The 70375-nt window shown below is 55.9% G+C and overlaps 1 protein-coding gene across 1 annotated transcript; it reads left to right on the top strand.

Annotated features, from left to right (window-relative positions):
• The first annotated feature begins 32829 nt into the window (after window positions 1-32829).
• RUNX3 (RUNX family transcription factor 3) lies at window positions 32830-56519 on the top strand. Its single transcript, XM_075538517.1, has 5 exons — window positions 32830-33117; window positions 34928-35084; window positions 42472-42576; window positions 50478-50636; window positions 53994-56519. The coding sequence occupies exons 1-5, from the start codon at window positions 32830-32832 to the stop codon at window positions 54530-54532; spliced, it is 1248 nt and encodes a 415-aa protein (XP_075394632.1). The 3' UTR covers window positions 54533-56519.
• The last annotated feature ends 13856 nt before the right edge of the window (window positions 56520-70375 follow it).

Here is a 70375-nt window from a genome sequence, read left to right as displayed (position 1 = left end):
AGGGAGGAAGAGGAGACTGGGGTGCTCAAAGAGGAACACCGGGCAGACAGGGAGGAGGAAGGACACTCTTCTTGGAGGAGGGACCGGCCAGCTGGGTTCTGCAGGGTGAGGAGGAGACAGAGGAGGGAAATGGTGTTCCAGGGAGCGGGACTGGCCCATGCAAAGGTGCCGGGACCTTCAAGAGTGAGCTGATCCTGGGAGCACCTGGGCCAGCTACAGGGCGAGATGCTGAGCAGGAGTGCCAGACAGGGGCTGACTGGTGCTGGGCCTCCTACGTCCCACCATGCGCCTCTTGGCAGTGACTCATCCAGCCAAGGCATCTGGGATAAATGGAAAATGAGCGCTCAGAGATAGGCAGGCCTGGGTGGCAGCGAAGGGTGGACGAGAACGGTTCTGAGCAAGTCCAGCCGCAATGGTCTGGCTCCAACATCTGCAGACCACTAGTGATCTGTGGTATGCCAAAGACCACGTTCTTCCCAAGCTCCAGGTGGAGTCAACGGTGGAAGATGCTCTTAATATTAGCCCCGGAAGTCCCACATCCCCAGAAACCCCTCAGTCGCAGGCACACTGGGCAGGTGGGGATGAGCAGATTGGCGGCCCGCCAGCCCACATCACTGGGGATGTTCACTTCCTGGAACCGTCTGCCTGTCAGCTGGGCCCTCGGCAAGAGCTTCAAGGCCACCTGCACACACCGTCAGCCAGACCACCCTGCCTGGGAGACCCTCAGCCACAGGGTTCCACCCAGCGGGAGGAACGGGGTGTCAGGCCTCACCCAGTGTGGCCACACGGAGGGCCCAGTGACACTTCCACCTGGAGGTGTCCACATCAAAGCTTTTGGGGAGTATGGGGGAGACACAGAGAGAAGGAGGGACAATGCTCCTGAACAGCAGGGTCTAAAACTTACCTTCCAGAAAGCTCCAAGAGGGGAGGAGAAGGCAGTGTCTACCAACCCCAGTCTGACCTCTCAGCCAGACTCCTCCACAGCTGCAGAAGCTGAGACCCAGGGCTGGGTGGAGCAGTAGAAACCCAGGCTCCTAAGCCCACCTCCTAGGGTAGGGGTTCTCCACCTTCCTCATGCCGCGGCCCTTTCATACAGTTCCTCATGCGGTGGTGACACCCCCCCCCCACCAACCATAAAATTGTTTTCATGGCTACTCCATAACTGTCATTTTGCTACTGTGATGAATTGGGCGACCCCTGTGAAAGGGTCGTTCAACCCCCAAAGGGATGATCAGGACCCACAAGTTAAGAACCACTGTAGAGATCTGCCTGTGTAAATCTTCCGCAGATCCACCTTCAGCGAGTTCCCCACCCCCCGAGGGGAGTGGCGCTCACCGTCCTTCAGGACTGTGCACGAGTACTGCCTGTGCAGTCTCCTGGGACACCCGCAACCCCGGCAAGCCCTGTGGCCCCCTGAGCTGACATCCGCAGGCTGCCCTGGGGACTCACAATCACCCACAGCCTAGTGCCTTCTGGTGAAGAGTCTTCATAGCACAGTGGTTATGTGCCTGGCTGCTGACCCAAAGGCCAGTGGTTCAAGCCACCCACTACTCCACCAGAAAAGACGTGGCAGCCTGCTTCCGTAGAGACTGCAGCCACAGAAACTCTGCGGGGCAGTTCTGATCTGCCCTGTAGGGCAATCGGTAACAAGATCATGCCTGGAGAATAACAGTGACAAGGAAGGCAATGCTGCCTGCTGGGGGAATGCAAGAGACGGAGAGGAGGTGGAGGCTGCCCCCTCCTCCTTTTCTAGGCAGGGAAACTGAGCTCCAGGCAGCAGGGAGGCCCTGTGAACCGTATCTGCTGCACCAGAGCCGCAGAGAGTGGCAGCACTGTGGAACAGAAACTTAGCTTCCCCGCAGTACTGAGGCCGAGAGCCAGTGTGGAGGCTGGAGGGCTCCTTGGCTGATGCCACCCTGGGCATTCCTTGGTTGGTAGGCAGCCTCCACATGGGGTCTGTCTCCCCCTGTGGCTCTGAGCCCCTTCTGCCAGCTTTCCTAATTCAGAAGTGATTAGATATAGGACCCACCCTAACGGCCCACACATAAGAACTGGGCGGAGGGTGCAGGACCCAGTGGTGCTTCGTTCTGTCAGAACTGACGAGCCAACACCTGACAATAACATCTACACTGGCGGGAGGTGGGGGGCAATTGACATCACAAAGAAGCCCGACTCCCCAACAAGACGGTATGGTATTTACAGGCTTGGACCCATTGTTGTGGGGTTGGCCTCCCCCCGCTCACTCGCTCATGTAGAGTGTGCTCCTGGGAGATTTCAGCAACGGATTTCTCAGAAGCAAGTCGCCAAGCCCTTCTCTGGCACCTCTGGGTGGACACCAAATGTCCATTTCCTAGTTACCATTCAATGATTAACCGTTTACGGGCAGGAGCCAAGAGTTCGGTACAATTCACTTCCTAGCAAAATCGAATTCAGCAACAGGAAACCCAACTTTGCTGAGGTACCAGGGACCCCCAGCCACCACGACTCAAGCTGAGGCTGACGCTGCTGTGTGGCTGAGTGACCCAGTGCATTCAGGAGCCTGTCTTGGAGGCTCAGTTTCCACCTCTGTATGATGGAGCGAGGTTCCCTGGCCTGCACGACCAGTTGCACAGAATAGACAGGGTCCAGCAGGCACAGGACTCCAACGAGGCAGTCAGCACCTGGCTGTGTCCACTTCCCAATGAGCTGGCACCCTTGGGCCGCATGGCCAGTTTGATCACTTGGCAGATGTCTCCCCTTGCTCCTTCTCCAACCCTGGCACCCCCACTTCCCTGGTGCAGCCAGGCCCTGCTGCGTCACCGTGGGCTATATGATGTTCTACGCTGTGCTTGGGTTTCTCATCTGTGGAATGGAAAGAACTCCTGGTGCCTACCGGGTCTTCTCTGAGTGGTGTACATACTCCACTTCTATCCTATAGGTGGGCTGTTAGTGCCCACCCCATGGTGCAGTGAAAGAAAGGCCCGGCTACCCGGTTTGTCAGTTTTAAGATGACCGCCAAGAAGACCTTGCTGCACAGTTCTCCTCTGTTAATACTTGAGATCACCACTAGTCAGCTGACCCAATGCCGGTGGGCTGTGGATCGTAGCCCTCTCAAGGCTTGTTGGGTGGGTTTCACGAGAGTGCATATTGTGTGCTTAGCGCGGGGCTTTGCACACCGTGGCTGCCACCACGGACTCGGGCACAGAACCCGCTGGGAGGCTGGTGCAGGAGCGGGCGGCCTTTCGTCGAGGTGTGCGCAGGGGAGCTGTGGGTCGGAGGCACCCCGATGATACCTCACCCCAGTAGCACATGCTACGGCATGGGGGCACACCCTCCATCGAAGTAGGAGGTTGTTACCGTTTAAGGTCCCCCTCCTCTGAGCAGGATGAGGAAGCTGAGAAGCCCCTCTTCCAACCTCAAAGCCCGGCTAAATGGCCATCTCTCTGGGCCATGCCCTCACCCCTCCCAGGGTCTGTGGTGACTGAAAGAGCTCACAGGCTCCACACAGCCCTGCGGTGATCGACAGCTTCCTGCTGAGCAGAGAGAGGGCAGAAAGAATGCGGGAACAGACGAGTGGTCCAACGAGGGAGCGAACCGATGATTGGCGCGCAAGGTCTGTGGCCTCTCCCCTCACTTCCCTATTGCCGTCTGGCTTCTCTGAAGCTTCTGCGGCGAGAACCCGCCACTCGAGTCAGTGCAGGCGGCGTGAAGGTTTAGGTTCCTCTTTGGGGTTTTCTTTCATGTCTGGGAAAAAGTGTTTTGGGCAAAAGGCTCAGACGTGCGTGTGGGCGGAGAGGGCAGATGCCTGTAGCCTGTGCTCCGCAGGGGTGACCTAAGTCAGCACCTCCCCCCACCAAAAAAAAATGCTTCGTCGTGAGACAGGGTGACCAGTTCAGGATGGACGAGCTGCTGCCCCCTCTGGCTTTGTCCAGGCCACTGTGGGAGCCCTTGGGTGGTGCACACAATTTATGGCACTCGTCTGCTGCAGGAAAGGTTGGAAGTTCACATTCACTCCGAGGTGCCGCAGAAGAAAGGACTGGCAACCTGTTTCAGGGGGGAAAAAAAGAAAATACCACTGAGACCCCTGTGGAGCACCATTCTACTCCGACACACGTTTGGTGGTCAAGAGTCAAAGACGGCTCTACGGCAACCTTTGAGCCAGGGGGTCCCCCTGCTCGGCTCACCACCCTGAAGACGGGAAAGGGGCGGGGCAGCAAGAGGAATGACAGGAACGAGACCCTTGGCGAGTTCAAACAGGCAAAATGAAAGAGGAGCAAAGCTGGGCATGTCCGGCCCCTCAGCATTGTCACTGAGGTCCTGGTGGAGGGTGTGGACCCAATCTGGTGACACTGTCACTGGGTCTGACGCCCACAGGACAGTCGACACAAAGGACTGTCTCAGAAACGTGGGGTTTCAGCAGCAGTGCATTCTCCTCTGAAGTTAGTTACCACGACCATCTCTCGCAAACCCAGCTTGCCGGCCTCAGTCTACCCACAAGCAGAAGCCCCCTGCTCCTCCTGCTGCATGCCAGTCAGAGCTGCCACAGCACCCCAGGACCTGTCGGATCGCACAGCCTCGTCTGTGCACACTGCTGTCATGTAACTGTGTGATTTTAAAATCGCTGGTTGCTTGTGCTACCGCTACTGCTGTGCGGTTCAGCGACATGCGGGGATGACGGCTCACAAGTCACAGGAGGACAGAAAGCTTGATTGGGGAGTCTGTGCGTGCTGCTGCAGGAGGGACGGACGGCGGGGCCTGGTGACACTGTGACTCAGGGGCTGGGTCACAACAATGCCAGTGACATGATCCCCTGGCCTTGCACCCAGCTCTCCTGGACTCCCAGTGGCTAAGGACGGTCCCCACCTCAGGTCTCCTTCCAGCGCTGCATCAGTGAACTGACCTCTGCCTCCCCGCCAAGTCCACCATGGAGGAAGCAGCGGCAGAAGGCAGAAGCCGCCCCCCAGCTCTGAGCACCCTTGAACACCAGGCCCAGGAGGACTGCCATGAGGAGTCTCACGTTAGGGGTGGCCAGAGGCCCGTGCAGGGAGCCCAGTTTCCCCAGATCCCCACGCACCCTCTGGGGTCGAGGCAGCAACCTTGCAGAGCAGACTAGGAAGAGGACACTCAAGGTCAGCAGCGGCATTGTGCGGGGGAGGCTTTTCATTCTCTGGGTGATGTGTGTTCTCTAACCTTCTGAACCCGCTAAACCAAACTAACCCCACTGCCCTCGAGGCCACCCCAACCTATAGCCACCCTGGAGATGGTTTCTGAGGCTGTAAATCTTTACCTGGGCAGCCAGCCTCATCTCTCTCCCACGGAATGGCCTGGGGGGTTGAACCACTGAACTTTCAGTTAGCAGTCCAACGCTTACCCAACAGCGCCCCCAGTGTTCCTTACCCTTCCAAGCGTTGCACATATATTACTTTTAGATGATTTCTTCTGAGTAAATATGTTTATCAGTGTGTACGTTAACATGTTTATTATGTATGCCTTCTTTCTTTAAAAGAATATTTGGGGGCTTTTTATTTTGCTTTGTCCCAGGAGCAGATGAGCTCGGTCTCTGTCTGCCCAGCCCCAGTGGCCCCTCTGTTCCTCTGCCCCCGTGGCTGGCCTCTGCCGGGCCGGCTGTGGAGGAAGAGCCTGCTCTGAGCCAAGCTGAGCTCAGGAAATGCTTCTGCCGACGCTGGGGTCCGACCTGGAGCAGTGTCTCTGGACACACAGGGCTGCTTGCCCTCGCTCCTCAGGGCCTCAGTGGCCAGGGCTTGAGCTGATTGGGGCAAAGGTGGTGTTGGCATTCCTCCTGTGGCTGTTTCATGAGCGCCTACTATGTGCTAAGCACTAGTCTGGACACGAGATGGAGTCAGCAGTAAACAGACCCAAGTGCCTGCCCTCCTGGAACTGATGTGTAGCAAGAGAAGAGGGTCTCAGGAAGAAGCTCCTGAGCCAAGCAATGCGTGTGGAGCCTGTTGGAAGCTCCCTGGCCCAGCGCCACGCACTCACATGGGGGGGGGAGGCGTTGGAGACGGCATACTCCACTCTGGTTTCCCACCTCTGAGGGGTCTCAGCCTCTCAAGACTTCTATAAATGCCCCTGTGATGTCGTTGGTCACCTCACTGAATCCTGGCACAGTTCTGTGCACTGGGCAGCCCTGCCTCCATGGTTGAGATGAAAAAGCCAAACCAAAGAAGCAGATCCAGACAGGTGCCTGGTATGCCCAGGGTCACCCCAGGAGGAGGCAGCAGAGCTCAGCTTCACATGCCGGCAGACTGGCCCTCTGAGGCCCGCACGTGCATGCCTGCCAGAGCCAGGCACCTGCTGGAGGCTGGAGCTGAAACACAGACCTAAGAGGAGAGACAGGAGAACTTTACCAGGTGGTCGGCATGGCGCGGGTCCCTCGTCAAAGATCCCATCCTGCTGACTCTCTGTAATAAGCCCCGGGGTGGGTTTGACTGTGAGGCTTATCTGCACGGACAGACGGGAAGGTTGAGACTCAGCAAGGGACAGTGTCTTGCCTGAGATCGGGCAGCTGATAACAGCCCAGTCCAGCCAACCAGGACCACGCCTGTTAACTAGCGGTGTCTGCTCCCCATTGGGGCTCAGTTCAAATGCACCACATCTGGGACATCTCCCCACAAGGTGGCTGCATCTTCCTCGGGGCTCCCAGAACATCTCCAGGACTTTCTCCAACCCTTCCAGGCAAGAAAGAAGCGAGGGGGTCGGCAGCTCTTAGTGAAGAAGGGACACGCTGTCCAAGGCAGAGTGAACAGCGTGAGAATCCAATCGGGCAGAGAGGACTGCACTGAGGTGGGAGACTTTGCAGGTCCTATGCGTCCGTGGCACACTTGGCTGCTCCCCCAAAAGGTTGGCAGTTTGAGTCCCCCCAGAAGCACTTCAGAAGAAAGACCTGGTGATCACCTTCTGGAAAACCAGCCTTTGGAAGCCCTGCGGAGCACAGTCCTCTGGCACGGATGGAACCATGGGGAGTCCGAGTCCACTCAGGGACCAGTGCGAGTGGGCCAAGCGGCGGGCAGTGACCACCTTCAGGGCAGGGGTCCATGCAGGCAGGCTCCGGCTGCACATGCTGCAGTGCACCAGGCGGCTCTCTGAACTAGGCCAGTGCCCCGTGTGAGCCCGAGCGGTGGACGTGTGTGTGAGAAGAGACCACAGGGCCCTCCCACACTGCCCTATATTTGTCCTTCTCTAGACACTCATCTGAGCAGCCGGGGCACACTGGTGCTCATGCACGTAGAGTGCTCCTGAATGGTCACCTCTGTGGTCTGGGGGGGTGGGACGGGGAGTGGAGGCGCCGGACAGGGAGAAAGGTTTCAGCGTGGTCAACACGACACCAGCCCAGGGCAGATCTAGAGGACCAGAATCGATGTTCTAACGTGCAGGGTCAGTGTGTCGTACAAACATGGGTCCCCTGCGTCCAGATCATCAGGAATCCCAAGACCCCAGGGCATTAAACCAGACACGGTGGGCTTGGGGACCTGGGAGACACAGAGTGCACATCGTAAACTGGCCCTGGGCTTCATCTCCACTCTATTCCTCAGATGCCCGCAGGCTTCTATCCTTCCTGAACCCATGATTCAAATAAGCCGGGCAGTGAATGAAGCCCTGTGTGAGGTTATCAGGCTCCTGGGTTAGTACAAAAGATCCACCAGCCCTGCTGCTAAGGCAGTGGCTCTCCACCTTCCTCATACCGCGACCCTTCCATACAGTTCCTCATGGGGTGGTAACCCCCCCAACCATGACATTATTTTCATTGCTACTTCATCACTGTCATTTTGCTACTGTGATGAATCAGGCGACCCCTGTGAAAGGTTCATTTGACCCCCAAAGGGGTCTCGAACCACAGGTGGAGAACCGATGGTCAAGGGGGAGTCCAGAGCGCCCTTGTGCACAGTAATAAAGATGCCCTGTCTCTGCCTGGGCAAGACAGCAGCAAGTGGAAGGTGCTGGTGCCACTGGGAACCTGTGCTTTGATTTCAATCCGCTTCTGCTGCTTGGCCACGTGCAATTAATTGGTGGCACCCTTGCCGGAAAGTTCGGTTCTCAAAGCGCGCAAGCCCAGAAGAAGTTCTCAAGGGGGGGGGGGGGGGGGGAGCACAGAGCATTTCACTCTCCAACTCAGCCTGTCTGAAAACTTTGAGCATGCACTGCTTAGAGAGGCACCAGTGAGGACACCGGGGTTGTAAGACAGCCCATTGCTGCAGAAGGAAAACAACAGCAGTACTTCTGACTTTCAAAAGCAAATAGCTGGGAAGACGATGCTGGCCAAACGGGATCTGTTCGCATGTTTCCTATCAGCATGCAGAAGGAAGCGCGTGGGGGCTCTCCCAAGCCACAGGCTCTTCTCTTGTCTCCCAAATCCACCATGTGCTGGCGGCGGTGACTTAACCTCCACACACCATAATGTCCTCCTCCATGAGCTGGGGGCACCGGGGCCACTTCCCTCCACCTGGCTGCTGTGAGAATTCGGGGAGGGGGCAGGGGGCACAGGCGAGAGGAGCCGAGCCCTAGCCCTGGGCTGTAGAGGCGGGGCGTGCACTCCCCTGCCATTTCCTAGAAACCAGGAAACAAGGGTGGCATCTCCTAGCGTGTGTTGTGTGCTGAGCAGATGTTATCAGCACTGCGCTGAAAGGAAGGAGCTCTGAAGGCCAACGGGGTTGGGAAGAGCTGCCTTCAGCCAAGGCTTGACCTGCAAATAAACAACAGCAGCTCCGAGGGACGGCTGTTCTGTCCCCTGCCCCGCAGGCCCCCACACCCTCCATGGGGAAGAGAGTGACCCTGTAGGACAGGGTAGAATGGCCCCTGTGGATTTCCAAGACTCTAACACTTTTCAGGAGCAGCCAGCCTCTTCTTTTTCCTCCTGAGTGGCCGGTGAGTTTGAACTGCTGACCTTGTGGCAGTCCAACACATAATCCACTATACCATCAGGGTTCCACAAGCACAGAAAGAAAAGGTACAGAACTGAAGGGAATAGATGTGGAACTGACCAGCTAGAAAATACTAGTTCCATCAACTCAACTCTTAAAGTGTAGCCCTAATGTGGGCCTCAAACACTGTTCTACGCTCTTTAAAGGTAAGGGGCACTATCACTGAGCCCATTTTGCAGATGAGGAAACTGAGATCCAGAAAGGTTAGCCCATTTGTCCAAGGTCACCCGGCTGGGGGAGCAAATCAGGCAGCCTGAATGAAGGAAGAGCCCAGTAGCTGAGTCAGTCAGGGTTTCCCTGGACCCAGGGCCACCCCTCGGCTCCTCCCAGAGCCCTCTCTGGGAAGACCTGGTGGCACTTCCATGAGCCCAGTGAAGGAACTGGATGGGCCATGTGGTGGGGGGAACCCGGTCAGAATCAGCTCAGCTCGGTCACTTCCTTGCTGTGTCTTTGAGTGAGCCGTTGCATTCTCGGGGCCTCAGTTTCCTCACCTAAAAATGGGTCCAGAAACCCTTTAAGGACAGAGGCTCATCGAATCCAGGCTCTAGATATCTGGCAAGCCTCTCATCCTTCCCTTCGCCAGTCCATTGTTGAAGAGGCGGGGCCTCAGAGAGGGACATGGCGGAAAGCTCTGGGAGCCCCATGGTCAGAATCGAAGGCCGAGATGTGAACATGCTGTGCATAGCAAGGTGCTTCTTCCCCACTTGGCAGGAGTTCACTTATCCTTGTGCTCAGGGGTCCTTTGATGGGACCTTTGGCCCCTTTTCTTAGCTCCACCCACCGGTCACAGTCTCCCAGAGGCTCCTCCCCACTCCTGCAGGCCCTGCTTGACGCAGCTCCCTGCCCCAGGTCTGTTTTCCTGAATATTCTGCAGAGGTTGCCCAAGTCCCTCTCAGGTCCCCTCTGGGGCTGAGGGATGGGCACACAGGGTACCAGCCTGCACTGTGGGCCGGTATCGCTGGGCATTTCATAACCAGGGGCTGTCGAGTGGATACCCACTCATGACGACCCGCACGTGTCTGAGAAGAGCCTGCTCCTCAGGGTTTTCCAGGGCACGTGCCCTGGAAGTAGACCTCCCGGCCTTGCTCCCAGCTGTCTCTGGGTGGACTTGACCCTTCTACCTCTCAGTTAACAGTAGAGCACATTCACCCTGCAGGGGCTCCTGACGCTTTAGACTAGAGGCAACATGCCTAACCCTCACCCTCCTGTGAGGGAGATACTTTTGTCCCCATTTTGCAGAGGAGAAAAATGAGGTTCAGACAGGTGAAGTCACTAGCCTTTGTACACACAGATGGTAAGTGGCGGAGCTGAGGCTGAAACCCAGGGTCTGCCAAGTACTGCCACAGGGTTCCCCCAGGGGACAAAAGGCAGCCCCACACTTCCCCTGCCCTGACCACATCAGCACTTCTGCTGGGTAGAAGCAGGGGGCTGAGCGCCCTCAGTCAAGGGAGCGGGGTCATGGACCGGGGAGAAGTTGAACGCAGCCTCCCAGTTGCTGTCTTGAAGTTCTCAATACATTTCTCTTTGGACTGTGTCTGTACGGGAATTCTGGTGGGACAGTCACGGCACAGCCCCCTCCCCAGAGATGGACCTCAGTAGTCCTCTGCCCCATGTCCCCCTCCCTGTCCCTCTGCCCTTGGACCCAGGGGCCCAGGTACTTACACACCAAGTACTGGGTAGCATACAGGTCTGTGCGTCTGTGAAGACTGCCATTCCGTAGCGTGAACAAAACACCAGGACGGGTCAGAGAGAGAACTGGGCAGACAGGAAAAGGCTTTTTCCCGCTCTTTGAAAAGGGACCCTTATCCTCGTTTTCCCTGCATAGGGCCCACAAAGACTGCCTGCAGAGTGGGGTGGCAGTGCCAGGCTCGGAAGAAGTCCAGACCAGACCTGCCCTGTGACCTGCTTTCCAAGTGAGGGAAGGCGACAGCCTTTCTGGGGTAGCCCCCCCAAGTTCAAGAAGTGCCCCTGGCTGGTTGTGACTCGCCGGCAGGATGGGTGTCCAGGTCTGGTCAGATCTGCTGCCATCCCGTAGCCTCAGGAGGCTTGGCAGCCCCCAGCCACCCAAGATGCCCACTAGCTTTGCTCTGCTTATAACATTTCAGGTGTTTGGTTGTGGCTGTGTGTGTGTGTGTGTGTGTGTGTGAGTGTGTGAGTGACTGTGACTGTGTGTGTGAGTGTGAGTGTGAGTGTGTGTGACTGTGTGTGTGAGTGAGTGTGTGTGTGAGTGAGTGTGTGTGTGAGTGAGTGTGTGTGTGTGTGAGAGTATGTGTGTGAGTGAGTGTGACTGTGTGTGTGAGTGAGTGTATGTGCGTGTGTGTGCCTTTTGTTGCATTCTGCTTCTGTGACTTTGCCACTGGAAGGGGAGGGATGCCGCCACTGTTATTTATTAGCAGTATTGTTTCAAATAGACAATAAATAAAAGGAAGCAAGTCAGAGCTACCCCCCCCTACAGCCTTCACGGGGGCCCTGGCTTCCCAGGGGCCTGCACAGCACTGGACCCTAGGCCCTCTTAAACTCTCCCCTCCCCCACATGTGCCCCATGTTGGGTTAGCCCTGCTCCTGGCCGAGGTGCTCCCAGAGGGCCTCTGGGTACACATGAACCCTATATTATAGCAGCTAACATCTAGCCCCACTCCGCCTTAGGGTCCTCACCCCACACCCCTAACCCACACCACATACATCCTGCTCAAAGGCCACCAGCCCCAACACCTGTCACCCAACTTTCCAGGAACTTCTCATTATGGGGGCCCGGGGACACCTGGTGGTGTGGTCCTCACTATGGGGGCCCAGGGACACCTGGCGGTGTGGTCGGTGGGAGGCCACAGGAGGAGACAGCTTTGCCCAGGCCAGCCCCCACTTCTCTGACCAGGAAATCTCTCCCCTGAGGCCCACCTCTGGGGCTGTCCCCTGGGCTGTGACTCCCTGAGGGTCAGGTTTCCACAGAGCCCAGGACCAGTGACACAGAGGGAGCCCGACTGGGATCAAAGGCCTGGCCAGACCTCTGCGGGCTTTGGTTTCCTTGCTGTTCAATGGGACCATGCAGGGAGCTTCCTGCTCCCACTGCCCACCCACCACCACCACCACCCATCTGGCCTGTACTGGGAGCTCTGTGTGAAGTCCACCCATCACCCTAGGTGCTGGGGAAAGAGGATGCAAATAGGAAGTGTCCCCAGGGGTCTGGGTTAACCCCTGAACTCATCTCTGGCCCCTTCTTCCTGTGGAGTCAGTTAAAAAATAGCCTCCTGCCTGCCCCAGGGGGCTGTCAGGCCCCTTCCTAGCCCAGCCTAGGCCTGAGGCCTCAGGCTCTGGCCACTCAGGAGACAGGTGTGGTTCTGTGCTTAGGCCACTGTCTGGAGAAGTTCCTGCCCCTCTGACTCAGTAAGACTGCAGCCCTGCACACGGTCACCCGAACCCCTGATGGGGACATTCAGTGGTCCCTATGGCACACCTGGAACCATGAGAAAGGGCGGGATCTGGCCTCCTGTCCCTGCTGCCTGGTGGTGGTAGCACAGTGAGAGCACTGGGTAGTGGGCATAGGGGGAGCAAGGCCTCTGTACCCACAAACAACAAGGCTTTGGGCCTATGGCTCTTTGAGCGTGGGAGAGTCACCCTTCCCCCCACACAGGAGTCAGACAGACAGGGTGGAGCCCAGTTGCCCCACTTCCTGTTCTGGGACCCTCAATGCTCCCCCCCTGTGAGCTGGGAGGCAACCACCCTGCCTGTGAAGGTGACTGGGAGGGGACAGCCTGGGGTCATGGCACCCTCAGAGAGCAGTGGCCCGTGTGTCTGTTTCCAGAGAACTGAGTGAAGGAGGTAGAAGCCATGACTCTTAGACCACCACACGGACAGTGGGGTATTTTCAGTCCTGGATGGAACCAGAGAGGCTTCGGAGCAGACAGAGCACTGCTGTGGGGGAAGAGAAAAAATGACCCTGGGTCCCTTGAAGCCAAAAAGGTCAAGGGGGCCAGTGGGCAAGGGGTGGTGTGAAGGCCTGACCAGTACGGGGGCTTCGGGAGGTGTCAGGGACACGGTTAAGATGTGTGTGCAAGAGTGTGCCGCGCAGAGCCTTCATGGTAGCAGAAACCCACAACACCTGAATGGCCCACCGCAGGGCAGCCTCTGGTGGTCTGGCCTGAGTGGGGGCTCTGCATCCAACCCCACCATGCCAGTCAGCCACAACCAGTCGATGCGTTTGAAAAATGGGCTGAAAACAGTGAGTACTGGTAAAAGGCAGGGAGGGCAGCACGGGGCATGAGCGTACCTGCACAGGAAGAGCAACACAAGGCTGACGCCGGGCTACGAATTAGTTTACTGGGCCTCCAGCCCCTGCGAGAAGTCGATCTCCCACCCCACCGCGCCAGGTGCCCGGAATAGAATCCCGATGTCGACAAGAGCATCAGGTGGCTCTGATGTGTGCTTAAGCTCCCAAGTTACAGCAGCATCGCAGCCCTGTGCACCCATGAGGATTCCCTGGGGAGCTCGCCAACTAAGCCCCTGATGCAGCGACACCAGCAGGCGGGCGGGGACTGCAAGAAGTGGGTTCGAAGCTCTGGCTGAGAATCAAAATGCTAACCACTGTTCTGGGTGGCAGGATTCTGGGTGGTTTTAATTTTCTTCCTAATTGTGTTATTTTCCAAGTCTTCTTGAATGACTGTCTAATTACTTTTATAATCTGAAAAAATGTGTGCTTTGTTTTATGAGATGACAGGGGGAGATTAGACATTGCCCCCTTTTTATTATCATTTTATTGGGGGCTCATATAACTCAACACAATCCATACATACATCAATTGTGTCAAGCACATCTGTACACTCATTGCCCTCATCATTCTCAAAACATTTGCTCTCCACTTAAACCCCTGGCATCAGTTCCTCATTTTCCCCTCCCTCCCCTTTCCCCCTTCCCTCATGAACCCTTGATAATTTATAAATTATTATTTTGTCATATCTTGCCCTGTCCTACGTCTCCCTTCACCCACTTCTCTGTTGTCCGTCCCCCAGGGAGGAACCTATATGTAGATCCTTATAATTGATTCCCCCTTTCTACCCCACCCTCCCTCCTTCCTCCCATAATCGCCACTGACACCACTGGTCTGAAGGGATCATCTGCCCTGGATTCCCTGTGTTTCCAGTTCCTATCTGTACCAGTGTACATCCTCTGGTCTAGCCAGATTTGTAAGGTAGAATTGGGATCATGATAGTGCGGGTGGAGGAGAAAGCATTTAGAAACTAGAGAAAAGTTGTATGTTTCATCTTTGCTACATCGCACCCTGACTGGTTCGTCCCTCCACGAGACCCTTCTGTAAGGGGATGTCCAGTGGCCTACAAATGGGCTTTGGGACTCCACTATGTAGTCCCCCCGCCCCCGCATTCGCAATGATATGATTTTTTTTATGATGATACCTGATCCCTTCGACACCTCCTGATCGCACAGACTGGTGTACATCTTCCATGTGGGCTTTGTTGCTTCTGAGCTAGATGGATGCTTGTTTACCTTCAAGCTTCTGAGACCCCAGATACTATCTCTTTTTTTTAATCTAGAAACTGCCCACACCCCGATACTATCTCTTTTGATAGCTGGGCATCATCAGCTTTCTTCACCACATTTGTTTATGCACCCTCTTTGTCTTCAGTGATTGTGTCAGGAAGGTGAGCATCATAGAATGCCAGTTTAATAGAAGAAAGTATGCTTGTATTGAGGGAGTACTTGCCCCCTTTTAAAGACTCTAAAACTGAGACCCATGGTGGGAAAGATGTTCACTCATTCATTCATTCTCAACCTCTTCTCCGAACCTCAAGGGCCACACTCAGTTCTCAATTCCACATAGATCAGTGTATCTCAGCCTTCCTCGTGCCACAACCCTTTCATACAATTCCTCATGTGGTAGGGACCCCCAACCATAACATTATTTTCGTTGCTACTTCATCACTGTCATTTTGCTACTGTGATGAATCGGGCGACCTGTGAAAGGGTTGTTAGACCCCCAAAGGGTTAGTGACCCACAGGTTGAGAACCACTGACATTGATGAAACCAGCATGCTTCTGGCTTCGGGAGTGCTCCCAGGGCCTGGGAATAAGGGACGTGACAGCCAGTGCTTACAACGCAGGCCGACAAAAGGCCGCGGGACTAGAGAAGAGAGGGGTCCAGGTGCTCCTGGAGTGTCACAGACAGTCTCAAACACAGGGGTGATTTGCGCAGTGGTTTTGTGTATGAAAAAGACGCACAAGGTCAGTAGTTCAAACCCATCTGCCACTCTTCAGGAGGAAGAGGAGGCTTGCGGCTCCCTAAAGACTGACAATGTCAGAAACCCACAGAGGTTGACTGGAGCACCAGGGAGGAGACCAGTGTGCGGTGAGGGACTAACAAAGTCAAGTGCAGTGAGGACTGAGAGAAGGGAGGTTTTAATTAGGAACAGCAGAGCGGTGTGATCTGGCCCCATGAAGACCAAGGGGGGAGGAGAATCTGTGAGGCCCCACCCCTCGCCTTCCAAGGTGCCCAAGTTCCCCACTGCCCGACAGGTCTGCTAAACTGGTATCACCCCAAGAATACTCAGATTTCCGCAGGAGACTCTATAAGGTCCAAAGGACGGAGTCACTAGCCATGACATCTTGGGCAGTGTGGCAGGTGGTAAAGAAGACATTTCGGAAGGAGGGAGGGAGGGGCACCAGGAAGCCAGCAGCCTTCGTGACATTAAAGGGCAAACTTGCCTCAGAAGTATCGAAAGATGAGAAGAAAGAGGGTTTCTCTGCAATGTGAGGGGTTCAGGTTCAAGGTCAAAAAGAACTTCAAAGAAATTTCCTGTACTAGCAGGAAAGTGCCTCACGAGAGCTGGTAGCAGCTGGGAGATTCACCCTCAGGTGTGGGTGGAGGATCAGCAACCTCTTATTTAGGGTCCTGCTGAGTCCCCAAGGGGACTTGAGGGAGTGTCCAGTCCTCATCTTAGATTCCCCTTGGCCACTGACTGTCCATGACTTCAGCAAACCAAGTCCCCCACCAGTCCTATTTCTTCAACACAAGGACTCAAGCATCTCCATGTGCCCCGCCCACCCCTAGTCGCCCTCTTTGTAAGACTCTGAAAGAGCCCTGAGAGTGTAGTGGGTTACCTGGTGGGCTGCTAACCACAAGGTCAGCAGTTCAAAACCACCGGCCACTTCTCTGGCGGAAGATGAGACTCCTTCCTCCTGTGAAGAGTTACAGTCTCAGAAACCCACAGCCCCAAACAGACCCATCAGGTCTGAACTGACCCTATGGCAGTACGCTTGGAGCTTGGGGTGTGGGGTGAGGTGGTGTTTGTTTTTGTGTGGGGAGAAGAGAGTCCCCAACAAATCATCACAGGTCTGGTAGGAGCAACTGCACAGCAATAAGTAAAGTTGATAGTAAAGTCATAGAGAGCATGAGAGGTAGGGGAGAGATTGGAATAATGGAGTCAGACACCATTCATGGTAGCATGCTCACCTCAGCCCCACCTGATGGTCCTCATGGGGGAAGCCCGGCCACGAGAGCAAGAGAGAGCCTTGGGAGCGAGAGCAGGAAAGTCCCCGAGAGCGAGAACCGGGGAGAGCTACTACTTTATTGCTAAACAAGGGTTATATCTCATTAGGGGGATATGATTACAGGTAACCACATAGGAAAGGGCAGTACAATAGACATACACATTGTAGGAAGGGGATGTATGATAGGCATGGGCGTGACAGGAAGGGGATGAGCTAGGGGTGTGCCTATAGGAATGGGAAGGTCTAGGGGTATACATGTGACAAGATGGGCGGACCCTAGATTCATGATGGCAGCCTGACCTTGGCCACCCTTGGGCGGGCTTGACCTCTCAGGGGTCTCCTACAAGGAAACAGTCAACTGCTATCCTTATCAGAAGGGAGTGGACCCTACTTGTGGGATAAACCGTGGTGACTGCTTGCTCTAGATGGCTGATAACCCTTAGGGAGAATGACCCCTGATCTACTTCTGATGACCTCCAAGTGTACAGTCATTTGCAAGCAGCTACGTTTGGCATATATTTAGGGGAGACAACTTGGGAGAAATCCTTCTGTTTCCCACAGTTTTTGGAATTTACATTCTAGGACAGAAGCCTCATAGCTGTGTGACCTTAGCAGGCAGGTCACTGAGCCTCAGTTTCACCATCTGTAGGTAGGATGATCATAGAACCCACCTCCTAACAGGGAATGATGATGAAATAAATCAGTGAGCCCACATGCAGAGCTCGGGCTGTGCCCCGACACAGGGAGCACTCAGTAAAGGGGCAAGGATGATGGAGAGTCCAGCACAACTGGACTCTGGGAGCCTGGAGGCCAGGCCCTGTCCCCAGGAGCCTACCATTTGCTGGCTGTGGGATTCCAAGTCTCCAGGCACCATGCCCTGCCAGTGTGCACCCAACGCCCTGGCCTCCTCCACATGCTGGTGGCAAGCCTACCCTACAACCACATGAAAAACCTTCCCCCAGGGTGTCCCCACACCTGGGAAAGCGGGCAGCCTGCCCGGCACTGGCCCCACCCGGTGGCCAGAACACCGGGCAAGATCAATGCAGCCCAGCTCAGCTCCCAGCACTGCCACCTTGTTCCAATCAGGGAAGGACACCTTCCCTCTGGAGCCCCAGCTAGCTGCCCACTCAGCCAGCCCCATGACCCCTGAGGACCAGTTCCCAGCCTGCCTGGACTTGGGTGACTGAAGAACAGATGTCCCCCAGGCCCCCTGAGCTCCTTTGGTCCATGGGGACCAGCCTGGACCCTGAGCCTAAGCCCTGTCTTGCTCCCAGGAGCTGGCTGAGCAGCATAGACTGTGGAGCCGGGCTCCCCAGGGTCAAGTTCAGCTTTAGACTTGACCTGCCATGTGAAGTTAGACATGTTTTCCTTCTGTGAAAATGGAGTTGACGCTAAGGGTACTTGATATGAACGGTGGTTGTGAGGATTCAATGGAACAGCACTCACTGAGTGCCTCTGAATCAATTCCGACTCATAATGACCCTTCAGGCCGGGCTCCAACCACCCATGCAGTTTCCAAGGCGGTCAACCCTTACAGAAGCAGCCTGTCTCTTCCTTCTCCATAGAGCAGCTGCCAGCTTTGAACAGCTGACCTTTGGTTAGCAGCTGAGTACATAGCCATTGCTGAAGCAGGTCGGACTCATTACAACGTACACAGCACTACTTATTGCTATGGTCACTGAGGGGACTGGGCGCTCAGGAGAGACTATGACAGGCTGCGGGGCACAATTTGGGCATTAGCATCTTGGTTCAGACCCCCTTCCTAGCTGGGTCCAAGAGACTTACCTTGGCGGCCATCCAGTGACAGGTACCTGGAGGGGTTCCATGAGGAATGTTCTCAGGAGTGGCCAGGTACCCCAAAGCATGCCATTGGTGGGCCTGTCGAGATTAGAATGGCCTTGAGGGCCACAGGATGGCTTGGCTGCGAGCAAGGCAGGGGACGGACAGTATGGCTGGTGTGGGGACACCCTGGGTACTGAACTGGTCCCAGCTCAGATGCACCACGCCTAGTTTGGCAGCTCAGTGCCCCTGATGTAGGATTCATCTTTCCCCCAAACAGTTGGGAGAGATGCTTTCATTCTTCATTTTTTCCTTCTATGCTTTCAAAATATCTCTTTATAAGATTGATATGCAAACCCAACCCCCAAACCCATTGCCCTCGAGTTGCTTCTGACTCAGAGAGACCTGCACAGGGTCTCGTACGGAGGCTGTAAATCTTTACCAGAGCTCACTCAACCTCCCTGTCCTCGCATCCGTTCCAATTCGGAGTGGCCCTTTGGGATAGGGTGGAACGACCCCTGTGGGGTTCTGAGATTTCACTGTTGCTGAGAGGAGACGGCTTTACAAAACACACAGCCTTAACTTCCTCCCACAGAGCTGATGGTGGGCTTGAACCTCTGACCTTTGTGTTAGCAGTCCAAAGCTGTGTTAGTCCGGGTACTTTAGGGAAACAAATCCACAGAAACTTATGAAAACATCCCAACCCAGTGCTGCCCAAGCCCACAAGTCCAACATTAATCCATGTGTCCAACACCAATCCACAAAGTCCTCCCCATCTCACAAAACACATGCCGACTGCAGGAGGAAAGCTGAATCAGTGAATGTATAAGCATCTCAGTGCTGGCAGGGGTCTCCACACAGCTGCTCCAGCACCCTGGGCTGCATGGGGTAGGTCCATGTGGCTTCTCCTCGGGGATGTCTTGCAGGAAGTCAGCCTTGCCAGCTGAAGCAGGGAACTGGGTAAGGCAGCTGCACCCTGGTCCGACCATCAGAAAGCAAGAGACCCGAGAACTAGAAAGGTGAGGCTCACTGAGCCATTTATTTCTCCGCCTTTCAATTAACCCCACCTGTGTTTATCAGCCAGGTTGGCACAATTAACTAACTACCTCAAAAGCTCTACCTGCCAGCACCACCAACTCACTCCCTGCCTTGGAGTCGACTCTGGCTCCAGGCAAGCCCTCTAGAAGAACTGCCCCTGTGAGTTTCCAGGAGTTCAGATCTCAGCAGGAGTAGAAAGCCTCTACTGGCTCCCTCTGAGGGGCTGGTGGTTTCAAGTTGCTGACCTTGTAGTTGGCATCCCAGGGCATAAACCACTCTGTCACCAGAGCTTCAGGTTCACTTTCTTGACTGTATGTGTTTTTGCTTAGGTGCCATTAGTTTCTATATGAGTGGGATTTGGGGGTTCATTTGAAAGGCTATTTCCAACAGGAAATAGGGACTCGCCTGTGGGAAGTACATGCACGATGGACTATTCTCTCCATCTTACAGGTGAGGAAGCGGAGGCTGGGGTAGCCAACATCAGATAGCTGATAGGTGGAGATGGCAGGGAGGGGAATTCAGGGCTGGTTCGTCCGAGCCACAGCCTCTCAGGTCTAAGATAGAACCTTAGAGCCACTTCCTCATTGTTTGACACATTTCCTGTGAGCCAGCCGTGTGCTGGACACTGGTATCTGGTGCAGTCTCTTGCCTCGTTGTACATTTGAATTCCTGCACCATGCCCTGGCCTCAAATTAAATGCCTCCCGTGATGGGGAGCTCTCTCTCTACCTCCAGAGAGACATGTCTCAGTCTATCTCTAGCTAGCTCTCAGTGTTGCTTCTCCCTGCACTCACTGGCCCTCATTCTGTGCCTGCACCGTGTGGGCCCTGCCACCCACAGATCTAGGAGAGGAATGCTTGCCCCCCCCCCAGTCCTGCTCTTCTCCAGGATAAATGTCCCCAGTTACTTTAGCAATCCATCCTATGACATGGCTTCAAGATTCTTCCCCCTGCTGAGGTCTCTGGGGTGTCACAAGTATCCTAACAGAGGGGGCCTCTGGCAGACTCCCCTCCAGGGATGGTCAGGCTGCAGCAGCTGTTTCTGAACTCCCACTGAGGGCTTGGAGTGTCCTCCACCACCCTGAATCTGCTGCAATTGTCTGCATTTTACAGGTGAGGGGTCTGAGGTGCAGAGAGGTGAGGGATCGATGGCATGGGTTTGCCCAGGGCCTCTCTGGCTGACCCTGATCCTGGGCTAATGCGCTGCCCTGCCGCCCAAGCTCCTCAGACGGGGCTAACTGCAGCCCACCTGTCAGAGCCACCGGTCTCTGCCAGACAGGTAGGGAGGCAATAGGAGTTTAGCCCCAACCCTCCCATTCCGTATTCCTGCCTAGGGGCTAGAACTCAGGTGCTGGAGAAGGGTCCAGGAGCTCCAGGTGGGCAAACCACTGTCGGGGCATGCGTCTTAACTGAAGGGAAAGCAGAACCACCCACAGCCAGGGTACCACTCCTCCCAGAGCAGATCAGGAGAGAAGAGACGCTCAGGATGATAAAGCTCCTGCCCTGATGTCCTCACTGCTGGTGTGTGGATCTGTCCGCACAGCCAGCCATCTCTGCCTGTCGGGTGACGCTGGGGGTCCACTTGGGCTCTGGCTCTACCAGGGGGCTGGGCACCTTGATGCCGGCAGACCTGTCTTCTTGTAGGTGTGTCTTTGCCTACACACACACACATCCCTAACTATTGACCCGTCGGCCTCCAGGAGCGCGCGTCCACACAGGTGTACCTGTGAGTCAGCCATGAAAGGGGGGAGCATGTCCCCTGTGAGGCTGTGAGGGCGTGCGGTGAAGAGATGGGGGTCTGTGGGTGTGCCCGTGAGCATGTACACCGGTGTTACGTGTATGTCTGTGGGTGTGTCATTTGTGGATGCTCACTGCCCAGCGTCCCCTGCCCAGTGTGTCAGCCCTCACTTCTCGAAGAGCGTGTGACTCTTTCTCTGTTTTACAGCCAAATGGTGGCCCCCAGCAAAGGGGCCGTTATCAAGGCAATACTGAGACAACCGAACTGTGAATGGGAATAAAGGTGGCGACACTTGCTCCCTGCCCACCCACCACCCACTCCACCCCCTCACCCCCACCTCGGCACATTCCTAGTGACTTCAACCCTGGGCAACGGAGTGCCTGAGGGACTCAGCGAACAGAGCAGTACAGGGGGAGCTGAGCCTGGCTGGGACTTGTGTTGAGGGGATGGAGCCCTGGAGTAGGGTCCAGCTGCCAGCAGAGAGCCCATGGGAGCTTGAGCAAGTCCCTGCCCCACCCTGGGTCTCCGTCTCCCCAGCTGTAAGATCAGGGAAGAGAGTCAGCTGACTATGGGTTGGCATGGGATTCTAGATCCTTGAAGATAAGCAGGCTTCCTGGGGACCAGATGATCTCATACACTTACCTCCTTGCTTGGGAGTCTGGTGCCCAGAAAAGGAAGGGACCTGTCTGGGGTCACTCGGTCAGAGACCAAGAAACAGCCCCACGATGAGCACCCCTCTGAGCTTTTAACGTCCTCCAGGCAGCGGGGCTGGTGGAGGAGACTGTGGACATGAGGAGGGGGGAGCCGGAGGCATGGGCAAAGACCTCGGGTGTTGGAATGGGGAGGCTGGAGGGCTTCTTCTGGACCCAGACTCACCATGGGGAGAGCTCACAAGTGGGGCAAACAGGATTAAAGCCGGGCACCTCCCTCCCCTGGCTTATGGACACAGGCCTAGGTCCACTGTCACACAGCTCATTGCCGAATCCTTGGGGTCCCTTGACTTGTTGGGCCTCAGGGTCCCATCTGTCCTTGGGAGTTAGTGAATTCTGATCCCAAGCACTGAGCGCTTGCTGTGTGGATGCCTCTCTGCACCTCTTTCCCCACGTGTCCAGTTCATCTTACGGTGCCTTTGGCATGCACTGTAGATCATGTCTGCCATGTCTATAGCAGGTGCTCCACACACCCCAAGTGTGGCCAGGGAGAGCCCCAGGAGAGAAACACCAGTTGGTAATGGGCTGACCTGTGGGCAGGACAACTGATAACATACTTGAAAACCCAGTGAAATTTTTCAAAATTATTAAGAGCTTGCTGATTTAGCCCAAGGCGCTCCTGAGCCAGGGTCCCACCCCCTGGGATACCTGTAGGCTCAAACCCCGTTGAGGCAGAGGGCACGAAGGCCTTTCCACTGTGGCCCGCCCTCCCTGCCCAGGGCCCCACCTCTGGGCCCTGTGACTCCCAGGGCAGGGCAGGGGCATGAAGGCGGCATAAAAGCTTGGCTGTCCTCCGCCTGCTTCTGCCTGTTTTAGCGCTTGTCTTGCGTCCAGCACACAGCTGATTTCTTTATACACAGGGCCATGCTTTTTTCTTTCTTTCTTCCTTCCTTTTTTTTTTTTTTTTTCTTTTCCAAGGGCGACGCTGGAAAGCCATGTGGCTTTTATTGCGGGCAGGAATGTCTGAGGCGTTCCTCTGCCACCACATGAAACGGACCTGTAATCTTCATCTGCGTAAGGCCAGGGCCCGTCTCCTCCAAGCCCTCAGTCTGCGATTCATTAAGCCTTCACAAGGACTGACAGTCATTAGGACCTTTTTGGGGAGGTGGAAAATCCCTAGTGGGGCCGCAGGGCCTGGGAGCTGCTAGGTCGGCTGTGGCAGCTGGCCTGGCAGCCAGGGGGAGGCGGGGAGGTCAGCGTCAGGCTCTCACCCTCGCCCAGACTGCAACCGTGGCGAGCCACTTCTCCTGCGGAGCCGGGGCTCCCTGCCTTGATCAACGGGGGTTAGGCCTGAGGCAGTGGACTCTGAGGATCCTTCGGCCAGGACTCTCACTGCAGTCGGTGATTGTAACTGCACACGTCTGATTGTAGCCTGTGAGAACAGAGCTCCCGAGCTCAGGCCTGTGGGCCCTTGGAATACCAGCTCCAAGGCTTCCCACGTGTGTGACCCTGGGGGTGAAGCCTTACCCCTCTGCGCTTCCGTTTTCTCACCTCTCTAATGGGGTGAGCATGTCACTACCCCGTAAGAATGTTAGGAGGCTGGACTGTGTAGGGAGGGCAGCCTGGCACATCTGTGGTCAGTAATGACCAGTCATGTCCAGGACTCTAACCCTATTCCAAGGACCAGCTTCTGATTCGCTCCGATCCTTGCCCCCATTAAGGCATGGAGACACTCACTCTAAGGGCCTATTTGAACCCCAAATCCTGCTGCCCTGCCGGCACTGTAGGTCATAGTCACCTGGGAGCCCCTTCTCAGGCTTTCCCCCTCCACTCTCTGGCGTCTTGGGCTTCGTTGGCTCTGGGCTGTCATTGGCGGACTGCTAACTCAGAACCCCCAGAGCAGAGGCAGAGCCGATCCTCAAGAGTCCTGTGCCCAGAAGAGCCCTCAGACCTCCTTTGAACCTCTTGGGCCCTGAGACGCAGAGGGGGGAGCTCTTTCCTCAGGGCCACACAGCTCCAAGGGACAGAAAAGGAAGGCTGGGATCAAGGTTTGTGGGAGGACCTACCCAGTGCTGGAGGCATGGTGACCTCGTGGGACGGAGCCGGATGGCCCGTACAGTGCCCTGGGTACTTTGCCCACTGAGTCAAAAACCACCCAACCCACCCGGTGCCGCAGGACCAGTCCCGCACAGAGTCCCTGAGATGCAGCCCGTTGTTCACACAGGCAGCCACCTCGCTCTCTCCTCGGTGGCTCCACCCTACCCCTCCAGACAGCCCTGAGACAGAGCGCGCTCAATCCCTCCATTAAAGCCAGGAGCGCACAGAGATGGGAAATGACCTGTCCACAAGCACACGGCTGGAGAGCCCGGAGTGGGATTCCTTTTGGAACCCAGGTCTCCTGGTTCCCAGCTCTGCCGGAACCACAGTCAGGACTTCCAAACAGGAGGCCAAAGTTCAAGGAGATGCTCACTTAAAGCCCTGTGGGCATCCTGGAGCTGGGGGCACTCCGGAGGAGCAGCTGGCCCAGGTCACTCTCTGGCCAGACCATAGCTGGAAGGTGGAAGGATCCGGCATTCTCAGAGAGGCACAATACCCAATCGAACACTCCAGACAAGGAGGGCAAACACCTAACTCTTCCCAGAGGAAAGAGTTTACAAGGGAGTATGGGAGAGGACAAAGGTGGCAGCTCTTGGTTCCACGCATCCTGAGCCTCAGGTCCATGCTGCCTGTCTTGTCAGCTCAACTATTGAGGCAACTGCTGTTGTTGTTGTTGGGTGCCAGGAAGTCCGGTTTTGACGCACAGCGGCTCCACGTGGCAGAGTCGGAGTGGCCACCACAGGGTTTCCTGGCGGAATCTCCCCCGGACCTTGTCTGAGCCTCAAAGGCTGGAAGTCGCTCACTTGCCCACAGCAGATGGCAGAGCAAATTTCAGACCCAGTCCTAATCCTCACCTCCCTCCTGCCTGCCTTCAGACAGCGCTTTCATTGTGTGAGGAAGAAAGCGAGGCCTGGTCTTCTGTTTCACGCTGGCCTTCAAGAGTGCTTCTGAGGGAGGGATCTGAGAGCAGAGGAGCTCAGCTAGATCCAAGTCCCTTCTACTGTCTGGACACATGGGCCTGGGGATGGCAAGGGCCAGGGCACAAGCAAATACAGCTTTACCATTTGTTTTTGTTGGGGTTTTTTTTGTGAAGATTCAAGACAAGATGCTGAGGGGTTTGGGGGTGGACAATAGAGTCTAAGGGAGCCAGGTCCACAGACCCCATCCTCAAGCACCAAAACTGCATTCTCCCAGGCTGGGTGCCAAGAGAGGGGTGTGGCCAGTCAGAGCAGATCCCGCCCCCTCCCCCCCAGGAGTGGCCAGACACCTCTGTGAACCAGAAAGCACAGCTATGGACCTCTGTTGGTTATACAGACCTGGGAAAGGCTCAGGGAACAGACTGGACCCAGCAAGGACAAGGTTGGAACCAGGGCCTCCTGACTGTGCCACCAGCCACAGGCAGGTAAAACTTTGGGTCCAAACCTTGTTACCTGTGGCTGAAGGAACATCCCATCCCTGCCTTAGACATGGTTCATTTGTTCACTTACAAAAGTTGTGGGCTTTTAAACACACTCCAAGTACCCTGCAACACCTTATGCTGCCCTCGGTAGTATGGGTCCTGTTGTACAGGTGAGACAACCGAGCACAGGGAGCTTGGACAACTTGGCCAAGGCCACACACAGATGTCATCAGGGAAGCTGGACTTGCACCCAAACAGGCTCTGCTGCTCTAACAAACCATGCTACCCTTCTTCTTCCGCCTCCCTAGGCTGCCCATCTTCAGCCCAGCCCAGCCCAGCCCAGCCCCAGACTCAGGTCAATCAAAACAGTAACCATTGTGTATAGCTATTGTTAGGTGCTGAGAAGTTAGTTCTAACTCACAGTGACCCGTGCACCACAGAGGGAACCAGTTCCCGGCCCTGCGCCATCCTCCCAGTCCTTTTTATGTTGGGACCCATTGGTGCAGCGACTTTGTCAATCCACCTCCTTGAGAGCCTTCCTCTTTTCCGCTACTCTTCACAGTAACTTGACATGGTAACAATACACCCCTTACATTGTAACCACAGTGCACTAATGTTCAGGAACTTAGTAACATAGTTACATAGTAACTTAGTTACATAGTAACTCGACATGGTAACAATACACCCCTTACATTGCAACCACAGTGCACTAATGTTCAGGAACTTATTCTACATAGTAGCTCGACATGGTAACAATACACGCTTTACATGGTAACCAAAGTGCACGAGAGTTCAGGACCTATCAGGTGGTATGCAAAGCAGTTTAAGTACCTGAGCTTACTTTGGTGGAGCCTTGTCTGAACACCCCCTCTTTGAACTCTTGTTTCCCTTTCTGTCAAGGGACAGAAGAGGCAGTGTGAGGGGTGTAGACACTGAGGCATTCCTCCCAGCACACAGCAGGCACTCTAAACCACAGGGGTTCTTAGCCATAAACCTAAAGTGAGGGCAGTGTGGAGGGGAGAGGTGGGGTTCAGACCATACTTGATGAAATTAGGGGTGAGGGATTGACACCAAAAGTGACATTTTTGTGTGTACAATGTTTCAGTAGAACTTTAACATTTTTAAAATAAAAATACCCCAGTAGTTGTTGTAACAGCAAGAACAGTTGTCGGTGAACCCAGTTTGCAGGTACCAATATGCCTACATGGCTAAAAGTCAGGCCTGATTTGCTTTTTTTCAACCTTCTAGTACCTTCCTGTCAGCTGTCACGATCACCCAATTACAATGACGGCTTCCTCTGCACGTGCTAGAGGCACAGCCGCTGTTTCTGGTGCTGCCTGCGTTTTCATGGTCGCTGATTTTGCGTTCCAGCTCCTGCAACACTGTGGGAGGTGCTACTTGTGAACCTGTGTCACTAACTTCCTTGAGAACCGCTGTAGTGATTAACAGAAAAGGGAGGGGGGACGAAAGGCTTCCACTCAATTACCAGTATTGCTGTCACTAAAATGTTGGGATTCAACAGAAAGATTGGGAAAACAATTGTGTTCTTAATGTTCATACCACGTTTCAGTAATTCACCGTGGTCAAAACTCAAAATACCAGCACTACCATTCAGACTCATAGCGACCCTATAGGACAGGGTAGGCGTGCCCCTGTGGGCTTCTGAGACTGTGACTCTTTATGGGAGTAGACAGCCTCCTTTCTGCCCTGGGGTAGCTAGTGGTTTTGAGCTGCTGACCTTGGGGTTCGCAGCCCAATGTGTTGCCCACCAGGGCTCCCCAATTCACCTTTATACTTATCACATATTGCTCGATGGTTGAAATGGGTAGTAAGCGTTACTAAGACTTCTGTATCATCTGGTTCAGGGGGAGGGTAACACCAATCCTCTTGGCTCCACTGCGTGAGGGTCCTGGAAGGCAGTACAGACCCAGGGCCGCGGTGGGCGGGAACAAAAGCCCTTCCCCTGGGTCCTGCCAGGACCTGCTTCCTCCCTTTCCGCGGTCCGCCCCTGCTCTACCCTAACTTGTTTCCACCCTGGTCCCCTCTCCCTGCTCTCTGGATTGATGGCTCTGTTCCAGAGGCCTTAGAGCGCTGGGTGGGAAGGTGGGGGCTGAGGTCCCGACGCAGGGGTCTGGTGAGGAACAGGCCGATGCCTGGAGCCGCTGTGGAAGCGCACCGCCACCACCCCCCACCACCCCCCATGGAGACTTGGAAATCCTGAAAAGGACGCAGCCTCCCAGGCATTTCCCCGAGGCAGCAGGCAATGCGGAGGGGTCCCAGGACCAGGGCTTCGGGATAGGAGCTCTGGGAGCAGGTTGCTAGGGAACTCCGTCTGCATCTCTCACCGGTTGGGATCTTGAGGTTCCCATCTGTGAATGGGAGACTACAGCCGAACCTGCCTCACCACGCGGAGCCTGCTTCCCTTTCTGTCTTCGGACGCCTCCTTGGACCGGTCTGCTGATTCCAAGTCCAAGGCTGCCATTACGCCCGGCTTGGAGCACAAGCCACCTCACGATCGCTAACGTTCACAAAGTCATGTGCTGCCGTGGGGTCGAGTCCCACGTCCCCTGAGCCGAGTGGAGCTGTGCCCTGCGGTTTCCGAGGCTGCAGTCCTTACAGACACACGATGGCATCTTCCTCCAAGGAAGCGGCTGCTGGCTTGGAACCGCCCGAAAGCCCACCTTTTAGTTAGCAGCTGAGCACTTAAACCCTGCGCCACCCGGGCTCCTTTCTGCGTGTATACGCGTGGGTGCATGGATGTGCACGCTGTGTGTGGAAACCGACGTGATGGCACCCAACAACCCGTGTCGATGTCGATGTAGACACTTTCCAATTCTGGCTAACTCATGATTTAACCCGTTTTAAATCAGATCAGATCCGGCTTTCACCTGCTCTGGCTCTCACTAACCTGGTCGACCTTAAGCAGCTTTCCTCTCGGGAGTGAGGCAGTGGTGAGAACTGACCCAATGGGTAAAGGCTCAGTGGAGTGGCGCCTACAGCATGCTCCTAGGACCAGCCCGAGGGACCAAGGCTCAGGGGAGTGCAGACTCTTGGCTCAAAGTAGCTGTGTTCTAAGCACCCAGCCCCTCTTCCCTAACATAGAGCCAATCTCTGGAGCGCTTGTCCCCAACATTCAAGAGAGGCCCCAGAACTACTTTCTCCCTCCATGCAGATGGGGGCCTCAGCCCGAGGGTGCGCCCCTCTGGATTCTAAAGTGAACTTTTTATACCCAGGTGAGCGCTCACTTAACAGCATTTTTTCCCTTCTTTTTCTTTCCTGGAATCCAGTTGAGGGTGCTTTAGATACAGTGGCTGCTTGCCTGCTTAAGAAGGAACCTGGCAGCCTAATTGTGAAATAGAGGGATGAGAATTACCTCCATTCACAGAGGAGGAAACAATGCCCTACCTATACAAGGAAGAAGACCCAGCAAAAGACGTTTCCTCACTGCTGGGGGCTGTGGGGAGTGTGGGGAGTTGTCCAAGATACTCCCTGCACTGGGGTCTCATATAAGTAGCTTTGATGTCTTAGTGGTTAGGTATTGAGGGGCTAACTGCAAGGTAAAAAAGCCAAATTCACTGCCCTCAGTCAATGCTGACTCAGTGACCCTATAGGGCAAGGTGGAACTGCCCCCTGGGCATTTCCAAGACTGTAATAATCATTTACAGGAGTAGAAAGCCCATCTTTTTCCTGTGGTTTCAAAATGCTGAACCTCTGGGTCACAGGCCAAACCTTGGGGAACCGCAATGCCACTAGGGCACCTACAAGGTTGGCAGTTCAAAACCACCAGCCACTCTGCAGGAGAAAGAAGAGGCTTTGGGGAATTCACAGGGGGTGTGGGGTTCTAGCCTGCTCCATAGGGTCTGCATGAGTCAGCATAGACTGGATGGGAGTGAGTTTGGTTTGGGTTTGGGGGATCAAGGGGACAGATGTATTTTGGACTGGGTCCCAGTTGCTCTTAAGGAAATGTCTATTGGGGGATCCAGTGAGTTTTCAGAGTGAAAGTCTGGGTCTGAAAGCCAAAGGGAGGTTGTTTTGTTAGGATCTAAGCTAAGGTGGCCTTGTAAGGGTGGCTGGAACTTCCTCCTGCTGGGTGGCTTTGTCTAGAGGCTTTGACTCCAATGGCCCCTTCTCCCCAGGGCTTCCAAAGGAGGGGGGTTACCACCCAGCACGCTCTGCAAACTGGCCACATGGAAAGGAGGCATTTCACTAATGGGAAGTGTGAGGGCTAGAGGGGGAAAGGGAGGCTAGCCAAAGGATCCCACGAGAGATGCCAGACAGCCCTGTCCCCTAATAACCACAAGTACAGCTGGCGCAGATGGGGTATCCCCGTATGTGTAACACAATTCCAGGAGGCCACAACTGGGACCCCACTTTGCATATTTGAAAAACCAAGACGCAGAAAGGTTTTCGATGACTTTCCCAAAGTGCCGTCAGGGGCAAGAGAAGACAAATGTGGACGGATGGATTCCATAGAAAACCTCGGAGGGGCTCTTTCTGAAAGCCACGGACTTCTCAGAAGCTTCTGCCCAGCATCCATGTCCACTCTGGGTTGGACACACTGGGCATCCCGGCACCTCCAAGCATGGAACTTCGAAGGAATCTTCAGAATGGCCTGCCCTTGGAAACTGTCCAGGGAGACACATGCAGCATCTCATCATCAAGAACGCCTGGCCTCGGAGTGCACTCCAAGACAATGTCGGGGAGGCCAGCAAGCAGCCAGCTGGGCCCCTGTCTGTCTCAGTGCCCTGCTGGCCCCCATCACTTCCCTGGGGTGACAGGTCAGGACAGGACTGGTTGGGTCCCGGTTTACCACTGTCTCAGCCAACGCGCAAGAGGGAAGTGGCCTGACTCCTAGAGGCCTCCCTACATGAGGACAATTTGGAGTGGGGGACAGTTGAGTAGGAGGCCGTTGGTCCATCAATTAGAGGAGAATGAAAGGAGACTTCTGGCCATCGGAGGTGAGAGAGGCGTCTGTCCTCTTGGGAGGAAGCAGGTTGGCGATCCCTGGAGAAAGGGGGGTGGGAAACTGACTTGTAATTTGATGCGAACTCCCTCCCCGCCCAAAGGGACGGTAAAGGATTATGAGGAAGAATGGTCCAGCCCTGTCTCATAGGAAAGCGACGGAAACCTCAGTGTGTCAGAGAAGGCATCCATGCTTCGGAGATGGGTCTGATAAGGTAGCTGTCGGTTTGTCTGGACGTGGAAGCACAGATCTTGAAGAATCGGCAAACTGTCTGCTAGAAATCTATCTCCGAAGAAGTGACCCTCCGCGACGGGGCGGGGGCGTCGCAGCTAGCGCACATTTGTGCTCAGGACTGGGCCATGCAACTCCAAGGGTCCAAGGTGCAGGTGCCAACTAGCGGTAACGCCTGGGACTGCTCCTGCATGGTGGCCCCCGCGGCCCTAAAGACCTCAGGCCGGGGTCCCTAGCGCTGGCGGTGTCCTTGGCTCCAGGCCGTGGAGCCCACAGGCAGCGAGCGCCCTCCCGAGGGCCAGAGCCGCGCTGGGCTATGGACCGCGTGCCAGGGGCCCACAGGTGCCCTATTCAAAGCCACCACGAGTGGGAGGGAAAAGCCAGGTGGTTAGGGCAACTGAGGACGCGGGTGCAAACCAAAATTACTCTACGAATCCAATTTCTCAGCACCAGAAACACAGCCATCAGAGGGCAGAAAGCGGTGGCGTCCTCGCTCACCCATGGCCTACCTGGCCACGACGCGGTGAGCCTTTTCCCAGGAAGCTCCTGTAAACCAGGCACACCGAGGCCCGGATTCCTCCGTTTCCTCCATACCGAGGCCCGATCCCTCCGTTTCCTCCATTCGGCTGTCCTCGCTGGGGTTCACAAGGACCAGACTCCAGGCTCCGAGGCCTGCTGCACTTAAAAGATCCAGTAACCGACCCCCTACCCCGCGCCTCCCAGGCGTCCCAGCTTTTGAAATGTCGGAGAGGCTGGAGTGAGGTCCCTAGAGGGGAGGGGCCTGTTCTGCGGGTGGTCGGCGCTGAGTCTAAGCCATCCTTTCAGGGGCGCTCGCAGGGCTTGATTTCGTTTGGCTACGACGGGGTCAGATCCAGGCTGGACTTTGATGGCTGTCGAAGGGTCCTTTGCGTCTGAGACCTCGAGGCTAGGAATTCATCGTGTTGCACCTGTCAAGAGCTGGGACAACGAAAATCCAGCCCCATCTCCCAAGCCGCGGGGAGATGGGGCGCGCGTTCGTTCCCGCTGGTCCAGGGAATGCATCTGGGCCAGTATTCCAGAATGAGCGAGCGCTCGGTCCTTCGGTTCCCTTCCTGTTGAGGCTCAGTTCTAGGCCCGCTAGCCTGCTCTAGGGCCCAGGAGAGGAGGAGCAGTTTGCTTTTAAGTCCCGAACACGGATACGCCCTGCCGCCTCCACAGCAGTCCGGAGTGAGAATGGAGACCCTGGGCTGGGCCCACAGGCGCGGCGAGGTCCACAGGGCCTGCAAAACGTGGGGCCGCGGTCTGTCCATCCACGGGTGTGCGGGGGACGTTTTCTCCTGGCCTCGAGTCATGCCTTCCTCCATCATTCACGGCCGAGGTTCCATTCACCGAGGACAATAGCCGGGGCAAACACTCGCGGTTTTCAGGCCCCTTGATGTTAGCCAAAGCGCCACAGGCCGCCAGGACAGAGACCCACGCAGCCAGGGCTACGCGATCCTGAAACTGGTTTTGCAGGCAGAACGGAGAGAAGAGAAGCGGTTAGTCACCCGGGGCCGGATGCGTGCCCGCGGGGGACTCCCCCTCTTGACACCAGGACCCCCGAGGCCCGAGCAAAAGAGGCACAGGGCTGCCAGCTGCAGTCAGCCGGGTGCTCTGTCCCTGGCCGGGCTCGTATGGCGCAAAATCTCCCGTGTGGCAGGAGCTCTTGGTTCAAAATCGTTCACAGGTCGCAGGATGAGAGTTGTCTTGGGCGACTCCCACTGGTGTCACCAACCTTGGGTCCCTCTAGGTGGCACAGGCCCTTGGGCCGCTAGAGCTCCGAAAGCTGCGGCTGCGACCAGCCGAGAGAGAGGGAAGGACTGAGGCCTGGGCATCTGGGGAGACGCCGGAGCCTTTTGTAGGTGCAGGGCGTTTGAACCATTTTTGGCGACGTTCCGGGCTCCCCAGCACTCTTTGGGGCCCCCAGCTACCGAGCTGGGGCCTCCGGGGCTGGCGGCCTCATGGGGCGGGGCTGCCTGGGGCCCCGCCCGCTCCATTGGGCCCTCTTTTGGCAGTCTGGGTGCCCCCCTCCCGCCAGCGCCGCCAAGGTGCCCGCGACGGGGACTCCCATTGGCTGCGCGCCGCGTCGCTCGGACCGGACCCGCCCCCGCGGGCCCCAGGGTACTAACCCCTCGCGGCGCCCGCGGCGCCTCCACTTGATTCTCGAGGATTTGTGGTGGGGCCGCCGCGCAGTGGGTGGGGCGGCCGCGGGGGCGGGAGGCGGCGACAGAGCCCGCGCGGGCCCCGGCGCGGCCCGGTGAGCCGGCGCCGCCCGCCCGGGATGCGGGAGTAGCGGGCCAGGCCGCGCGCCGCCGTCGGGGCGGCGAGCCCTTGCTGGGGGCCGGCCCGGCGGGCGTCCCCCGCTGCCCGCTGCGCCCCGAGGCCCCGGCCCGTCACCCCGTCACCGCCGCTTCTGCTTTTCGGCTGCTCGCGGCCGCGGCGGCCCCGGCGGCACTCGAGCCGCCCCGCCGCCCTCCCGCCGGGCGCCCTGACGGCCGCTGTTATGCGTATTCCCGTAGACCCGAGCACCAGCCGCCGCTTCACACCTCCCTCTACGGCCTTCCCCTGCGGCGGCGGCGGCGGCGGCGGCAAGATGGGCGAGAACAGCGGCGCGCTGAGCGCTCAGGCGGCCGTGGGCCCCGGCGGGCGCGCGCGGCCCGAGGTGCGCTCGGTGGTGGACGTGCTGGCGGACCACGCGGGCGAGCTCGTGCGCACCGACAGCCCCAACTTCCTCTGCTCGGTTCTGCCCTCGCACTGGCGCTGCAACAAGACGCTGCCCGTCGCCTTCAAGGTGAGTGCGGGCCCCGGGCGGGAGGACACTGGCCCGGGGCTCCCAGCCTTCCCCCTTCGGAAGCCCGGGCCCCGGGAGGAAAGGGCGAGGGGAGAACGTGCCCGCCACTGGCGGCCAGGGCCGGGCACCCTGCTGCCGGGACGCAGGGCCCTTTGGGCTTCGCCGAGCTCCGCCCCATGGCTTCGGAGTTCTGTGCTGAAAGCGCCCGGCATGGACGACTTTTAGGAGAGCGGCCTCCCACCACCTGGGCTTCAGAGAGCCTGGGGGAGACACCGTGGTGCGGAAACGGGCGGATGCGGGACATCGCTTTCCCCAGCGCAGGCCTTTCCTTTCGGACAAAGTCGGTTTCCGGGGTGCGGGGAGCAGACCCCCAGTGGGGTGCAGAAGGCAGAGCCAGCCGACCCCGCCCCTGGCAGCGCCGTGCAACCCGGCTTCCGAAACACTTCCTGCTCACACTCCTGCACCGCTGGCGTCCGCAGTGGTACCCGGGGCGACTCCAGGCCCCTCGCCGGCACACTTCCCTGTAAACGGGGTCCCGGCTCTTGGGCGTTGGATGCCAGGCGGAGGCGGAAGCACTCCCACCCCTGCAAGCCCGTCGCCCTTCAGGGGACCCTTTTCTCCGTGTCAGGGAGTAGGCGGCTGTTTCATTTTCTTTTTTTAAAGGGGGCAGCGAGATGAAACGAAAACGCCTTGGTTTTCCCCTAACCCTCTCTCACAGCTGCCGTGAGAAACGGCCGGGCGAGAAGGACGGGGGTGGCCCGGCGGCGGTGGCCGAGGTGGCTGGAAGCGGCCGCCTGCGGCCCCTGAGGCCATCCTCTCTCCCGGAAAGACGCCTCCAAATTGGAAAACGGGATGAGTCGCTCTTTTGAGGTCCCTGGGGTGACGTCTTAAACTACCCGTGGGGGAAAATCTCCCGATGAGGAAGGGGGGAGGGAAGCCGTGTGACTGTAATCTTCAGATCGGAGGTTTTACTGTCACTTGGAGCTTAAAAGGAATCTTTGAAATTAAAAGAAGACAGGATGTTGACAGGAAATCTGGCCTTTCTTAATCAGACCCCAAACATTTTCTCCTTGAAAATTTTTACCATCTGGATTCCTAGTCCCAGCACGAGGTGGCCACGTTTAAATGACTGTGACTCCGCTTTAGTCTGACTTCTTTTCAAAAGGCAGCTTCCTCTTCGTGCTGGGACGTGCAGGCTGCGGGGGTGGGGAGAAGAGGGGTATGTAGAGGTCACCTTGCCATGCCCAGCAGGTGCGCCCTCCTGCTATCAAAAGCAAGCCCACCACTGAGGCAAAGAGGATTTCTGGACCGCTCCTTACGGAGAACCAGCTGGTTGTCACAGATTCCCACCAAAGAGATTTAGGCTCCAAAGAGGCTGATCAACTGGTCCCAGTTCATGGGGTGCAGGGAGCAGTTCTGTGATTGCTGATGACATTTTGACTTAGAGACTCTGTTCCTGGGAGCTTGCTAATAGAGCTTCAGCCCCAGCCCAAGGGAAGAAGGCCGCTGTCCACGGCACAGGGGCTGAGCCAGCTCTCTCCCCCACCTCAGGCTGAGTGGCATTAAGAAGGGGTTTTTTGGGAGATACACTTAATCAGTTGCACGAGGATTTGGGTATGGAAGGTGGAGATTGGTCCTCTTTTTGTTATCTTTTCGGCGGTGGGGAGCAACTGATGGTCTGTAAGCGCCTTCCCCACCCTCCATTTAGAAATCCGCATTGCGCCTGGGACCCAGGGGAGCTGCCTGGGCCAGCCCCTCCCCTCCTTTCTTGGGCAGCGGCGCATCCCTCAGCCTTTCTCTGTGCCTTCAGGTGGTGGCGCTGGGGGATGTGCCTGATGGGACTGTGGTGACCGTGATGGCAGGCAACGATGAGAACTACTCGGCTGAACTACGCAACGCCTCGGCCGTCATGAAGAACCAAGTGGCCAGGTTCAACGACCTTCGATTCGTGGGCCGCAGCGGGCGAGGTGAGCAAGATGGAGTCGAGACTGCACCGCGGAGCATAGGTGGGAGGAAGGAACAGAGTGGCTTCGGAGTCTCAGAGTCAGGTCCCCCAGCACTACCTAAAGCAGCCAGGTGGAACTCTGTACAGTGTTACAGAACTCTTGAAAGTTTTCCAAAAAAAAAAAAAAGAGAGAGAGACCATTTCGCTGCTTCCTGGTTAAGCACCTGTGGTGGTCCCATAAAAAACGCTGGGAGAAACTGAAAAAGAGGGCTTATAGGTATTTTAGCAAACGAGCTGAAAGGACAAGTCGTTGGTTTGGGGGAATTCAGGTGTCCTAGGCACAGAGACATACCTAAAGCATGGCTGGCACAGCACATGCCCTGGGTGCCCCTTGAAGAGGGCAGTTTCTGTGCTCTGCCAGCATCCATCACCATCTGTGAGAACTCGCTCAGCGAGTCAAAACGAATGCTTCTGTGTTGGAGAGCCTCTGTGGGCCAAGGCAAACTGGACTCTTGCTTTGCTGAGTGTAGGAAGAGGTCTCCTCTGAAAGCCAGGAATCCACCGTTGTCATTTTCACGCAGTGCCGGCATGTGGTCAGTAGTAAAAGATGAACCCGCCTGACTTGTTGTTTTGAGCTGACAACGATGGTCAGGTTCTCTCAGACAGGGTCAGACGTTTGGACAAACCACAGTGCTTGCAGTCCGTCGTCCCTGATTTCTCAGATGTAGCCTTGCTCCCCACTGGGCCACAGAAATCACTGCCACATCTCTAGGTACACCCCCCCCCCCCCCCCCCCCCCCGCAAAAGCCAGTTTCCTCAGCCCTTTGAGCCCTGGCAGAGTTGAGGCCGGAAAGGAGCGTAGGGCAGTGTGTGCGCATGTACGTGTGTGTGTGTGTGTGTGTTGGAAAATCCAGTTCCCGGGTTGGTGTGCCACACTGCCGCCTGTCTGAGCTTCCTCAGCTTCCAGAGTGAAGGCCCGCCGGACTAGGAACCACTGTAGCTGCTGCCAGGGGCTGTTGGATGGGAGGCTGCTAGACCTTGCACTCCATCACTGAACTTGGGGGGAGGAGGGGTGGGACACGCTGGGGAGAAATTCTAAAAACACTGCCCCAGCGAGATGTGCAGTGGAGGGTGCACTGGCTCTTTAAGACCAGCCAGCCTGAGAGGTAGCAGAAGCCCAGCTCCCAAGCACGGGGCTGCTTCTCCAGCTTTGATAGAGAAAGCAAACTGGATGCCCCCACCTCAGCTTGACTAGGGCTGCAGGGGCTGAAGCAGAATTGTACTTTTCATCACCAATAAACAGGGCCTTCTCAAAGCTGGAGTTCCCACCCAGCCGCCAGCCCCGCTCCGCAGCGGGCATCTGGGCACCATTGCTTCCTCTCGAACCATTCGATGTATACATACAAATGTCAAACATATTTTGACTTTTCAGCATTAATTAAAACCAGGGCATTATTTGCATGTAATAACTGTTTACTTGTTACTTTTTATGAAACTGAAATAGTTTACATTCTTTCAAACATTTCCTGGTCCTGTTGGCTCCCTTCCCCACGCGCAGATTTCTTTCAAACGGTGCCCTTAAATGGTTGCAGGTTGATGGATGGAAAATGTTTGCTTTTATGAATTAAGCTTTCATTGCTGCTCCTAATTAGTCTCCAAGCCCCTTTTGTCATCCCCAATCTCTCAAACCCTTTGCAATTTAATCCCAAACTCCAGCCGCCAAGAGGAGTCACTTGCTAGTCTGTGGTGGGCGTGGCCGACTGGCGGCGGGGCGGCGGTGGTGGCTGCTGGACCCAAAGGCTCAGGTGGGGGCGGGGGCACAGTTGCCGCCGCCTCTCTAGGCCGGAAGAAGGGCAGGTCATTCACTGTGAGCCTTTGAGCTCTGTCCTTCCTTCTCTATTGCCCCGCTCTCCTCATGCGGCGCCTCTCCTAGGAGGTGAGATGGAGGAAAAGAAGGGGCTGACCATTCTCGCTGGCCATTCTGGGGCCTGAAGAGGATTGCGTTGTGCCTTTGTGTACAGATCTGCTCCACACTCCCCCAGGCCTGCAGGGAGGGAGATGGTTTCTAAGGAGCCCTTTAGTGGTGTGGCCGCCTCTGGGAGCAGATGAGGCTTAGGGGACCACTGAGGCTCTGGGAGAGAGAGATTCAGGAGGCTGAGTTTAGGAGCTGCTCTGGCGACTGTCCTATCTCTGGTCTCAGCAGTCTTGGGAGGCAGGAGAGGGATGCTGAGTTCTCGGACTACCTGTAGAGTGCTAGGTGAGGCTGCTTAGCCCCGAGAAACCCATAGCCTCTAAGAGCCTGGCCCACCTGGGCTTGGGTCTCTTCTCTGCCAGGGATTTGCTAGGTGGCAGCGGCAATTGCTTCTGTGTTTCCTCATCTGTAATCCTGGCAGATGTGCTGGAGCCCAGTGAGGACGAAGGGAATTGACACATCTGCATCCAGTGGAGAGCTGTTGGAGATTGCAGGGATACACGTTAGAGATTTTGTTACTTCAAATGCTTGGGGCTGGAAGAGGTCTTTGAGGTCCCTTTGAGTGGTGACAATCACTGATTGTCTGATTAGCGTGTGGTTTGGGCGGGGGTGGGGGGAAACCCAGATGGTGTGAACTGTGGAGTGGGAGGTGGAGGTGGCTGGCAGTGAGAAGAGGGTGCAGGGTCCTGTGGCCCGCAGACACTCTGCTGCTGTGCCCACTGCCCCAGTGGGAAATTCCCATCTGAGGGAACAAAGCACTGATTGACGCAGACAACGCAGAGCCACTCTGGGGCCCGGGCCTGAGAGCCCCTCCCTGGCTCTCGGAATCCTGGCCAGCTCTGAGCCGCCCGCTGGAGGAGGCTCCCTTGGTATTCTGTTCTGTCTCAGTTTGGGAAGGTAACTAGCTGGTTAGTCCCATAGGTCTCCTCAGACCAGGCTGTAGGTGTGAACCCAGTGGCAGGAGGTTTTCGAAGGCAGGAACAACCCCATCATGACAGTCCACCAGGGGCGGCTTCTGCCATGCCCTGCCCTCCACCCAGCACCCCTTCCAACAAGTGTGTCACAGGCCCTAACTTGTACAAAATTGCGTACGTGCAGTTTCAAGATGGATGGCTCCCTAACGGTGATGGGGAAGAAGGGGGACAGGCACCCAGAAAAAAACGGACTTGGAATGTGTAGATGTTGGGGTGAGCCGACTAGTGAGGTGGGGGTGCTCACACCTCCACACAGAGGTCGGCCCCCAACACTACAGCACACCCCAACACGAATCCGAAAATGACCCCAGGGAGGTGATAGTCAAATTCGTGAACAACTCCTAGTGAAATGACCAGGAAAAAAAACCCAACCAAAGTTGAAGAGCAGTCTTCGATTGCTTTACGCTGGCATTTTTGGAAAGTTTAGTCAAAGTAGCACAAAACTCCGCTGCCACTGAGCTGGTTCCTACCCAGCAACCCTGTCTGGGATTTCTGAAGTCTGAGGGGAAGGAAAGTGGAGTGGGATGGGCGGAGATGTCCTTGCCTTTGGAAAACGGAGTTCGGTTCATTTTCAGAGAGAAGCAGGCTTCCCCACCCATAGGAAGATGAATTAGTCCTGGCCCTGTGCACGCCCCCTCCTCATACCCACTACTCACTGGGCTCAGTGGGGAGCTCACCACCCCAGATCTCCAGAATGGCCCCTGGCAGGTGCTTTCTCAGAACCACTGGCCTGGGTGGCAGGGCAGCAGCATGGTGTCCTGAACTGGTTCCTAAGCTGTGGTGAGTGGAGAGGGCTTTGGGGTGAGAAGTGTGCACAGCAGGGGCTGAGCATGCTGGAGAAAACTATATGGAGGCACCCTGTCCCCAGACTCAGCCCCTGTGCAGCTCTTGTGAGTGGGGCTTGCCTGCGACCACCCTTAAAGCCCAGCTGTGCTTGCTGCTTGGTCCAGGGTCCTGAGGGAGGGACACTTCTTCCTGGACTTGGGACCAGCCCCTGGAGAACCTTGACTTGTCATTCCCAGGCTGCTGGGCCAATCCCAAGTTAGTCCAGTTGACCACACAGGGCTGTCTACCTCTTTGATCTATTCACCCACCGTTCTACTCCAAGACGGTGAGTGATGGTGGGTGGACTCGCTTTCAGGCTTCACGGGCTTGAGACCCTCAGAGACCCCATCTTTAGCCTCCTGCCCCTCCCTCCACTCCTGCTCCTAGGCCTCCACCCCTACCTTCCTCCCTGCTCCCTCTCTGTAGTACCTCTGAGGGTGGGACTGAGGCCTAGAAAGTGTAAAGAAGCTGTTGGGGAGGGTTGCTGACCTCAGGTAGCATGAGAGACTCTTATTCCAGGGAGGTGTGTGTGTGTGTGTTTGTGTGTGTGTGCGCGCGCACGTGTTTAGGGATGGGTGGAGGGTCCCTCTCTTCAGCACATTGGAACCTGCTGGGCACTCCCTGGATACTGTCAGACCTGGACCGTTCCCTCCCCTCTATAAAATGGGAACAGTAATCTCTGCCCCAATTCCTTTAACAAATGCTCATTCACTTCCTGTTGTGTGCCGGGTGCTGTTCTAGGGACCAGTAGTGAACAGGATTAAATGCCTGGCTTTCAGGGAGTTTGCAACTTAGTAGAGGAAGATAGAAAATAAAACGAAATAGTGAGGCAGGTTGGTGATTGGGACTCAAGTGCACTGTCAAGAAATTGAAACAGGCATAGGGACCCGAGAACTCGGGGACCAGGAGGCCACAGGGAGATGGACATGAGTACCGCTCCTATGGAAACACTGCCAGCCAGCGAGGTCTGGCGATGGGGCCAGTGAGGAGCGTGACTTTGAAGCGGTGACGAAGGAACGTAGAAGATATTTAGAGAAACCTGCCGCCACCGTAATGTGATATGTAAATACCTGTGACGTCTGCTGGCGGCAAGGTCACAGGTGCGGTGATAATTCCATTGTGGTTTAGAGAAGTGCTAGATTTCACCCAGGAGGAACAGTAAAAATGTTGCTCCCCTCACCCCACCCCATCCCTGTTGGAGGGGATGCTGGCCTCTAGAAGGGGCAGGCTGCTAATCTGTGTGAAATGGCCAGGGGCCACTGAGTGGGCCCCATCTTCAGGGGTCGCCTGCTGTACCTCAGCTGCCTACCTCCTCTCTCCCTCAGCAGGCAGCCTGAGAGGGTCCTGCTGGTTGGGACTGGGGGAGGGTCAGCATGGCAGCAGCTTCTAAAGGGCCTGGGGACCTCAGGTGGGAGGAGCAGGGGCTCTCAGAAGGGGCACCTGGCCATCCCCTTGCGCACTGACACATCCTGTGTCCAGAAAGCCCCCCTGTGGTCAAGGAGTAAGGGGCTATATGTGTGTGTCCGGGCTCAGGATCCCCTCTTCCAGAGAGACCCTGGATTCCCAGTCAGAGTTGCCCCTCCTTGGCTCCTTAGCTTTAAACAGAGCCTATCCACCCCCACCCCCCCCACCCCCTGTCTCGGGGCCCTTGGGCCCAGCAGCCCACTCTGTGGGTGTTGTCCAGATCCTGCCGCTCTGGCCTGGTGGTTCCACGTGGTCACTCAGCCGAGCAGAGAGCGGTCCCTTCCCTGAGGGACCACCACTCTCTCAGAGGGCCTCCTCCCCACAGCCTGCCTCGGTGCCCCCTCCCCAAGACAGAGCACAGAGATCCAGCACCTGCCCCTCACGGGCCCCCACCTCCTTCATCCTGGAGGCTTTGGGTTGCAGTAGGGGATGGAGTAAGGGGTGGGGGGCAGGGGGCACTCTTCCTTCACTGGAGGTGCTGAGGAAATTGGGTTCGTCTTTGAGGAAAAATCCTCGTTTTCTACTGTACCAACCAGCAAAACCCCCGACAAAGCCAAGAATTCCACAGCGGAAGCAAAGAAACTGCTGTCTGTCCGAAAGAATACTCATCCGCCCACAGTCCCAGGAAAGCCGCCGACAGGCAAACATGGCAGAGGGAGACAGAATTCTAACGGTGAAAGATGTTCTGTGTCAGATGGCACTCAGGCCTGAAGCCTCCATTGATAACCATTTTTAAAAGGCATTTCTGTGTTAATAGGAACGTTTACAGCAGTTCTCAACCTGTGGGTCGAGACTCCTTGGGGGGCGGGGGATTGAACAACCCTTTCACAGGGATCCACCTATTCTTAACAGTGACAAAGTTACAGTGTTGAAGTAGCAACGAATATAATTTTATGGTTGGGGGTTCACCACCACATAGGGAACTCTATTAAAGGGTCGTGGCATTAGGAAGGCTGAGAACCACTGGTTTAGAAGAACCCAGAGAAACCGTATGTCCTGGAAGCAGGCAAATGGAGTCCGAGGTCACAGGTCCTTCCATCCCCATAGACAGGACAGATGTGGTTGGCCCCCGAGCCTGAGCACTGAATCCACGATGGCGCCTCTTTTGAGGGTCCCCTCCTCAGAGGCACGGCATGTGTCCACTCATATCTGGACCGGCGGATGCAATGAAGTCACTCTCCCCTTAGCATAGATGCAACGAGATGTAAACAGATGCAGACAGCGGTGCTCATAAACTGAAGGTCACTGTCGTTGTATTTGACATGGTAAGAAACTATTATTTTAAAGGGCTTTTGTTTCCGTGTGTGTGTGTGTGTGTGTGTGTGTGTGTGTGTGTGTGTTCTCAGGAATTTTGAATGGAGTCTTTAGAGCCAAATGTGTATCTAAAAATAGAACAAAGTTCTGGAAAGAACAGTTGTGTCTACAGCGTAAATGTCTGCAGCTCCCAAATCATGCCTTTCGCAGCCGCAGCTGCGTGCACCAGTAAGAAATTGGCGGTGATGTGATTGCCCGCGAGTGAGAGTGAGGACAGGTTGGATAAGAGATGAGGCTGCCCTGAACTGAATAACTGGCAGCCATTAAAAACGAAGTTTCTGGTGAACTTTGAGTGGCATGGGGGAGTTTACGGATGTGACACTGAATGAAGAAGGCAAGCAACTTCGTGTGCACACACGCCGGGCACAGAGGGCCCCTGAGGCCTGGTGCCCACATGCCAGCACCAGGGTTGTGGGGACGCTGTGATGTTGGCAGGGTTTGTCTGCTCAGTGGCCATGGGGACACTCGTTCTCTGTGAGGACAGCCTCTGTTCCCGAAATGTTCTCTCAAGATCGCTAATTGCTTCCAGAGGCGAATGCGCACTCATCCTCGCTTCTCACCCCCAGCTCCCGAGGAATAGGGGTACCACACATAGAAGGATCCAGAAGTCTGTCAGGAGGAGTGGGTCAGAGTGGCCAGAGTATGGGTGGGACAAAAGTGATGAAGTTGGTGTCACACCTCCAGGGGCCTTGACTGTCAGACGCAGCAGTTTGACCTTCACCCAGAGCCCTGTCTCCTGCCCCTTGGGGGTTGGGGGTGTCCAGGAGTGGGGGTTAGGGGTGAAACGGGAGATGGGATGCTGTGGTTCCCTCTAGGTGTCAGCCTTCTGCCTTTATCTCCCCATCCCACCCCCACCCCAGGGAAGAGTTTCACCCTGACCATCACCGTGTTCACCAACCCCACCCAAGTGGCCACCTACCACCGAGCCATCAAGGTGACCGTGGATGGACCCCGGGAGCCCAGACGTAAGTGTGGGGCTGCTGACCACCCTGTGGGGATGGGCGAGGGTCTAGTGTGGGAAGGGCAGCAGTGATGGCCAAGCAGTTGCCCTGGGTTCCTGGAGCACACCTGAGGGTCTGGGGTCCCCAACTCTGCTACTCCCATCCCCACTCTCCCCACCACCCCCAAAACATGCATACTACAATGCCCAACTTGTTGACCACTCCCCTCTGGCAGATGACTGCTCTTGGGGGGGTCACCTGGGGAGCTCAAATTTGTACCAGTCAAAGATGGAAGAGACTCAAAGCCAGTGCTTGTGGACTGGTGGGGCGGAGTGGGGAGAGAGACTAGAAGTGAGGGCTGGCTCCAGGTTTAATTTCTACCCAGCTTCCTCTTCAGGTGGCTGAGGGGGGAGGGGGAGCGAGTGAGTGGCTCCAGCTGGTCTTCAGTGTGGGGCCGCTCCCTGGGGTGCTCCCTTTGGATCTTGGTGTACGGTTGGACTGGGATTTGAGCCCACCAGGTTACTCGTTCAAACCCATCTGCCACCCCAAGGGAGAAATAAGAGGCTGTCATCTCTTACAAAGGTTTAGTCTCGGGAATCCTAAGGAGCAGTTCTGCTCTGCCTTGTAGGGTCACTATCAGCCGGGATCAACTTGATGGCAAAGTGTTTGGTTTGGGTTCTGTGCTTTATTCAACCACAGAGTGGCGAGAGCAGATGCCGAGACAGCCACCCAGGCAGTGGGGCCTTGGGAGTGGCCTCTGGCCTCTATTCTTTGTTTGAAAATGGAGTTTGTCCAGGGAGCTACCTTGTGGAGCTATGGTGAGACTGGAGCGCAGGCGGGAGGCTGGCAGGTACTCGTATGTGTCTTGGTGGTTAAGACTCGTTGTGTGAGGCAGGTCACCGGCCTCAGCTTCCTCACCCACGAAACCGGATGGTACCAGCTGCCGATGGCCTGTGTTCAAAGCGTCTGGCAATAGTGGCTGTAGCGGAGGGAACGTCCTCCTGAGCTGACGGATCCATTTCATTCTGTGATGCTGGCCCCACCTCCACTTGGTACTCCCACCACCACACCGAGTCACTGGCGAACCTGCCCCGGTCAGCAGTAGAGTGGCTACTGGGAACCCCGGGCCATGTTCATAAAGGTATAGCGCCCCCATTAAAGAATTGATGGCCCAGCTCAGAGTCTCAGGAGCAGAATCAAGACAGGCAGAAGGTAATGTGGGGTGTGGGGGGGGCACATCAAAAAGCAGTGAGCATCCTGTACGTGGGGACTTGGAGCTTGGTGGGAAGGTCCTCACTCTCCTGGGCTGGGGTCAGTGGCACAGGACCTGGCCACTGAAGCCAGAGGGAGACAGAAAGCAGGAGGAGGGAAAGGGGCCGAGCCAGAAGCAGGCTTGCCACATGACCTGAGACACAAGGCTACATCCATCTGGGGTCATGGCAGGGACTGGGTCCGTGCAAGAGATGTATTCAAACAGAAGCTTCGGCAGTGGCTCATGCATGGGACAGCTCAGAGCAGAGCTGGGGGTGGGTGGGGTGGTAGGGGGTCCCTTGTCGGCTTCTGAAGATGTTTCCCCCTGCCCAGACCAACCGTAGCCCTAAGGTGAGGTCTGGTCAGCACCCTGGCTTCCAGCCCCACCCTGACCTTTAGTTTGTGACCGTGGGGAAGTCCCTTCCTCTTACCAGTCCTCAGTGTCCTCACCTCTAAGAGAGAGGAGGCCTGCCCAACAGCTGCTGGTCTCAGAGCAGCTCCGTATGCCACACCCCTGGCAGAACCTGAAACCAAACTCGCCGCCGTCGAGGTGATGCCGACTCACAGCGACCCTATAGGACAGGGTGGAACTGCCCCTGGGGGGTTCCAAGACTATAATTCTTTATGGGAGTAGGAAGCCCCATCTTTCTCCGTGGAGCACCTGGTGGTTTTGACCCGCTCACCTTGCAGTTAGCAGTCCGGTGCATAACCGCGACACCACCAGGGCTCCCAGCCCTGTGCAAAGTGCCATTAACTGATCCTTAACCCCTCCCCCAGGAGGCAGGGGAGGCAATGCCTCTTGCCTGAAGGTGGGCTCCACCCGAAAGCTCAAGGCAGCCCAGGCCACCGGCACTTGTTGGAGGCTCAGTCTGCTCATCTGTAAATGGGTTTTTTTCATGGTTCAGTGAGTGCAGCTGCCCAGCCCACAGGAAGCATCCACACCAACCCTCATGGGCCCAGGGTTTCCTCTAGGCTCTCTCCCGCTTTCCCACCCCAGCCCAGGGTGAGGGCCAAGTCTTCCACAGGGCAGGGTGGGGGGGTGGGGGGTGGCTTCCAGGAGCCAAGGAAGTGGGAGGCTCAGATCGCTGAGGCCCCATTGTGGGTTCTGTGGCTGGGTCGTTCCCCTCTGGTGCCCGGCAGAGCGTGCCCAGGCTGCAGCCAGGTGGCCGGCTGGGTCTGAGGCTGGCGAGGTGGCTTCCTGCTTCTGTGGCTTCAGTTTCTGAGGCCCTCAATGCTGATGTCCCCCAGAGTCACTGAGGGCTGGGGAAGCTGGGCGGGGCAGCCCAGCGATGCCCCGCCACAGGGCAGGGGGTGTCTGTGGACCACGGGTCAGCCACCGAGAGTCCTGCCTGCAAGTTGAGCAGGTGCTGGTGCCCAAGAGGGGAGGACAGGTCAGCACCTTCCCGTGGCTTCACCCACTCCTTGAAGAACCTGAACACAGTGGACCCTCCCCATCCAACTGTGCCCATGCGATATTCTCTGGGCACCTCCCATGTTCTAGGCGCCGGGGCACCACAGCGAGCCCAGCACACAGGCCTCTGCCCTCACAGAGCTAACTCCCCAGATGGTAGACAAGGCTCTTCCCACCCTGACCTGCAGGCCCCACTGACCTCTGCCCCCTCGCTCACCATCCTCCTCCTCTCCCCTCCCACTCGGCCTCTTCTGCCTCCTGGTCTTCAGGACCTTGGCATTGGCTATTCCTCTGCCATAAACTCTTCTCCCTCCCACACTCAAACTTCTCCTGGAGGCCTTTCCTACCCACTACCACCCCGTGCCCACCACCCCTGCCCTGCTTGGCTCCCGTGCTCCCTATCATCCCACCATCTAATGTGCCATGGCTCACTGTCTTCCACCCTGTATGACTCCCCTCTCCCAAGCCTGACACGCTCCACCCAGGGGACCTCATGCTCTTCCTGACACTGTTGCCCGGCCCTGCCATACGGAGTCTCGACAAGTACCTGTAAAGTAGACCAAGGTCAAAACCCTGGCCATCGATGCTGACTCATAATGACCCTGTACAGCAGGGCAGAACTGTCCATGTGGATTTCCCAGACTGTCACTCTTTACGGGGGTGGAAAGCCTTATCTTTCTCCCAAGGAGCAGCTGGTCGTTTTGAACTGCTGACCTTGAAGTTAGCAGATCAAAGCCTAACCCTCTTGGCGCCAGGGCTCCATAAAGTGGGCAAAGTGAACATGTATGAAGCCCTGCCAGGAACACGTAGGAGAGGGAGGGTTGAGGCAGGAGGTCCACTCGAGAGGCGACGTTTGAACGGAAGCCTGAAGGAAGTGAGCAGTCACTGTGCTTCCTGGGGGCTTGGTGACTTGGCTGGCTAGGACTGGTGACCTTAAGCCTGAAATTGAATCTTGAAGGGCCCTAGTGTTGCCTCAACTTCCCCCTCAGCCTCAGTGTGGAGGCCGAGGGGTGCCAGGGCTGTGGGCAGGCAGCTGCTCCTGTTCCCCAACTCCCAGGGTTCCACACACCCCACCCAGGAGCAACATCTTCACAGGCAGCGAGGGAGCCAGCCCAGTGGGAGGGAAGGAGTTAACCGCAGACCTCCCGGCTCCCCTAATCAACCCCAGGCCGCTGGAAGCCCCAGTCGGCCAGGAGGGAGCTGCCGCCTCCCTGCCCGCTGGCCCCCCGCCAGCCCGTTTCCCTGCCCAGCCACCGACCCAGGCTTTCATCCGCTCACAGGGGGCCGATTCACGGCAGACCACCCCAGGCCGTGCCGCTTTATAAGTCCTGCTCCAGCGCCCGCCTGCGATTCCGTGGCGGTTGTTAAAAGCCGGGTGTAAATCTCCTGACAGGCCGCAGAGCGGGCCTCGGGCCTGACCGCCCCACCCGTGGGCTGGGCAGACAGTAGCTGCTGTGTCTGGGCTGTGGCCACGCCAGGGCCAGCCTGGCCGCTGAGGGAGGCAGCCCAGTGGCTTCAGATGGGTGAAGGGCCGGGTAACCGAAGCCCACATTGTGCCCCAGCTGACAGCTCTGCCCCACTCTGTGTGATCTCTGCATCACACACACACACACACACACACACACACACACACACGGAGGGCACTGAAAAACCACTTGCCAGGTGACCTAGCTCATCTGGCCTGCCCCAGACCTTAGCAACCAAGCTCCGGGAAATGGGCACCCCGTCTGAGCTGGAGTCTTGGGTGGACCATGTGACTGTGGCCACAGCGTTCTCTCCTCGTCTGTAAAAGAGGGGTGAGGGTCGCCTCCGTACAGAGGGTTGTGACTCTTGGAGACAACATGGGAGCCGCCCCCAGCACCGTGCCTGGTACGTAGTAGGTGCTTGCTAAGGGGCTGCCACTCTTGTCACAGGGGTTTGGGGTGGTGCTGTGTACAGGCAGGGGGAAGGCCCTGGTGGCATCTCAGTTTGCCCTGAAGCATCAGGTACCTGGCAGGTGTTGGCAGCCAGCATTAGCATGTGCATGTCATTGGTCCTCTCCAGGTCTCAGTTTGCTCTCCTGTGAAATGGGGGCAGTGAGAGGCTCCCCCACCCCCCCACCCCCTGCCTGCGGTGTTGCAAGGTGTCTGCGCGTCAGGCCAGCTCTTAGATGCTGGGGCGGAGGAAGAGCTGGGAGCCCCTCACTGGGCTCTGCCCTCCTGGCACTCCCACTGACACGCTGGGGCTCAGGCTGCTTTCCTGGCTGGGGCTATGCCTGAGCTAAGGTGAGGGTCTGGGGAGCAGCTGGGATGAGCAGTCACAGGAAGAGGTGGGGCTTGGGCAAGGCAAGCAGGTGGCCCTCTTTCCTCTTGGGGCCCCTGTGACCAGCTGCTACTCCTGGCAATTTTAAGCCAGGGACCTCGTAGGAGGTATGGAAGCTGGAGTGAGTAGACTGTGCAGGGGAGAAACCGAGGCATGGGCCAAAGAAGGGCCAGCCCCAAGGCAGCCGAGGACTAGATCCAGAGCACCCACCGTTGGGAGCCCACTGAGAGAGGCCTTTTCCGCTGGGAGGCTACTGCGCATCCTTGAACACAGGAAGTTGCCATTCTGCACCCAGCCTGAAGGCCCAGCCCCATGGCTCCCAGGCTCCCTGGCGCCCTGGCCACATGGAGCCGCTTGGGCTCCCCTTGTCCCCTCCCGAGCATCTCCAGCTTCCCATAGCAATGAGGAAGCAATCCCTCCAGGGAAGTCTGCCCAGGAAGACGGACCATGGGTTCTGGGGTCAGATTACATGGCTCACACCCCAGGCTGCCACGTAGCGTAGGCCTCCTCTGGAAGCCTCAGTGGCCCCATCTGCAGCAGGGAACAGACAGAAAGTAGGAGAGAGCCCTGGACTCGGAGGCAGCCGATCTGGCTGTGAATGCAGGTGCTGGGCCCTGTCTCTGGGGTCCCAAGTGTAGTCTTTACCATTGAGGCCTCTCTCTCATGTGAGTCTGGCTGTCCTGCCCACCCTGGGCACAAGCAGGGACAGAAGTGACAGTCTTCAGAGAGGTGACCCATGTGGGTGGTAGATCGTGCTTGGCCAGCACCACCACTGAGGGTGGGGACGCCGCCAGTGCAGGACAGGGTGGGACATGCGTGAGGCTGTGAGCGGCAGAGCCAAGCCTCCACACCAGGCCCAGGAATAATTGTAAACCCCCTTTGTACCCAGTGTGACTCGGAAGCAGACGCCCCTCTCTGCCAGTGAGGTTGTGGGCTAGCTTTCCTGTGGCCTCATTGTCTCACTTAAAGCTTGTGGTCCACTAAGACTCTCTTTTGTACTCAGTCTGCCATCTTCATGCCCATTTGGCCTGTTGCAATCACTCTGAGTCCGTCCTCCCCCAGCTGGTACCATGTCCCTGCCTCTCTCAGTGGTTGGCAGCAGGTGCAGCTGCATCTCCTCTGAGGCCTGATGGGACTGAAGACCATTCTGTGGCACATCCCTAGAGGCCGGCTTCTGCTGGGAACCCCGAGGCTAAAGGACACCCAGCCAGAGATCAGAAGGTCCTGGGAGGCGTCCCCCGCTGTCCTGGGGCTGCATCAGAAGAGAAAGCAGGGGTCCTTGGTTCTCAATGTCTCCCAAGATGCCCCACTCTGTTTCTAAGGGCACTTCTGCGCCCATTTGAGGCAGATGTCTGTTGAGAGGTGCTGATATCACCTCACCTCACTGCCGCCGAGTCAAAGCAGCTCATCGCGGCCCTATAGGAAAGGGTAGAACCAGCCCCGCGGGTTTCCAAGACTGTAAATCTTCATGGGAGCAGACAGCCTCGTCTTTCTCCCTTGAAGCAGCTCAAAGCAAAGCACCGAGGCTAGGCCTACCCGAGAAAGACCATGCCTGCCAAGGCTGGAAAGAAAGTTCTTCACACTGGCCCCCCCAGTCCCCAACTGGAGTGGACCTGCCAGTCTGTGCATTGCTTGTGAAACACCAACAAAGTCATTCAAAACATGGTGGGAAGGGGTCCTGCAAGGCTGAGGTCAGTCCAGCAGTATTCCCTCAGGCCTGCGGGCTCGGGACCAGGGTCTGGGGGATGGGAGGGGGGATGCACTAACATCATAGGCATAACATCGCCCACAAAGACTGTGTTCTCCGCCCTACTTTGGTGAGTCGTGAGCGGGGGCTTAAAAGCGTATGAGCAGCCATCTAAGTGCGGATACTGGCCTCTCCTCGGCCGGAGGAAAAAAGCACAGCACGTATGGAAGCTGCACGTCAACAATTGGTCCAGCAGACTCATGAGCAACACACACATCAGTCTCTGCAGCCCAGAGACCAGAAGCATTAGATGGTGCCCACTGCCAACCTCTCTGAAAGGGAGGGGTCTCATTAGAAGGTCCTGGACCAAGTGGAGAAAATATAGAAGACTGAACATCATTTAAAAAGAAAAACAACCAGACTCAGAACTGACAACACCCCCAAGACTATGGCCTTTAGTTCCCCTTCCGGTCTGGAACTGACCTTACCCACGTGGCTCAGTTTTCAGCCAAATAATACATGCAAGGGGGCAGTGACACTAGCAAGGCCCACACTAGCGAGAAGCCACGGCCATTTGAGACTTTCCACGAGGCAGCATTGCCTAAAGACAGTGTTCTGAAGGGTTAGGAGAGACAGGAATGGGAGCAGCCCTGCTCCAGGCAGGGGGGTGCAGCCAGTAACATGAAACACCATGTGTCCGAATTGTCGGGGAGTACCAACTCACCAGGAAAAGTTCAATAAAGAAAGAAATGCTCCTGACACAGGCTGGCTGTCCGTGGGCAGGCAGGGCCTTCTGGGATGCTTCCCGTGTGGGCCATGGTGGGGTTCGGAAGGCAGTGGGGAGTGCTTGCATTTTCACCCCAAGCCAGGTGCACTGGGCCCCTGTCCCTGGCTTTCACTCAGAAATGGGAAGCCTAGCCCTTCGTTCGAGGCTCCCCTGCCTCTACCCAGCATGCTGTCTGAGACCCAGAGATGGTGGTGTGGACTGGGCTCGGGGCTGCAGGTGCCAGCCATCAGCCTGTGGGGGCCCCAGGAGCTGCCTGGAGGGGCAGGTGAGGGGCAGCACCCCTGGTTTTTCTCTCTGCCCGCCCCCCCCCCCACCACTTACTTGTGCCTGCGCCCTCAGTGTCCCCATCTGCCGAATCATGTGCTGTAGTTATCTCAGTCACGTCACGGGTTCTGACTTGGACTCGGGATCTACACCCATGAGATGAGGGTGGTGGAACCCTGGGGCCGACCACTGACCCGATGCCCCTCGCCCCTTTCTGCCTGCAGGGCATCGGCAGAAGCTGGAGGACCAGGCCAAGGTGTTCCCCGACCGCTTCGGGGAACTGGACCGGCTACGCATGCGGGTGACCCCCAGCACGCCCAGTCCCCGAGGCTCACTCAGCACCACAGGCCACTTCGGCAGCCAGCCCCAGACACCCATGCAAGGTACAGCAGGGGCCTGCAGTGGGTGGAGGGCCTGGATGGGTACCCTCTAGCTGCCCCCCACCCATGGAAACACTTCTGGGGCCCATCATTCACTCAATAGACTTTCCGACACCCACCCTATACTGGGCGCAGTCAGTCCCTGCCCACCTTGAGACAACCCCCTGCCCCCCCCCCATATACACACACTCCCTTGGCTCTTAGTCACCTCATTCAAATGGGACCACGACTTGTCCAAGGGGAGGGGTTCCTGGGGCCTGGTGACAAGATATGATGGTCCCTCTCTAAGCCTCAAACTCCCCACCCGGGGACTGGGGTGTCGATCCCACGTAGAGCTGTGCTCGGAGGAGTTTGGGAAACTGTAAAGTGCTTCCCCAGCTCTGGAGAGCCTCCCACCCGACCCAGAGACACAGCCCTAACTCAGCAAGAAGAGGGTGGCCTCGAGGCTGCGGTGGGAATGAGGACCAAGCCAGGGGCTCTGTCCCTGTGGCCTTGGTGGGGGTGAGGGATGGCAGAGCTCAGCAGGCAGAATCCACGGCAGGCTCTGGTGGGGCTCAGAGTGAAAAGATGATCAATGGGGGACAGGAGTTGACTCTGTCCTCCAGGGTCTCTCAGCCAGGGAGATGGGGGTACAAGGAGTTGAGGAACAAGAGCACTAGGCCTCCAGCAGCCTCTGACCAGCCACCCTCCACCCAGGCCTGCCCCCACCTGCCTAAGAGGCAAGGCCGCTGACGGCCAGGACCAAGGAACTTGAGTGTGAATGCCATAACCAAGTGGGCCAGGCCACTTCCTGGCTCTGTGACCTTAGGCAAGTCTCCTCACTTCTCAAGCCCCACTTTTCTGATCTTTGAGATGGGGGAGTGGAACCTGCCCGAGGGCGAGCATCCAGGCAGGGCCAGGCTTGTGGAATTAGTCTCCCCAGCCGCCCACTCCTGACCTGATTCTGGGGGTGCCCTCAGCACATCCCACCCCAATTCCCATGGTGCCTGCTGATACCTTTGACCCCCTGACCTCAGCCACTGGAGGCCCCAGCCCCTCCATACCTCACCCCCCTGCTGCAGCTGCCCACAATGGGGGCTTCTCCCCGCTCAAAGAGCTCATTCAGGCACCAGGCAGCAGCTGGGGCAATTTGGAGAAGAAAATAAACATCTCCTTCTAGTGTTGGGATTGGCTGTCCCACAGTGGCCGGCCAGCTTGAGTTTCCTGGGGCCGCAGGAGGCTGGGCGAAGCTGCTGGAGGGTCGGGTTGGCCAAGGGAGGACCTTCCCTGCTGCCCTCCGAAAGGAGGTAGGACAGGGCGGGGGCAGGTCTGGGCTGGCCTCCCCCCGGAAGCCCTGTACTGGAAGCCTTCCGTCCCCTGGGTTCCAAGCTGAGGTGTGAACCCCAGATTCAGCTCTGCTTGGAGGGCAGGCACCACTAGCCAGACCTCCTTCCCCACCCCGGGCTTCCTCAGTGAGCCTCCTGGGACCTGCTAGGCCTTGGGGCCGACTGCCCTGGAAGCTGTTAAGGAGGGTTGTAGATGATCCACATGTCCCCAACCCCCAGGCCCGCCCACGCCCCCACAGTGATCCCAGGAGGGCAGCTCCCACCTGATTCACACTCGGCACAGAGCTGGCTATGGGAGTAGAGAGAACTCCAGGCCCTGAGAGGTTACTAGTCTCACCCACGGTCACACAGCAGCTCAGGGAGAGCCAGAGAAGCAGGAGGCCCAGGGACCCCACTGCCTCGGACACGGCAGGTTTGGAGCCAGGCTGAGGTGGGCAAAGTTGGTTCCTTCCAAAGAGGTTGGGGCCAGAGAGATTTCCTCTTGGGCCATTGCCAGGGGCTCATCTGCCTAGCCCTCTGCTGCCTGGAGTCTCCCCCTCGCCTGGCCCGGGTTCCTCTTGGCAGGGCCTCCGTCTGCCTGGGTGCCAGAAGTGCCGGGGGCACAGCTGCAGCCTGCAATGCTCCCCAGCCCTGCCTTCAACCCAGCTTCCTTCTGAGCAGTGTACCTGCGTTAGTTAACGTCCCTGTGAGCCCTGCCCTGGGCTGGTGTAGACCGCCTTCCCCTACAGGATCCATCATACCCCAGGCACCGACAGCAGCTCCCTGTGGCAGGCCTGCTGGCCACCAGCTGTTGCCACCATGCCTTCCCCCACAGAACCGCCTCTGCCAACTCAGCCTCGCGCTCCTGGCAGTTGTCCTTAGCCCCGCCGTGCATGTGAGGAAGCTGGTGCCTAAATGACTTGCCCTAAGACCCGTGGCTAGCAAGCGGCAGAAGCAGAGTTTGAACCCAAGCAGACGCGCTCCCTGACCAAGGGAGGAAGACCTGGCATGTTGCTCCCACGAGGAACCTAAACCCAAACCAAGCCCACTGTCGGCAAGTGGGTTCTGACTCTTAGGGTCCGTGGATTTACAGTCTCCAAGACAGTAACTCTTTATGGGAACAATCTCATCTTTATCCTGCCCACCTTGCAGTTCTCAGTGCCACCAGGGCCCCTTTCCGTGCCACACAGTTAACCTCCCTTCTGTGATACCTAACAGCTGTGTGTGTCAGGGAGGCAGAGATTTTGTGCCATGTCTATGGTGCTGTGTCACCCTGAGAAAGTGCCTTACCCTCTTGTGGCCTCACTTTTTCCATTTGTACCCCAAAGAGTCTTAAAGCACCTCTGAATGTTTGTTTGTGGGATGGGGCTGGATGATAATAATAAAAGTAGCTAGAGATGAGGCTGGGCACCCTTGGGCCTGGAACCAAGCTACCAGGTAGCCAGGACAGTGTCTAGACTGGGCACTGGGTCTCTCTGGGGCTGACACAGAATCCTAGCCCCTGCCCCTCTGGCTGATGTCTCCGTTTGCTCTCAGGGCGGGTGAGGGTGGCATCTGTTCCCTGTCTGGTCGCTGGTCGGCTCTGGCCTGTGTAAGGCAGCCTGTGGGAGAAGCGGGCCCTGGCGGGTTAGGGCCGGGCGTGGGCCCCAGCAGACAGCAGAGCCCCTGTAAGGGAGTCCAGGCCTTTCTGTGCCAACCAGCTAGCTGCCTGTTTCTCCAGCTGCAAAGCTGGCTCCCAGTGGGAGACCCTTGGCACTTCTGTTCTTGTCAGTTCACCACAGGAAGCAGAGGGGCACCACGCCCATCATGCCCCCCAACAGCCCAGGTGGGCTCCCCTGCACCCCCAGCAGACTCTCCACAGGCAAGCTATGGAGCAAGATTTAAGGGGGACCCCGGGAACAGGCAGGTCAAGGGAGGGGTGTATCCTGGCATGCTCTAGCCCCCCAGGGCAGTACCAGCAGAGCCAGATCTAGAATCATCTGGAACTGGCCCTCCCAAAGTAGGCTGTGAACCAGAAGCCCTTGGGCACCCTCTGAGTCCTCCCGTCTGCCCACAGGCACCCCGGACCTGAACCCCTTCCCAGACCCCCGCCAGTTTGACCGTTCCTTCCCGGCCCTGCAGACCCTCACGGAGAGCCGATTCTCAGACCCCAGGGTGCACTACCCTGGGGCCATGTCAGCCGCCTTCCCCTACAGTGCCACATCCTCAGGCACCAACATCAGCAGCCTCGGGGTGGCGGGCATGCAAGCGGCCAGCCGCTTCCATCACACCTACCTCCCGCCGCCCTACCCCGGCGCCCCGCAGAACCAGAGCGGGCCCTTCCAGGCCAACCCGTCCCCCTACCACCTCTATTACGGCACGTCCTCCGGCTCCTACCAGTTCTCCATGGTGGCCAGCAGCAGCAGCGGGGGCGACCGCTCCCCCAACCGCATGCTGGCCTCCTGCACCAGCAGCGCCACCTCTGCCGGCAACCTCATGAACCCCAGCCTGGGCGGCCAAAGCGACGGTGTGGAGGCTGACGGCAGCCACAGCAACTCCCCCACGGCCCTGAGCACGCCGGGGCGCATGGACGAGGCCGTGTGGCGGCCCTACTGACTGCCTGCCATGTGGACTTGTCCCGCCAGAGGCGGGGCCCTGAGAACCTTCCCACCTGGCCTTACTCCAGGGCTTCAAGCAGGCTGGCATGTCAGCCCCAACCAACCATGGTCCTGAAGGTCTGGGTCCTGGGGTCCAGAGCTGGCCTGGCTCTGAGAGCACCTTGTCCGGCCACCAGGATGCCTCGCAGGACCCTGCTCCGCTCAGCCCCAGTCATCCCACCCCACATCCTTTTGGGAAATACACACTCTCCCCAAGATGGCCTTCTGACCCCACTGTGCCCAGGGCTGTCACGAGGACCATGGCTCCTTGGTAGGGGCCATCTCTATTCCAGGGACAAGCAGCATTTGCCCCAGGTCTGAACCCTCCATCCACAGGGCTCCCTCCCTCCCCCATGCCTCATGGACCCAGACCTGTCCCAGCATGTCACAACTGGAAGGTCCCACACTCAGAGGGACCAGGGTTCAGGTGGAGCAGGGAGGGACCCATCCGAGGACCCAGGAGATTGCTGGCAGAGATGGAATGATAGTGCACCCGTGCCAGTGCCCCCCCTGAGGCCTGCCCCCCACCACACACACATAATTCCTAGCCACCTAGAAGCCCCTTTGCCCCTGTCTCAGCTGCACCTTGGGCTCCTCCAGCAGAAGCACCCATGATAGCAGGTCCCTGAAGCCAGGGGGCGCCCTTGCAGGCCCGCCCTTCCATGCACTTTACCAGCCCACCCGGAACCTTGGTCCTCCCCGTGGGGAGCTGGGGCCCCTGCCTCCTAGGCTGGTCTCACCATTTCCATGTCTGGAGAGAACACAGTGGTGAGGTCGGGGAGGGTTCAGACCCAGGCCCTTGTCCCCTCAGGACCTCGGCAGCCAGCTCCAGCCCTCTCTCAGGAGGACAGACCCAGCCAGGTCTCCGTCTTTCACCATCAATGCTCCCAAAGTCCACAAGTCATGAATGGAAACCAGTTTCTAAAACTGACCTTAGAAAAAGAAGCTGCAGTCAAACCTGTGAGACTGAGGAGTTGCCTCGGTGAGCAGCGCCCAGCTCGGTGCCTTCTAAGAGAGTGGGGACAGGGCTTCCTAGAAGGGTGGGGGGCCCCCAGCTAGGACATGAGGCAGAGAGCTGTAAAGAGCCAGCCCGCAGGGTTCCGAGGTGATGGGAACCTTCGGCTGCACGATGCAGTGCTGTGTACAGGTTACCTGGACTCCCCGACCAGGGTCTCTAGTTCTAGAACAATGGGCGCAGTTGGGGACAAGAGTGTGGTGTTCCATCCAGATGTCAGCCACGTCCTCACCCCCTGCTCTCCTCAGTGACACTTCTCTCCAGGATGGCCTGAGGCCTGTCGAGCACCCCAACCTGAACAGCAGCCATGGAGGCCAGCGAGGACAGGTTTCTCTGACCACAGGAAGGCCTTCCCATGATCTTACTTCAACCCGCCCTGCTGTGGTTCCTTCTTGTCCTGCCCTCACTGGAACTAGCTGTGTCCCTCTCTTCCAGGTAGTTGCCGGGGGTGTCCTGCAGACTCCTGGCAGCCCGGGGCCTATCGCCCCTTCTCAGGAAGCAGCTACAGATCCTAGCTGGGAGCACTCTCCACTCCTGCTCTCTGCGGGTTCTAGCCCGGGCCAGCAAGGGAGGTACCTGCAGGGTCCCCATGCCCAGCACTTTGCATCCCCCCACCCCGCCCCAACCAATAGACTCCCCTTTCCTTATCTCCAAACCCTGGAGGGGACAGGGACGAGAGACAGACCCCTCTCTGCACCCATCACTGCCTGGCCAGGCTCAAGATGACAGCAGCCAGGCTGAGCCCATGTCTTCCCCACGGTGGCACCAGAAGGGATTCTTGGTTACAAGGCTGCTTTTCAAGTGTCCTGGGCAGACACACGGAAATGGAGGGGGTTGAGATGCAGACTGTCAGCCTGTTGGTGGGAGGGTGCAGTAGCCTTGTGACATATTGTCATGCTGAGGAATTAAGACCTGCTGTTCCATCTGCTGAGAGACCAGCCCAGGGCGGGGTTGGGGGGCGGGGGGGAGGGGTTGAAACCGCTTTGCACTGTAATTTGCTCGGTGTGTTTGTTTTTAATGCACAACTTGCTTGTACAGTAAACTGTCTGACTTCTGTACTATTTAACTGTAAAATGGAGTTTTGGCTGATCTGTTCTGATAACAGACCCGTGAGGTGTGAAGGAGCTCAAAGCTGTGCGTCTAGGCTGGTGTGCAGGGAAGTGGGGAGGGCCCCTCCCCCATGGCTGGGTCCATAGCGGAGCAGGACGACATGGGCCAGGCTGGAAACCCTCACCACCCTGGCCGCCCTGCCTACAGAGCCCAGAGAGGCTCCTCCTGGTATAACCGGACCCCTAAAGGGACACCAGGGTGTCTTCACAGTGCCAAGAGACTCACCTCCCCTTGAATCTGCACAAGAAGCTCTGCCCCTATTCCAATGTGTCCCCCAAACTCAGGTTTGGAGAGGGCCAGAGGTAGCACATAAAGCAGCCTTGGGGAGACCCCACCCCACCCAGGCCCCGCCTGGGACTTGCGTTTGCAGGAAAAGGGGTGCATTAGCAACAATTGAGACAAGCAAGCAGATGAGGTGGCTGAGGTGCAAAGAGTGGGTGTCCTGGGCTCGTCCCCCCGCCTGGCATGGTCTAACTGCCTGAGACCACCTGGTGGTGGGATGGTGTGGGCGCCTGGCTGGGCAGTGTCCACATAGCGCCCAGCACCCAGACCAGCTCCTGACATACCAGCCTGATTCGTAGTGGGGTACTTTGGAGAAAATCTTCACAAAGACAGGACTTGCCTTCTAGTGACACCCACTTTCTTCAAAAGCCAATCCCAGGGCTTGCCTCATTTCCGCTGGGTCACTCTGCCTGAGACCCAACACCCAACAGGAAGAACCCATGTCCCCAGCCTGGTTCCCTGTCCAGCTCCCCCCTCCAGTCGGGCCCCACAGCAGTGGAGTCCTCTGGATGGGCTCCAGGTGGTGCCAGCTGGGCAGTGGCACCCCACTTCTAGTTAGCATAATTTTGGGGGGTCACTTTGTAGGGAACTAGGGTATTGGGGGTGCAATAGTTTAGACCCCCTCCTTATCAGCTACACTTTTGCCACTGCTGATGGGAGCGGAGCTGTGGCCTCTGGAGCCCCTGCCTCAAAGCATAGGCCGCTCCTTCCTCCCCACAGCCAGGGCCACAGTGGGGCGGGACTGCAATGACCTGAAGGTGGCAGCAGGGGTGGGTGTGGCTGAGTTGAAGGGGGTTGGGTGGAGGAGGTGAGTGAGAAAGGGTGGCCTCCTGGTAGGCAGAGAGATGCAGGTTAGATATGAAGAACTGCTTCATCTCCCCAAAGGCCCTCGGAACGTCCAGAGAGGCTGTCATGGTTTTCCTCCCTTATGAGAGGAGGGAGGGTCCCTGGCCCTCTCTGAGCCTCCCTCTTTAGTTAATACACTCTGGAGGAGCACCTACTGTGTGCGGTGCTGTGTGTGTGTGTGTGTGTGTGTGTGTGTGTGTGTGTGTGTGTGTGTGTGACCAGCGGGGAGGGAGGTTCCACTTAGGGAAAAGATGTGTGCTGGCCGGAAGGAAGGGTCAGCTTGCCGAGCACAGTGGCCCTGTGCCCACTCCATCCTTCCCGGCCCCGGTCGGTCGGTCAGTCGGTCTGGGGTGAGGTGGGCACGCGGTGCCAGCATGTGGGAGCCCTTGGACGCCAGCAGCCCCAGTGACACCGCAGCTAATCCCTCAGCTGCTGGCCTAAAGGTTAGTGGGTCAAACCACCAGCCGCTCTGTGGACAAAGATGGGGCAGTCTGTGTCTGTAAAGATTTGCAGCCTTGGAAACCCCGTGGGGCCTTGCTGGTCTGTCCTACAGTGTCAGGAGTCAGCCCAGGTCACACCAGCCCTGCCCCACCTCTCCCCTGGGGCTGCCTTGGTGATAGGTTGAGAGAGGTGACCCAGGCTTGGGGCGCCTCCAGGGCTCGGTTCCTGCTGGGGTGTCCCTGCAGTGAGTGATCACACAGGCAGGGGTGGGGGGCAGAGTGGAAGAATGAACTCCCCCAGGCAGGAACCCATCATGCCCCTCCTCCCTCCCCGAGGAAGGCTGGGCGAGGATGGAGGGAGGGCTGCCCACCGCACCCCCTCCCCTCCCCACATCCGCATCCACACCTGTGTGGTCCCCGTGGTTAGAGGGACCTGGGCAGCCGGAGCCTTAGCTTCCTATTTTTAGTTTTGCAGCTCAGAGTGTGCTGCTTGTTTTATAGATCAGTGTTCACGAGAGAGGAAGCCCTCGTGTGGGGGGCCGGGAGCCAGCCTCCTTTCTGGTCCCCTAGCTGCCCATGGCAGCCTGGGGCTCTCTGGTGGTCTGATGGATGGTAGCTGTTTGGGCCAGACCAAGCCCCAGGGGAGGGGTGGGTGGTCTGCTGTCTGAGCATGGTGTCTGCAAGGCCACTGGCCAGTCTCCATCCCTCATCACCAGACATGGGCCTGAATCCCAGCCCACCCCCAAGTGTGAGGTGCCAGGTCACAGCCGTGCCTGGAGGGCTGACCTGCAGGATATGCAGTGTGAATTGGGGCCCTCGGGAGGCCTTGCAGAGGAGTCAGCTGAGCAGGAGGCCACCAGGCCCGTGGGCAGGAGGCCTTGGGGCAGAGGGGCCTGCAAGCGCAGAGGCCCTGGAGGTTACCATGCGGCTAGGCTGGAGAGGAGAGACTCATAGGGGGCATGGGACAGGGTAGCGAGCAGCCCAGGCTGTGGGCTGTGGGCTGAGCAGAGGGGTTTGGATTTGGTCCTGTGGGCACTGAGGAGCCAGGCTGAGGAGTGGCGGTGTGTTCCATGGGTCTATGTGGATGGGCTTTCCGAGGCTAGCAGTGCGGACCAAGGACAGGAGTCTGGCTAAGAGAGCAGAGGCTTGTCCACAGGCCACGACCATCGTGAGGCAGAGGAGCATGCAACAGAAAAGCCAAACTCACTGCCCCTGAGTCCATTCTGACTTAAAGCGACCCTATAAGACAGGATCGAGCGGCCTCTGTGGGTTTCCTAGACCGCAACTCTTTACAGGAGTAGAAAGCCTTGTCTCTCTCCCACAGAGCGGCTGGTGGTTTTGAACTGCCACCCTTGCAGTTAGCAGCCCAACATGAACCAGGACCCCAGGGCTCCTCGAAGGAGCATAAAGTCTGTACAAAATCCTGTGAGAAGGAACTCAGCTTTCTCTAAGACACCTGATCACAAAATCCCCAGGTAGGAAGAACCCCAGGCCTCAGCTTCAGTTCCTCATTGGAGCAAAGTCGCTGGGGACGCAGACTTAGTCATAGTCTGTCCTGGCTCTGCCTCCCCACCACACGCTGTTTCAGGGAAGCCTGAGTCAGGACAGCCCTCTGAGCACGCACAAGGCCCAGGGCCCAGGGCCAGGCCTGCTCATCATCTTTACACATGCAGAGGGTTTTATGAATCTGAGTTTGAAACCCCAAGCTCTGTGGACTAAAATTTAAAAGAACATTTGAAAAACTGCACTAAATCAGACATAGCTGGGGGGTAGCGGGGGAAGGGGCTTAGATGATCCAGATCACGGAGAAATTTCTTGTAATCTCACTTCTCCAATTATGACCAATGTGAACGTTCTTGGATTATTTTACAACTAGATCTTGATTTTCTATACATATATCAGTGCTCTTCTAGGGATAAACATTTTTAGAGCCAGAAAGATGCACACTGTGTATACCAAGAACAAACCCACTGCCATCGAGTTGATTCTGACACTTGGTGGCCGTATAGGACAGAGCAGAACTGTCCCTGTGGGTTTCCAAGACTGTCGCTCTTTGTGGGAGCAGAGACCCTAAGCCTGCTCCCTCAGCTCGGCTGAAGGGTCGACTGCAGACAACACATAATCACTGAACCACCCCGGCTCCGGATAGCAACCCTATAGGGCAGGGTTCTCAACCTGTGGGCCACGACCCCTTTGGGGGTCGAACAACACTTTCACAGGTGTCGCCTGATTCATCCTAGTAGCAAAATGACAGTGATCAAGTAGCAACCAAAATAATTTTATGGTTGGGGGGGTCACCACCACATGAGGAACTGTCTGAAAGGGTCGCGGCATCAGGAAGGTTGAGAACCACTGCTCTAGAGAGACAGAAACTATTGTCCCTGCACCCCCCAGCACCCCACCCCAGCGACCCCAGTCTGCCCTCCCCCCCTCACGACGGGCTGTGGATGCGGGACTCTGCTGCCCTAGGTGTGTGTCCCCGACTCCCACCTGCCCCAGATGTGCTCTCTGGGGGGGCTATCTGTAGAGGTACAGCCTGCTCTGCCTTAAGCAGGTTCTTTTTCCATGAAAACAACTTAGTTCTAAATCACCGACTTCTGAAATTAGGAAAATACGTGGTCCCCATTATCCTAAAACTGTGTTCACGTGGCCTCTTGGCAACAGAAGGGGCAGCCGGCCCAGGGCAGCACAGCCCGAGGAGAGAGCAGCTAGGTGTTGGTGAGCGGCGCCTGTGAGGGGTTCTGTCGCTCTGAATGGACCTTTGATTCTGCCTGGCGGAGGGATCTTTCCAGGGCCCACTGGATTTGTTTGGATTTTGGTTCTTTTTTTTTCATAGAAAATGAGCCAGGTCCTTCCAGCGTCTACCGCCTCAGGCCGCACGGGAGTTGGGCCCCAATCTCTAGGCACCCTCTTCATGGACTCTGAGGCTTTACTGAAAACCTTGTGTTTTCTTGAGGTCTGTGCCCGGTCCAACGAGAAGATGGGCCGCATGGGCCTGGCACGGGCCCAGGAGCAATTCCACCCCCTTGACCTGCCGTCTCCCACCCCAGGGACTCCCAGAAATGGTCACTGCATCAGAACCTGTACCGGAAGCTCACCTTCCCTTTTATCTGCTTTGAGTGGAAGGACATGAGCGTGCTCAGTTATTCATCCCCAAACTATCAGTTTGCCAACACACACACACACTGGCGCAGTCTTGGGGACCTGTCAGTCCTCAGCCCCGTAGGGCACGCACTCTGGTTGGGGAGAAAGGCCAGAAGCCAACGAACAAATGAAGGGAGGTTTCCGATCTCGGTGTGTTTCCGAGGCGTCTGGAACGAAGTGCCGCGCGGCTGGTTTTAAGGAGCAAACATTTGCTGCCTCGCAGTTTGGGCGGCTTAGATGCTCAATTCAAGGCGTGGGCCACACCGGCTGATCCCTTCTGAAGACGAGGAGGGAGGAGCTGCTTCCTGGAGCCGCATCTGCCTCTGAGGTCGCATGGCCATGGCCCCTCCACCTAGCCCGATGTGTCCTCCTCATCGATAGGATTGAGCCTCACCCCAAAACAATAAACAAACAGAACCTGCAGGAGTCACTGGCTCCTGGTGACGAGGTGACAGAGAAGAGCTGCCGCACTGGGTTTTTTCTTGGCTGCCATTTTTACAGAAGCCAATCACCAGGCCTGCCTTCCACGGCACCCCTGCCTGGGTTGGAACCGCCAACCTCCACGTTAATCCCACAGAATCCATCCCAACACCTAGCAGCCCTATGCAGGGTGTCTGAGGCTGTAAATCTTTCCTGCATCAGATAACCTCAGCTCACTCTCTCCCCGGGAGCAGCTGGTGGGTAGAATCCTCTGGCAGTGATTCTCAACCTGTGGGTCGTGACCCCTTTGGGGGGTCTAATGACCCTTTCACAGGGGTTGCTCGATTCGTCACAGTAGCAGAATGACAGTGATGAAGTAACAATTAAAATAATGTTATGGTGGGGGTGGGGGTGGTCACGACAGCATGAGGAGCTGTATGCAAGGAAGGTTGAGAACTACTGCCTCCGGCCTTGTGGTCAGCAGTTCAAAGCTTGGTGGGATGTAGTCTAACCCACAGCAGATAGGGATGCGTGCTATTTTAAAGCAAATGGGTAAGTGTGATGGAGGAAGACGGGGTGTCAGAGGCAACATTAGGTAAAGTTGTCGGAGAAAGTAAGTCGCTCTGACAAGGTGACAACAGATTACCATGACAAGAGCTAACTCCAAGGTCAGCCGTTCAAAACCACCAGGTGCTCCATGGGAGAAAGATGAGGCTTTCTACTCCCGTAAAGATTTCCAGTCTCGGAAACACACAGGGTCAGTGCCTCTCCGCCCTAGAAAGGCCCTATGAGTCGGAATCAACTCAGTGGGAGTGATTGGGGGCTGGGCAGCCTAATCACAGCTGCTGTACCAGATGCGGTGTCTATACAGGAGCAGACCCAGCAGCCTGGGGAATTGGGGATGCCGCTCCCCTGGTTTGGCACGCCCTTCCTTGGCAACCCCCAGCAGCAGAGCAGAGAAGCACTCCCCCATCACGTGGCAGGGATGACAGAACCACATTCCTCTTTTCCATCAGGACATCGCCCTTGTGGGCTATCCGAGGGCAGTGGCCTAGAGGCCAGTCAGGGATGGAGATTTCTGTGGAGATACTTTCAGGGAGGATGGGAGCAGGACAAGAGCAGGGAGATTAGAAGCCCGGAGCTCAGCCTCACTCTGCTCCCCGGGGGGCTCTGGAGCGTGAAGTGCATCACTGCACATGAGTTACTTGAAAGGAGAGACTTGTCCTTTTGAATTCCCATGTCAGTCAATCAGCATGGCTAGCCGAGGCCCTGGAGGGGCATACTTCCCTGGAAGATGCCTACTATTTGACAGAGAACGGCTCTCCAGAGGAGGAGGCAGATGTGAGCTGTTAGCAGCCAACACTCACATGATGCCAATAAAGCAGAGCACCCGGAAGATGGATGTCTGCAGAATATCAAGACGATCGAGGAAAACGTTGGATGCTGTCAGTAAGCCGACCTTTCCGCTGGGTGCTGCTCCCACCCGAGGAGCAGAAGGGGCCAAGAATCCTGGATGCCCTCATGTGACAAAGCACGCCGACGGGTGGGAGAGCAGCCCCCAGGAGATGGAAGGACCCACCATATTGGTGAGGATTTGAAGGGGCCAGCATCTGGGGCAAGCCATGGCCCCTCTTTCAGAGAAGGCACCACTTGCTGCCCCTTGCCCTGAGAATGACCCCCAGAAGTTATGCCCCTGTTGTAAGCCACTGGATGACCTGTGAAACACCCAAATTCTCAGTGCCATCAAGTCAATTCTGACTCATAGTGACCAACATGGGACCGTACAGAACTGCCCCTGTGGGTTCCCAAGGCTGTCACTCTAAGAGAGCAGGAAGTCTGGTGGTTTCGAACTGCTAATCTTGCAGTTAGCAGCCCAACTTGTAAGCACTGCCTAAAGGTGACCTTAATTGACAAAAGGGTCTTTGCCGTTTTAGTTAAGGCTCTCAAGACGAGAAGCCCACCCTGGCTCTTATAAATAAATAAATAAATAAAACTCACTGTCATAGAGTTGATGCCAACTCACAGTGACCCGCTGTGACTTCCCGAGACTGGAACTATCTATGGGATTAGAAAGTCCCATCTTCCTCCCGAGCAGTAGATGGTGGTGTAGAACTGCAGACCTTGAGGATTACAGTCCCCAGCCCATAACCACTAAACCACCAGGGCCCCCTGGATTGCCGAGGTAGGACGTAAAGTCAGTGGCAAGGACCCTCTTAGGAGACGTTCAGAGAAGAAGCACAAGGAAAGAGGAGAGGCCGGTGGAACAAGATGTCCACTGATCGCACGCATGGAAGGGGCTGTGTAGAGACCAGTGCAGAGGGGCCATGGGGAGGGGTGTCCTACGCTTCCAGGCAGTAGGATGCTCAGCATAAAGACAAGCAGACACCAGTTTGTTAAAAGAGCAGCAACGCATGCTGATAGACTTCCCTCTGTCATTCGCCCTCAGCACAAGCTGGCAGAGCACAGCTCCCCAACTCTCCCAACCAATTTTTCTCCATCTCAGAGATAGCTAGGATGGCTGACCAGCCAAATGACCAGCCTGGGGTGGATATACACACAAATAGGTTTGGTCAAGGGAGCTCTGGTCTGATGCCTCCAAACCCTACCTCCCCAATAGCAGGGATAGCACAGCCTACCAAACCACATGGGGGTGTCTCTACAGGGAAACCTGGAGTGGGCGAAGAGTGAATAAGCTAACAAGCTAACTCTCCACACAAGCCAGGGGAACCCCAGCCCCACGCAGCAAAGCGAATCCCTCAACCCCTAGGTACAGTGCTGCACACACTTGGCCCATTAGCAAGTATATTAGGCAAGGTTCCCTAGAGAAGCAAAAAAAGGACACTAAGGATTTTATATATATATATATATATGGATACATTTACATAATAAAGAACAATGTAACCACAGATTAGTCCACACGGCAGTACAGAGACCTGAGTCCAACTCACTCTCATTGGTCAGTTAACAGACTGAAGGTCATTCCAACTGCCATGGCCAGCAGGCCAAGGCCAAGGAAGCAGACAGGAGAAAGATGAGGTGGCGAGGTGGAGCAGAAGCCAGAAGCGCAGCGTGGCACAGCAAATGAGGCAGAGCCTCGTGGTGTAGCAATGCGAGTAGATGGCTGGAGATGCAGCATCTGGAGGGGTGACCAGAGGAGCTGAGTCGGCCCACAGGCAGCAGACACAGAAAAGGTGTGTGTGTGTGTGTATGTGTGTGTGTGTGTGCGCGCGCCACAGTGCCATGGCATAGAACAGCACTGTACAGCGACACGATCCACCGAGGTCCACGGTTGGCCTGGCCAGGTGGAGCGGAGCACTGCACGGCCCACGGGTAAGCACAGCACATATGAGGCAAGGCAGCTAGATGAGGCAGCACGCTGGTCCACCCAGCAGGGAGAGTGGGGAAGCAGCCTCCTGAGAGCCATTTATCTCAGTTGCACCTCCAAAGGAAGTCATCAAGCTGCAACCTGATTGACAGGCTAAGCTCCACCCATATCTTCTTCTAAGTGTACACACACACACAAACTATGGAGCAAGGTCTTAGCAAAACACTACAAGTAGTAACTGAAACATTGGTTTTACAAAGCACAGGCAGGGTGTCTGGGAGCAAGAAAAAGATTAAAATAAGGGTCCAGAAGCCACTCCTGGCTGACGTACTGGATACACCTAGCAGTTCACCAGCTGTCCCGTGACACTAGCCCCTGGTCAGCACCCCATGCCACTTAGATTAGCAACCTGCCCTCTGAGTAGGCTATTGCTTTATTCCTCCCTCCCAGACCACCTAGGTAGGTGGCAGTTATATAGACTCCACTCCCCACCCCCACTTGGTCACCTCCATCATCCAAAAAGAGCAAACCCCATCACCTCTGACCTGATCCAACAGAAGTCTATTCCTTTAAGTTATTTGACCTAAATCATAAGACTACAGGACTCTTGGCCATACCAGACACCACAATCAATCATTCCCCTAGCCTTACTCTCAACCCTACCCTGACCCTAAAAGACCCTACCCTAAAGACTACATAAACCAGACACTGTCCCCAACTGCTCAAAACACCTCTGCTCCACACAGTCCTGATTTTACCCAGGTCAAAGCTCAGACCCCAGTTGTTCTGTTACTGGTATTGTTGGTTTGCATTCTATCATTCCTAAACCCTCCCCTTCTTTTAAACAAAGTTGTGCACTAGTCTTAAAAATTATCTTTAATTAGGACTTCCCCATCTGTTGTCATACTTAAGGACAGAAACATATATTATTTTATGTTTTTGCTTTTAATTTACTTTGTTTCTAGTCCCTCAACACATCATCAGTCTACAAATTAGCGCCCACATCAGAGACAAAACTCCTGGGCAAAGCTCAAGCCCAAACAAACACACAGCAACAGCTCTCCTGCATCTTACTCTGCTGTTCTTTTTTCTACTTTTATTTTTAATACTTTTGTCTCTAGCCCTTTCCTTCTTTAACTTTAATATCTAAACTTTTTAATTTCGGAGTCCCTTTTAGCTATCTTATTTTTCTCTCCTTTTTCTTCTCATTAGTCCTTGTCTTTCCTCTTCATCCTCATAAAACCAAAAACTGACACTACTCTTACTTTTTTTCTCTCAAATATTATTACCCATTCCTCCATCATTGCAAAACAAGGCAATTTTGGGTCTAATTTCCTTTCTTTTAACCTACCAATTAACACTGTTTGATCCCTCTCCTTTTTACTTCCATTTTCCTTTCTTTCTCCCTCCTCTAAGACTTCCTATTCCATTTTAACACTTTTCTATTTCCTAACACTTACTCTAACACTCGCCCCCAGATACTTAATATAAAGTCTGTACCACCCTCCACTGCGCCTCCTAACAGAGTTAATTATTCCCACATAACCCCACCTCCCTAAAAGCTACACCAAGATGTCAAGAAAACAAAATAAGAAAAAAAGCGGAAAAAAGAAAACAAAAGAAAGTATCAGGTCACACAATAAAACAAGACACAAATAACCGAACAACAATCAGAGCTAAATGCAATGTCTGGAATTGATCAGGCCATGGAGTTACCAGAAAAAGAATTTAGAAGAATGATGATGGCATGCATGCCCCAGATGAAGGAAGAGTGAAACAATAGAAAAGCTAGATACTCCATGCCTCACACTCCATGCCTCACACTACATGCCTCACACTACATGCCTCACACTACATGCCTCACACTACATGCCTCACACTACATGCCTCACACTACATGCCTCACACTCCATGCCTCACACTACATGCCTCACACTCCATGCCTCACACTACATGCCTCACACTATATGCCTCACACTACATGCCTCACACTACATGCCTCACACTACATGCCTCACTCTCCATGCCTCACTCTCCATGCCTCACACTACATGCCTCACTCTCCATGCCTCACACTACATGCCTCACACTACATGCCTCACACTACATGCCTCACACTCCATGCCTCACACTACATGCCTCACACTACATGCCTCACACTACATGCCTCACACTACATGCCTCACACTATATGCCTCACACTACATGCCTCACACTACATGCCTCACACTACATGCCTCACTCTCCATGCCTCACTCTCCATGCCTCACACTACATGCCTCACTCTCCATGCCTCACACTACATGCCTCACACTACATGCCTCACACTACATGCCTCACACTACATGCCTCACACTACATGCCTCACACTACATGCCTCACACTACATGCCTCACACTACATGCCTCACACTACATGCCTCACACTACATGCCTCACTCTCCATGCCTCACTCTCCATGCCTCACACTACATGCCTCACTCTCCATGCCTCACACTACATGCCTCACACTACATGCCTCACACTACATGCCTCACACTACATGCCTCACACTACATGCCTCACACTACATGCCTCACACTACATGCCTCACTCTCCATGCCTCACTCTCCATGCCTCACACTACATGCCTCACTCTCCATGCCTCACACTACATGCCTCACACTACATGCCTCACACTACATGCCTCACACTACATGCCTCACACTGCATGCCTCACACTGCATGCCTCACACTGCATGCCTCACACTACATGCCTCACACTACATGCCTCACACTACATGCCTCACACTACATGCCTCACTCTCCATGCCTCACTCTCCATGCCTCACACTCCATGCCTCACACTATATGCCTCACACTACATGCCTCACTCTCCATGCCTCACTCTCCATGCCTCACACTCCATGCCTCACACTATATGCCTCACACTACATGCCTCACTCTCCATGCCTCACTCTCCATGCCTCACACTACATGCCTCACTCTCCATGCCTCACTCTCCATGCCTCACACTCCATGCCTCACACTATATGCCTCACACTACATGCCTCACTCTCCATGCCTCACTCTCCATGCCTCACACTACATGCCTCACTCTCCATGCCTCACTCTCCATGCCTCACTCTCCATGCCTCACACTTCATGCCTCACACTATATGCCTTACAAGAAAAACTTCAAAAAGAAACCAAAAAGTGATGCACGACAATAGCAGAATTACACAATACTATAAAAGAAGAGAGAAACAGAACTGAAGAGATGGAAACCTGAATCAGTGAGATTGAAGACAAGCCTATAGACTCTAATCTAAAAGAACAACAAACAACAACAACAAGTGCAAAAAAGACCAAGAAAAGCTTGAGAACAATGTGGGAGACAAACAAGAGGAACAACTTACATCTTATCAGGATTCCAGAAGAGGAATAAACAAAACAAAAAAATCTACGCAGAGAATAGCCTAAGAACTGCAAGAAAACTTTTCTCAATGCCTAAAGGAGGCCAGAGAATCCCAATCAGGGAGGTCCCAAAAGGAAAACTTCCTGGCATGTTGTTGTCAAGATGTCCAACATCAATGACAAGGGAAACATTCTAAGAACAGGCAGAGAATAAAGAACAAGGACATCCAAACGGTCAGTAATTAGAATAACTTCAGATTTCTCAGCAGAAACCATGTAGGCAAGAAGTCAATGGAGTGACATACACAGAGCCCTGAAGGGAAAAAACTATCAACCTAGAATCTCATACCTAGGAAAAATGTCACTCAAATATGATGGGAAAATAAAAGTACCCAAGAAAAGGAGAAATTAAAAGAATTCAGAGAAACGAGACCACTATTACAAAAAATACTCAAGGAAGTGCTATCACCAAAAAAATCAATAACAACACAAAAACCTGAAACCAACATACAAGACAATTCCTCACAAAAACAACACACATGCAAAGCAATGAAGTAACAAAGGAAGAACAAAGAAATTAAACAAATCACACATACACACTCACACACAACATGCACAAATATAAAGCAAAATAACAGTAACAACAACATACATATCTATAATCTCATTGAATGTTAATTGACTAAACACAGTAAAGAGACAGAAAGTAGCAGAATGGATAAGAAAATAAAATCCATCAATATGCTGCCTACAAGAAACACGCCTCACAAACAGACATGAACAGACTAAAAATCAGAGGCTGGACAAAATCATACCAAGCAAACAGCAACCAAAAGAGAGCAGAGGCTGACATATTAATTTCTGAGAAAATAGACTTCAAGGCAAACAATGTAATCAATAAGAGACAAGAACAAACACTACATAATGATCAAGGGAACAATAACCAAGGAAGACATAACTATAATAAACATACATGCACCCAATGAAAGATCCTTGAAAGTCATCAATCAAATCCTCACAGAATTGAAAAAGGATATAGACAACTCAACAATAATAACAGGACATTTCAAGACACCATTCTGAAGGAAAGAAAAAAATTCAATAGAGACACAAGAAAGCTCAACAACACAATCAACAAAATAAACCTCATAGACATACATTCAGAATGCTCCATCCAACAAAAATGCAGCATACGTTCTTCTACAACCCACATGGAACATTCTCAAGAATAAACCACATACTAGACCACAAAGCAAGTCTCAACAAATTTTTAAAAAGTGGGTCCTCATGGGAGCAACAGAAGGAGGAGGAAGATTGAGTGGAGCGCATCCTGGCCCACCAAGCCTTGAGGAGGATATCCCTGCTCAGAACAGCCAATGAACAGAGAGGACCATAGGGCCAGCCCCACTATGAGACATGACATCCCTCGCTGACCCAGAGCCCTACGGGAGCCAACACTGGAGACACAGTGTGGGAATTGCACCCAGTCTGACCCCACCACACTGAGGCAAAGCACTAAGGGTGTGCGGCAGGGCAGCAGGGGGAGTAGAGCAGGTCTCAAGGGAGCGCCAAGGATAGACTTTGGGGCCACTCTGGCACCCTATCGAACTCGACCAGAAGATACTCCTAGAGGTCAACATCAGACCTTGAACTATTTACAGGTTTTTCTTTCTCTTTTTTTGGTCACTTTTTGTTGTTGTTGTCGTCATCCTTTAGTTTTCTTTTGTCGCTTTGCTGTGCTCTGCCTTTTTTGTATGCATACTATTATCTCTGCAGGTCTATCTAGATAAGATAGGCTGGATAAACAGTCTGCAGGAGGAAACAA

Source organism: Tenrec ecaudatus, chromosome 1 (genome assembly GCF_050624435.1).
Source record: "Tenrec ecaudatus isolate mTenEca1 chromosome 1, mTenEca1.hap1, whole genome shotgun sequence".
NCBI classification, from domain to species: Eukaryota; Metazoa; Chordata; class Mammalia; order Afrosoricida; family Tenrecidae; genus Tenrec; species Tenrec ecaudatus.
The sequence above is the reverse complement of the archived record's forward strand: the minus strand, read 5'-3'. Positions and strand labels throughout refer to the sequence as shown.

What these genes read in the sequence shown, in the direction of transcription:
- RUNX3 (XM_075538517.1), top strand. Translation starts at nt 32,830, where the DNA reads ATGCGTATTCCCGTAGACCCGAGCACCAGCCGCCGCTTCACACCTCCC. An exon ending in CGCTGCCCGTCGCCTTCAAG is followed by an intron (nt 33,118 to 34,927) that starts GTGAGTGCGGGC and finishes CTGTGCCTTCAG; the next exon opens with GTGGTGGCGCTGGGGGATGT. An exon ending in CGTGGGCCGCAGCGGGCGAG is followed by an intron (nt 35,085 to 42,471) that starts GTGAGCAAGATG and finishes CCCCCACCCCAG; the next exon opens with GGAAGAGTTTCACCCTGACC.